General features: G+C 41.7%; 3 protein-coding genes across 5 annotated transcripts; 2 read left to right on the top strand and 1 right to left on the bottom strand.

Moving 5' to 3' along the window:
• The first annotated feature begins 19,782 nt into the window (after window positions 1-19,782).
• LOC133889427 (uncharacterized) lies at window positions 19,783-21,066 on the top strand. Its single transcript, XM_062329954.1, has 2 exons — window positions 19,783-20,389; window positions 20,477-21,066. Exons 1-2 carry the CDS (start codon window positions 19,783-19,785, stop codon window positions 21,064-21,066), a joined length of 1,197 nt encoding a protein of 398 aa, XP_062185938.1.
• A 22,385-nt stretch (window positions 21,067-43,451) lies between these two features.
• LOC133888252 (F-box/kelch-repeat protein At1g67480-like) lies at window positions 43,452-52,746 on the top strand. 3 transcript variants are annotated; one of them, XM_062328418.1, is made up of 4 exons: window positions 43,452-43,599; window positions 50,142-50,207; window positions 50,289-51,318; window positions 51,832-52,746. In XM_062328418.1, the coding sequence occupies exons 3-4, from the start codon at window positions 50,789-50,791 to the stop codon at window positions 52,457-52,459; spliced, it is 1,158 nt and encodes a 385-aa protein (XP_062184402.1). In that variant the 5' UTR covers window positions 43,452-43,599; window positions 50,142-50,207; window positions 50,289-50,788; the 3' UTR covers window positions 52,460-52,746. The 3 variants fall into 3 exon arrangements, with proteins under 3 accessions (XP_062184402.1, XP_062184401.1, XP_062184403.1); XM_062328417.1 differs by having other exon boundaries at window positions 50,142-51,318; XM_062328419.1 differs by lacking the exon at window positions 50,142-50,207 and having other exon boundaries at window positions 43,468-43,599.
• Window positions 52,747-62,590: 9,844 nt separating this feature from the next.
• LOC133887805 (uncharacterized) lies at window positions 62,591-64,534 on the bottom strand. Its single transcript, XM_062327786.1, has 3 exons — window positions 64,174-64,534; window positions 63,040-63,120; window positions 62,591-62,947 (listed from the first exon to the last, which is right to left on the bottom strand). Exons 1-3 carry the CDS (start codon window positions 64,322-64,324, stop codon window positions 62,634-62,636), a joined length of 546 nt encoding a protein of 181 aa, XP_062183770.1. The 5' UTR covers window positions 64,325-64,534; the 3' UTR covers window positions 62,591-62,633.
• Between the last annotated feature and the right edge of the window lie 7,555 nt (window positions 64,535-72,089).

The raw sequence follows: 72,089 nt of genomic DNA, 5'->3' as shown, positions 1-72,089 counted from the left end.
CATTGGAGGTGGGTTGGAGCTTTTTACTCCCCTCTCAATTTTTTAGCCCAAACGGTAACAAAATGATAAAAAATTCAAAAATAACAGGTTAATAGGTTAAACGGGTCAGATACAACCCGTTTAACCCGTTAACCCGGACGTGCCCCCGCGTACTCTCTCGTACCGCCCGTTCCTAGCCGGGCCGGCCCCACATGCAACAGCTCCCGGCCGGCCCAGGCGGGCTGTGCTATGCCAGGATAGGCCGGCCGTGCCTGACCGGGTCGAGGCGTGCCTGACCGGGTCGAGGCGTGCCTGACCATATTGAGCCATGCCCGTGCTAGCTCATCTCAGCCGGGCCGTGTCTTGCTGGCACGTCGTGCTGCACGTTCAGCTCAGACACGACTTGTGATCTCGTACCGTACCGACCCAACCTGACTCACCAAAGATCAGACCGTGCCTAGACCCTATCTACAGTGCCGGACCACGAGCCAACCCAAGAAACACAACCTATTTAATCGTCTTTACTCCTACCCTCTTGTGCCTCTTCCTCCATTTTTCAGCCGCTGCGCCTAGCTAACGTGTACTAATGTGCAGAATAGAATATCGATTTTCCCACCAAGTTTGTCAATCCATGCGTCGTATATACCAGGATACGATGCACCATTCATTCCATATAAAGCACAGTCACTGCACATTGCATAATACTTCTCCATCACAAAATATAAGGCATATTAGACTACACCCAACATATAGTATCAGACGTACGATTGAGATTTATCAACTGAAAAAAAAAACAAAAAAGGTAAAAACAGAAAAGCCACGAGGGTCGTCATAAGTCAGAAAAGCCATGAGGGTCGTCATAAGGCAAAAACAAAAAAGGCTATATTTGATGAATTGACTTCCACAGAAGCCGCGAGGGTCGTCATAAGTCAGAAAAGCTGTGGGGGTTCGTTCATCGAGTGTAAAAAAAAAATCAATCTAAAAAACATCAGATTTGAGACCGACTATCACTGCCTGTTCGTAACACAAGTAATTTTGAAAATAATTTATTTTCAGCCAAAATAGTATCAAATTTTTATTGAAATCTAACCAAAACTCAAATTTGGGAAAAAACTTGTCTAAATTTGTCATCCTTGACCAATAATAAGTGACGGATCAAGTTATAATGCATCACTAATGACCAACTCATTAAGTAAGAGTCATCCAAAAGAGTTATTAGTGATAGGTTAATTTATGATCTGTCACTAATGACCATTTTGATGAAACATAGCAAGTGAAGAAATTTTAAATTTTTTTCTATCACATCTTACTAATTTTTTTTTGCGTGGGTCATTAGATGTATTAGTCAATAAGTTTTCTATCACAACTTACTTATTTTTTGTTTATATAGTAAATATGTATATAGCATGATGCTATAATTTTTTATTTTTCTTTTATTTTTTCTCACCTTAGCAGCATTATAATAGGAATCTTTGTATATTTCTTCTGCTCAAGTTGATGTAAGGGGTGGTGGCTATGAACATAAATACAAGTTTTGAAAACGGTGCAAAAACTTTAGAGCATGAGAACTCAATCTTCTAGACTATTTTTAGCCCCAAAAAATTTGTCAAACCTGACATAATTTATGTGGATGTTCGTACAGTCAAAAAATTTGGCCTCAAAAAATTTCTATAGATGTATGTAGAGATGAAAATTTGCCAAACTCAACATCCACAGGGGGGGAATGGATATAATTTTTTCTATAGATATATGTAGAATTAAAAAATATCGAAATCAGAGTTCGTATGCAAAAATTATGATTATTTTACTGAATGTCACTCTGGGCCACCTATCAAATTACACTTCGGCAAAAAACAGTCATAAATGATAGGTTATGATAGTCATAAGTGACGGATCACAGTTATGACCCGTGACTTATGACCTTTGGCAAAAAATATTAAAACGATAAAATATCCAGTTACCTTCAGAGTGCGTGAGGATGAGGTGTTAAGGGGCAACACACGCGAGTGGAGGTCGCGAGTTTGATTCCTAGGAAATATAGAGTTTTAAAAATAGTGTGAAAAATAACATATGTCACGTGGCGAGTAGTAATGATCCCTGCATTGGGATGGCTCGGGTGACAAAATATTTGTAGCTTTTTTCGTGTCCGAAAACATGAAAAACGTTCATTAGTTGTAAGTGACGGGTCATAACTGTAACTCGTTACTTACGACTTTTTTATAAACAACAACTCATAGTTATGACCTGTCACTTATGACCTTTATTAGTGACGGGTCAAATTATGATTAATCGTGACACGTTCAGGGTAACGAGTGCGGCACCCCTCATCTATAACAGTTATCACCCATCACTTATGACCTTTCTTCACGTAGTGCTATCTTTCTTTGGCAATAGGTGGGCTGACGATTATTCTCTTATTACATATTATAGAGGATGATAAGTAGACTTATGGTGAGAAAGTTATAATTTTTTTTAACATATATCAAAATAGTTATAGGTTTTGAAATGAGCATAAGAAATTATAGTTTTCTACTCATATATAAAAATAGTTGTAGGTTTTTTTAAATTTACTCATTAAAATTTTACTAAAGATTCTCTCTTTATGTGCCCATCGTATAAGGGCATCATAATACTTAGAGATAGTACTAACTCTTAAATGAGAGAGCATACTTCTTAAAATTTATATAGGTACTATCATTTACAATTTCTCATACTAGCTTTTGATCAGGAGCCAGTATTTTTAGTGGGGACAGGCCATACCTCAACATCTCTCCTCTCTAAAGTATGAAAAAATTATAAACGACAGAATTTACATAAATTTAAAAAAAAAATACTCTCTCACTAAAAACTAACAATGTCTCTGATTATAGGAGATGAGCAAATCATCCACGTCAATGGAGGACGTCATGTCACCTCTCCATTCACAACCTCTGCCTTGTCTTTTAACATCTTTATTAGTGTCGTACTCCAATAAAGACACAGCACCATATATAGCATGTGTACGTTTCCCCATTCACAAATTGAACCTCTCCTTTATCTTTAGTATCACCCACCGTTAAAGACAACTAGTCTGATTAGCGCGCCTACATCGCGTCTATTTTTTATTTTTCTGTATAAAGCATGATAAAAGAAGACTAAAAAAATTAGATTCACAAATTTGGTATATTTTAATATTTATTTATGAAATTATTAATTTTAAACATATTTAATTAATTATAGAGAAAACAATAGTATTTTTATGCATGCACGTAGTTTTAACATGTAGGTGAAAGTAATACTAACCTAAAAAAATTTGTTTCATATTTTTTTGAGTTTTAGATATTTTTGTTTGAATTTTAGATTTTTTTTAGTTGATTTATTAATATAACTAATATTCATTTTGATATTTTCTAGAATTTTCCAAAAAAGAAAATTACATATGTATATATACGTATATATATGTATACATGCATACATATACTTATATATACATATGTATACATATTCAGGACCCACTGCTACAGTACCAGAGGCCCTGGGAGCTTGAGAATTCTTCCACCGTTAGTAGATAGTATTGATGCACGCATGTGTGTCTCCGTTCGTGACGTCTCCCTTATCTTCGTTATCTTTACCTGGTGAATGTTGGACGCTACCTCCAAACTTTTCTGGGGGTGTCACTTTGGTTCTCGGACTATTACTTTGCAGCTTTATGTCTCTGAACTTGCAAGTGGTTCACTCCAGGTCCAAAATTACTAATCATCATGTAGTCACAGCGAGGCTATGCGTTTAGTGTGAGGCTCCTTTGAATAATTTCCATGACAACGTATCACTCAGTCGGTCGAGCTTACTTGACAAAACTATAAGGATCATGCATGGCTCTATATGAACAATCTCAAATCAAACTTCATCTAAATGAGTAAAATTACTTATAAGTGCATGAATTTTCATCTTTTGCCCGAAACTCGGAAAGTCTTTTGTTTACTTGCAACGAGTGCATGAATTCCACCGACGTACTCGAAGTTCAGTAGAGACTGGAGTTTCAATTGGGCGTGCATGGATGTGTTGACGCCTTGATTGCGAGGTCGACACGGGCCACTGCAGATCGTTCTTTTGCGCGCCTTGCATCTCGAACACCAACGCTGAAAGCGAGTTATTTTTCTGTTTATTTCTATGTTCCCAGTAAGCACCGACTAAATGTGTCAGCCATGGTTAGGCAAATCCCTATATATGCTTCATACCTCACATGGTGATTACAAGTACATTGGAGGTGGGTTGGAGCTTTTTAATCCCCTCTCAATTCGTTTAGTTTTCAGTTCATTTCGGTTCAAAATTTTTTGACCTTATAACCAATATATTTTCTACCTGTTTTTTTTCAGTTTAAATATTTCTATGTATCCATACAAGATCTCAAGATTTGCCAAGAGTATATTAATAATTGGCTGACAATTTGGTACATTTGTTATATTTTTTGTCATTGATTTGTTTTCACCATCGGGAGTCCAAATTACACCAGAAATACTCATGGCCATATGAGAAAATTCTATAAAGGAGAACAATATTGTCATCCACCCGCAAATAACCCTAGAGAAACATCGAAATCTTCTAGGGGATAATCATTACATTTTTCAACTGACAATTAAATATTGGGATACGTAAAATGTAGGGAATACTACCTCGGTTCAAGAAACAAAAAGTCTCATGAACTCAACTATCTAAATGACCCCCACCAGTGGTTCAACAGGGTCATTTTGTGAGCTTCTTTAACTATTAAGGCAAGCGCCCACATCAAATGCAATCATCCATGTGGAGCACGTGTATCACCTTAACCTCTCCATTGTCTTCGTCATCTTTTTTTTAATCCTTGTCTTCATCATCTTTAAATAGTAACATACACTAATAAAGGAAATTTTTTAGATGAAAGAATAAAGCTATTCCAGCCTCTTTAAAGGAAATGCACGATAGGATCCTTATCTTCATCATATTTAATTAGTACATACACCAATAAAAATAATAATTCAAGATAGGATGTGTACGTCTCTCAAATCACAACCTCTTCAAGATAGGTGTGTTCTTTTAAGAATATCTTGTAGGTCAACATAACATATTAAGGCAATAGCCAACTTACCTTACAGATCTCTAAGAGTATTGCATCTTCACTCGAGTGGGTCAAACAACAAAGGTACCCTCCTCCTGTTAGACCAATAGCTTGTTCTTCCCAAGTCCTAATTCACATGATCTCCGATCACATAGGTTGGGTTAACATTATGGTATAACTCACATAGGTCTCATACCCATCTACTCCGATGCATTATCTATCACACTCCGTGATAGTCTCTTTGTAAAGGGATCTGCTAGGTTCTTAGCGGTTTGGATATAATCCAAGGTTATCACTTTTGAGTTTCTTAATTTCCTGACATACTTCAATCATCTCTTTACGTTCCTTGAGGACTTGTCATTATCCTTAGAACTGTTTACTTTGATAATAACCGTCTGATTATCACAGTTCATAAGGATAGCCAATACCGATTTATCAACCACAGATAAGTCCATCAACAACTCACGCAGCCATTCTACCTCAACAGTGGCTATGACTCATGCAGTGAGTTCTGCTTTCATAGTTGACCTCGTTAAGATGGTCTATTTGCAAGGCCTCCATGACACAGCAGCACTACCTAGAGTGAATACATATCCACTTGTGGCATAAATCTCATCAGCATCAGATACCCAGTTTGAATCATTATAACCCTCCAGTACCGATGGGTACCCGGAATAGTGAAGACCATAAATCATAGTACCAAGCAAATAGTGCACGACTCGCTCAAGCGCACGCCAATATTCATCACCCGAGTTAGAAGTAAAACGACTCAATTTACTTATAGCAAATGAGATTTCAGACCTTGTAGCACCAGCTAGGTACATGAGTGATCCAATAATATGAGAGTATCTCAGTTAGTTCCTGCCACTTTTCTTATTCTTTCGAAGTATCACTCTAGGATCATAAGGTGTTAGAGAAGGATTGCTATCCTGGTAGCCAAAGCGGCTCAATATCTTCTCAATATAATGAGATTGTGTAAGAGTAATTCCATTCTCAACTTTGATTAACTTGATGTTTAAGATTACCTCAGGCTCACCTAAATATTTCATATCAAAGCTTTGAGATAAGAATGACTTGACTTCATTAACCACGTCAAGGTTTGTCCGAAATATCAGTATGTTATCAACATACAAGCACAATATAACTCCCTCATCCCCACCATGGAGATAGTACACATATTTATCTGCCTCATTGACTGAAAAGCCTGCAGATGTTAAAGTTTTGTCGAACTTCTCATGCCATTGCTTAGAAGCTTGTTTAAGGCCATACAAGGACTTCAACAACTTACACACCATGCCTTCTTGATCTTTTACTACAAACCCATCAGACTGTTCCATATAAATTTCCTCGTCCAACTCTCCATTAAGGAAAGTTGTCATAATGTCCATCTGATGAACGATGAGACCATATGAGGTAGCCAAGAAAAGTAGCACTCGGATAGTAGTCAATCTCACAATAGTTAAATAAGTGTCAAATAAGTCTTCACCTTCCTTTTGGGTATAACCCTTAGCCACAAGCCGAGCATTATATTTTTTAATAGTACCATCGGACATGACATGATGTCAATAGTCCTCCCTCCACCATGCCTTAGATAATCCCGCAGTTTAATATGGCATTAACCAAGTCAGTCAATGTACGGTTCTTCCTTTCGGCAATCCCGTTTGATTGGGGTAAATAGGGAGGCGTCGTCTCATAAATAATCCCATGTTTATCAAACAATAAGTCAAAATCACTAGAGAAATACTCTACACCATGATCTGACCTAATTCTTTTGATCTTTCTCTCTAGTTGATTCTCAACTTTTGCCAAATAGATTTTAAAGTGATCTAGAGCCTCATCTTTTATTTTGCAACAAATAAACATAGCAATATTTAGTCGCATCATCAATTAAAGTCATGAAATATCTTTTTCCACCCTTCGTCAACACACCATTCATTTCATACAGATCTGAATGAATGAGTTCTAGAGGTGCCAAATTTCTCTGCTCGACTGCCTTATGGGGCTTACGAGATTGTTTTAATTGCATACAACTATGGCACTTAGAACCTTTGAACATAGAAAAAATTGGAATTAAACTCATGCCGGAAAGTCGAGTCATAGAATTAAAATTCAAATGAAATAATCGTAAATGCCAAATACTAGCATCATCATTAATATTGCTATAAATATAGTTCACAGACTTATTGTTGAAATCAAAAAGTGAAAACAGAATAGGCATTTGCACTCTAGCCTTACCAATAAATTGTCCATGCTTTGACACTACTACTTTATTGGACTCTAATACCACCTTAAACCCGTCTCTACAAAGAAGGGAGACGCTAACTAGATTCTTGTTTATTGTACGAACATGCTACACGTTTCTCAACTGCATGATCTTTCCCGAAGTAAACTTCAGATCTATCGTGCCAACACCACGAACAGAAGCATGTGACCCATTCCTCATTAGGATGGAAGAATCGTAGACGACCTGATAAGAAGAGAACATTGAGATATCAGCATACACATGAATATTAGCCCATGTATCAGTTCACCAATTAGTAGACTGAAGTACAAAAAACACTAAAGTTAAATTTCCATACCCTGCAGCTCCATTTTCAGTTTTACCAATGGTCACCACTTTAGTAGTCTTTGAGTTCTGCTTTTGTGGAGCCTTTCTTTCCTTGCAGTCTGGACAATCCTTGGCGAAATATCCAATCTCACCGCACACAAAGCAAGACAGTTTTGTTGTGTTCATCTTCTTCTTCTTGAAGGTGGTAGTTTTGTTTGGCTTATTATCTTCCCTTTATTCTTGTTGTGGAAAGGCTTTAGAACAGTAGTAAAGTTTTTCCACGAAGGAGGTAACTTGGTAATGATGCTTCCTGCCACAAACTTGTCGGGTACATTGATCTTGAAGAGTTCGAGTTCCTTCACGATGCACTGAACCTCATAAGCCTGCTTGACTATAGAGTAATTTTCAACCATCTTATAGTCATGATACTGCTCCATGATATACAGTTCACTTCCAATATCTGATGCATCAAATTTAGCATTCACTATATCCCACAACTCCTTCACGCTTTATATGTGCATGTACACATCACAAAGACGGTCACTAAGGACGCTAAGAATACATCCTACAAAGAGTGTATTGGCATCCGTAAACGTCTTTTCCTGTTCAGCTGTAAGGATTCCTTCCAGCTTGCTATTTGCCACACAATAGACATTCATAGCTGTTAGACACAGAGTGACCTTGACTTGCCATCTCTTAAAGTGCACACCAGAAAACTTATCTGCCCTTAGTGTATCGACAAAACCAGCCATTGATAAACCTAAGTGCCTACAATAAGGTTTTTGGATTGTTGAAAAAATAAGACACATTTAGGTTTAATTTAATCCATAAATAATTCATGAGCAGAAACTGATATGATCATATCATCAGAGCATAATCTAGACATGTGTACAAAAGTACAACATATGACTAGATTTACTATACTCAAAATTAGGAATTGCGGGAAATAAAGTACGAGTAACACGGTTTTTACATACTGGTCCTGCGTCATGGAGATTGCTAAAGATGCTGGTTGCATTGTGTTGACGGCACGATCGATCCTGCTGATGACGCGCCGAGTTTGTCGATGATGACAGCGGGTAGTGCCCAAGCGACTAGGAAGACGAGCTGTGGTGAAAAATTTGAGCAGTCAAGTGGAACGCTTCTAAAAACCTTATTCGCCCTCTCTCGGTGCAAAATCTCAAGAGCGAGGGTTTCGAAGACCTGCTCTCCCGTTCGCCGGTGCATGCCGTCGTCGAGATGGAATATACTACAATGGCAGCACAATTGAGAGAGAAAAGGTAAAACCCTAACTCTTATATAGACTTACATAATAAGAGTATTCCTAATTTTAAGGCTACTCTCAATTAACAGTCTATGTTGTACGTGTTGCCAATAAAATGGGAATCCTTGCATACCTATAGGGAGAAAACCCTTACTTATATCTTCATTAGCAATATGGTACAAATAGAGGGTGAGTTTTAATATAGGCCACCTCTCCACAATATAGGCCTTTGAGATTTATTAGAAATTATTACATAGGCCGGGCTCAATAATTCTAATATATTGAACACTTTGTTTTATAACTTTTGAGTAATGATTGTGTAATATTCTAATAGCACCTCCTTACCTTTTAGTTAGTACAAATTTAGATCTAATTTGAGCCGCTTATCTTAAAATTGAGTGGTTGAAAATCGGTTGCTCGAAAACCTAAAACATCGAGATGTTGCATAGGCACTCCCATTTTGTTTTTTCAGAAATTGTGATCAGATATGGTTGTCGACTCCGAACCATCTGTAATGTTGAGTAATGGCCCACAACTCTATAACTGATCGTGACAACCACATTTTCACTGAGTTCACGGTGGATGGTTCATACACTTTAAAAAAACTCCTTCACTACTGATCTATTAAGGAATTTTACTACGATTTTAGAGTCGGCAGTGGACAACAGACAGTGAAGGGGCGAGGAACCCCATGCCGAGTCACAAGTCACGATTTTTCGCGCGCGTACGGTTTGGGGCACTCGAACTCAGAACCTCTCAGCTCGTGTGATATGTTCTTACCATCCCACTACATAAGTACTAGTGATATCATTAGTATATGCAATCCTTTTGATATCTTCTGTCAGAAATTGCAAATAATTATTTGGATATCTAAATGACATTAAATGAAAAAATTTCTAACTACAAAGTTGTAGATCTCGTCGAGGGCTACAGTTTTGATATAAAGTTTATCCCCATCCAACTTCGTATGAAAAAGTTATAATTTTTTTAAAATAAACTATCATCCATTATCACTGCTGGCTTTGGCCACGAGCCGACAGTGATAGTGGATTTTCACTGTTGTTTTTTTTTCGAATGGTCTTTTAGTGTTAATCTATGATACAAACCGACAGTGATATTTTATCACTATAACCGATAGTGATGGATCGATATATAAATCTATTTTTATAGAAGTGATATTCCGTATGCGATATTCGTTAAGAGCCGTCTACCGTGACTCGTTCTACAGTAGTGTCACCACCGCTGGCCTCTATAAAAGGGCTCCTCCAAAAGACCCTGGCACACCAAGAACTTGATTCGTACATACAGCACGTCAATCTCTCTCAGGTAGCTGCTCATGGCGATGTTCTCAAGGTGTGCCCGTAAGTGCACTGCGGTTCTGGTTGCCCTGTGCGTTGCTCTGGCCGCAGTTGTAGTCCTCGCTGAGGAAGAGTTGCCGGCGGCGTGCGGCGGAGCAGACCCGACGTCGGTGCAAAAAGAATGTTTTGAGAAGCTTGAGGCAGGAAAATGGATGTTCTTCCCAAAGTTTGGCGAGCCGATGAAACCGATGAACTGCTGCAAGATTTTCAGCGCTGACTGCCTCTGCGAGATGAAGAAGCATATGGGCCATACAGAAGTCCCATGCCTCAAAGACTTGACCAGCTGCCAGTAACTCGGTCTTAGATCTGCATCATATATCCATGGTTATATTTGGTCGTACGTCTGCTTACTGAATAAACGGCTTCGTTACAGTACGTGCGTCAGGGAGCCTCCCTTGAATAATTAATTTACGTGATGTATCACTCGGCCGACTGTCGGTCGAACTTGAGTGCCATAGCCTATGTGGTGTCTTGTATTGTACTGTGTTCTATACAATAATTTACACTTGAGTGCCATAGCCTATGTGCTGTTCATGTTGATGCATGATTTGTTTTGTCGTCAGATTCGAGTCCCTCGAATGCAAACTTTATCCATGAAAGTGAATAATTTGTTCGTGGCCGCGTGCTGCTTACTTTTTCTGTGCACGGGATCATGCATGCTCTCTTTTCTTGCAATGTTATGGTAATGGTCCAGATATATTGCTTGTGCATTGCATACGTTACTATCCCTTAGCAGATACAACAGTACATACGTAATGTGCAACTTTTCTACTTTACAGTGCCAGTAACACTAGCCATGCGATCTGCCTTGAAGAGGCCCCGACCTCCTCTTCTCCCCTCTCCCCTTATGCTCCCTTCCCGACTCATATGGATAGATCAAGAAGTGCAATGGCACCAACACCAAGGTTCAATTTACCGTTTTTCAAACACCCCAGCGAAGCTACTGTACCACCTCCTCCCTCTGCCTCACCTTTATTGCAGTGCCTCGTTGTCGTTATTATTGCTTCATGCAAGCAAGATCGGATGAGTTCAAGGTTCCTATTTCTTTGAGTACAAAGCTGAGATCTCTAATCTCCAGTTCCCCTCTCTCCAAACCCCTAAAATCGTCGAGAGCAACGGGAACCACGCAATGTTTTAGTCCGAAATCAACTTTACTTGAATTAAAAGTTCCAATTAGTTTTAGTTTGAAGTTGTTTTACAAGATCAAATTTGTTATTATTGGTCCAAATCGTCTGTATTTGAGTTCAGAACTAGATTTTAAGAGTCAAAATTCATTTTGTACATGTAGCCAGTTCCATATCTGCGCTCCCGTTTTATTTCACTACGCTTGGTTGACTCTCTCTCTTTGTCGATGATTTATGAATCGCCGATCTAATGAACTTATAGAAGAATTATAGGATGTTTTGAGTAGACGACTTACAAGAGGAACACACAATAATTTTTAGACAGGTTCGAGCCTAATTGAGGATAATAACATTACATTATGTTTATCTTGTATTGATATAAGTCTATTATAAGAGGTTGTAACTAGTTTAGATGGATCTAAATCTAGTCGGTCACTTTCTCCTTAGCTTCTATCGGGTTCTAATGGCTTGTTTGGGCTTGTACTTGTGGTCCTCCTTTCTTCCGCAGGGCCTATTGGCTCCGTGTATACACACACACACACGGAGGTTGTCATACGTCCTCTGGACTTCTTCTTCTTATTCTTGAATATAGACCTTTCTGCTTACGGGATGCTTTGGGTATCTGCGGGTAGTTTTTTTCTTCTAGGGATCCCCTTCCCAGAGATAAAGATATGCCCTGAGAATTATGGGAAATACTAGGGTACCCAGATATGATAACTATCTATTATTCACCGTCAAGCCTTCCATCAGTACGTAAAATGAGGCTTTGACATTTCAAATACATAGCCTTCAAATATCAGCTTTTTATCTGATCATGTCATCAAGAAGACTCAGATTTCCGATTAGGATGAAGCACCTAACTGGGTTTCCTGGGTTCTCAGATCATCTACTCGGAATTCTGAATGCCTCAGAGTTCTCAAGAGAGTATTGGATTATTTGTCCTATTAGGGTAGGTTTTCTAATTGGCCCAAAAAAATCATCCCATCCTTGCCAAGTACAAGGGAGATAGGACTCGTTGTTTTCTAGGCTCAGAAGTCGAACTGTGGCAGCAGAAAGTTTGCATGGTGGTGAAAAACATTCTTTGTCATGAATGTGAAGGGATCATCGTTCTATCCTTTCGACTGCTCCCATGCACGGGAAAACCTAGCAGGTAAACGGCTGCACCTAAACCCACCTTTTTTATCTAGGTCGGTCAGCTGAAAAGGCGTAGCCTTGATGACCGAGGATCGCTTGGGCCCCTGAGATTCATAATGTAGTTGCACCCATAATTAATGTTTTGAAGATGGAGTGTTGTGTTTCTCGACCCGTTGGCCTATATAAACACCCAGGTGCCGGAGTCTTGGCTACATCAAATCTGATCTTGATCATGGAGCATTCTCCTTTTCCAGAATACACTCCTTCATCTCCTGACTATTCCCCATCCTCCCGTGAGAACTCTCCCCATAGCCCGCTGTCGTCTCCAACCGAATCTAGTTTAGTGGTGGAGGTTATCGACTACTCACGGCGTCCATGTTAAAGACGGCAAGCCCCCAGTGCCTCAAGTCCAAGATGAGGTGGGCTGAGACCTTTTGGAGGCGGAAATAGAGGAGAAAGAAGTGGTGGCTGGGGCAGAGAAGAGGGAGGCGTTAGGCAGCGTCTCGAATAAAGAAAGCAAGACACCTGCTGCTTCATCCTCTCCATCCTCATGTTATTCCGGCGATGGCGGCCAGAGGGAGTAGCTGGAGCAATAACACAGACAATAAGGGTGGAGACCCAATGCCTCTTCCAAACCCTATGTCGTCAGAGATGTCAATGATCGGGCAATGACACCGGCGAGTTCGGCGTCGGGTAGAAATGTTGATGACCTGGTCTCCTTCGTTGGCACCAATGGTTGGAGATAGACAAGGGAGTCACTCCTTCATTTAGTTGAGTCGGTGAAGCTTCGTTGGTCAAAGACTCTCCTACCTCTTCGTCGAGTAGATCTTTTAGAATTTGCAATCCTCTTTCTCTTAGCTTATATGTAAAAGAGCTTAAAATCCTATTAAATGAAAAGTTTATATTTCTACTGCAATGTCTTGTGTATGACTATAAACCTTTTCAAGAATACAAGGAATTTTTTAAACAAGTGCTCAGTCTTGGTTTCTTCCGAGTAGGTTAGGGAGCTTATCGGAATATTCTTTGCAATCATCTTAGGTCAGACTCAGAGTGGAAAATGTATTAGCTCTTAAGCACCTTGGGGACACGATAAGGTTTTCAGCGGTTCCAAAAGGCACTATTTCCCTTCTTGTCGGATATATGGCATGCACGATAAGTTTTGTAAAAACACTTGGTAGATTTTGTTAGTTTTTTAGTCGGGAACTTTTTTTAAAAAAAAAATACTTGATGCTAGACTCTTTTGACAGCATATTGTGATCTTTTATTAGCTTCTTTCTTCGATTAGTTCAAGACACGTTGATCACTAGTTAGAGCGCTTATTATGACCGACCTTCTCTCCACTTGAGTGGTAGAGGCGTTGTAGCCCCCAGTCACTCGTGGAAAGAGAGAAGCATCCTTTTTGCAACCCTAAGTTCATAACGTAATGGTTCTTTTCTTCTTATTAGAATATGCTTCAGATAACCCACAATATGTTGTTTTCGGTTTACAGCGCCTAGTACTTATTAAGCTCCCGACTGTTTACTTTAGTAATAGAAACTCCGAGTTTAGTGGACTTCCGCCCTAAAATCTGGACTCATTTACAACTGGAAAATTGTTCCACATTTATTTCATCAATTACAAACAGGACTGAGAAGAAGATTAAGAAGTCCATCCTTACAAACTTTTGTAGTAAGAAAACAAGGTAAGATAGTTGTCAACAGCGTCACGAGTCACACAACAGCAACATGACAGAACAGCAGCACGTGTCACACTCACTACTGCAGAACAGGTGATCAATGCTTGTTCAAAAACGTGATCAGTGTCAGTTTCTGAACCGGCACTGATTAATCGGTACTGATAGCCAGTGACTATTAGTGCTGGGTCTGAAACTGGCACTGAAAATCACTATTAGTGCCGGTTCGAGGTGAGAACCGGCACTGATAGTGCACCTATCAGTGGCAGTTGTTTGTTACCAACCGGCACTGATAGGTGTTTTCTGCCTTTTTTTTAAAAAACGTGGCGGTTGCCGCTTGTACCATGCCATTTTCAAATTTTGGACGTTGCCGGCAATAGACACGCATACATATCAAGTTTCATCACAGCATATATACACAAGCACATATAAATTTTATTTCTAAAACATCAAGTCTCGTCACAATATATATATATATATATATATATATATATATATATATATATATATATATATATATATATATATATATATATATATATATATATATATATACCGCATACTTATCAAGTTTCATTACAATAATCTTATGGAGTTTAAGATTTCTTGTGAACCGATGGGTCTAAACTCTGCCCTTTCTTATGGGTTGAAGGTAATGAGAAAGACGATCCAATTTCATAGAACTCGCCAATTGGATTGATGATTTTGTCATTGATGAACCCGATAAGTTGTTCTTGAAGTGCGTTGATTTCATGAGGCATGAGACGTTCTTTGGACAGCTCGAGGATCTACAATTTCAAGAATTGAAGAAATCAATACATATGATTTTGGCGTATCAAACCTGAAAATTAGTCATCAATATGTATACCGCCTACCCCAGGATCTTCCGGCAGGATTGAATCTTCTCTGTTGAAGCTGTGCATGAATTCCATTACATAAAAACCACATAAATTATTGCTCGGACGCTGCTTCCTACAAGGAAAGCCATGTCGGACTGTCCATTCTTTCGTGTATAGCCTGTATCTAACGCTCTTCTTGGTGTATCATGGGTACACTCTGTATGTGTGTGATTATTACCGTACGTAGACTTAGATTCAATCAAATCAAATAATGGTCGGTTTTTACCTTTGTAGCAAGTCAATGACGGGTTGATAGGTTTCTTTCGGATTATTTTGTGAGTCGAAAATAAAGATCTTGCTAATATCTGACTGGATGACAAGGAGAATCCAGTGAAAACTGCACATAGGTCACCATAGGTTAGTTGGTCCTAATTTCTAACGATGTATTGCTCAAAAAGAGTAGAAACACGTACCCCCAGTGGTAGGGTAAAAGTATGTATTTCTTCAATTGTAGCTCCAGAAGACACTTCAATACATAGTCCTCGGTTTTTTTTAGGTCGGCAGATTTCATCATTGTCGGGTTGACAAGATGTGGGTCGATGAATCCCACATGCATGATGCACTCCTTCCTGCATCTTTGTACCTCCATTCTACACAAGAAATAAATTAAGAGATTTAATACAATGGTACAGAAATGTATATTGTGAATTATACGTTTACGACACTTACAGAGTTCAACAACTCAAGATAGACATGTCGAGGGCATAATGCTGGTACAGTCGATATATTTCCTCGAAGAATATAAAAATACTGTCGTCCCCATGGAGGAGATCTTGTTCCTTGACTCTGGCCTCGAAACTTTCCCTACCCTCCTTCGACTCATTCATGTACCATGCATGAAATTTCCGAAGTTGATATGTCAGTTTGGCCCACTCGTCCAGCGCGATCAATAGTTCGCCCAGCTTAAATTGCCATCTCTTGGCTGCTTTGGGTGCCATGAACTCGTTAAAAAATTGCTCTCTTATCATATTGGCATCCTTAAGAAATCTTTCTAGTTGTTGTTTTTTCCGTACCTGGTCGATAGAAGCCTGTCTCAAGGATTTCTTTCCTTTGATACGCTCGTAGTCTGATTGACGCTTAGCCACAGCAGGTTCGGTCAGCGTCAAGAGAAAATTTTTGTTTATGCAGTGAATGGTTTTTTCTTCTCAGGCTCTCACTTTTTAAATAATTTCTTGACTGGTGCTGACTTCGGAGGGGGAGGTGTTGGCTCCCTTGGTGGCACTGTTGCTGACTTTGGAGGGGGAGGAGTTGACTCTCTCGTTGGTGACTTGCGTGGGGGAGGAGTCAGCTCTCTTCTCGGTGACGGTGGCAGTGGCGGCGACAGTGGAGGAGTTGGCTCTCTTCCTGGTGACGGTGGCACTGGCGACGACCGTGGACGAGTTGGATCTCTTCTGTGTGCTGGGTCCGACTCTGCATCATACGACTCGTCTGTCTCATCTTCAAACAATATGTAGCGCTTGTGCCATAGAACGAAGCCACTCACGTTTGATCCGAGCCTCTTGGAACCCGTCTCTCTAGGGTAGTCCATGTCAAGCTTACGGTATGGCTTTCGCACAGAGTCCATGTGGACCTTAGCGTATCCCCATGGTATCGGGAGATCTTTGAAGAGAGCCCCTTCGACGCATTGGTCGACCTGCCCCATAGCCACCGTGATGGTAATGTTCATGGTGGGCACAACAAGCTTGCACACCTTGCTTTCTGTGATGTCGTCCACGGGGAAATGGGATAATTCTTCTTCTCCAAACCCCACGGACGCGCAGCTGCTCCGATGACCACCAGGGCTCACTACATTTTCTTCGCCTTGCTGCTGCCTGATTTCTTGCTGAAATGATTCTTTGATTTCTCTGATTTTGACGTCTGTCATCTGACGCTCTTGCACAAGTTCTTGTCGCACTACAGCCAGCAACTCTTCCAGTTCTTCTCTCCTTCTCTTCCGACTCCTATAACTTTCGGCGGGTTCTGGGAATCCCTCTTTCCAGGGCACCACACCCTTGCCTCTGGTGTGACCTAGGTGCTCCTTGGTTTCCAGTGCCAAGGTTAGCTGGTCGTTCTCCCTATCCGACCTGAAAGCGTCTTGGGAAGACTGGGCGTGGGCATATGCAATTCTCTGCATCACTTCCCGTTCTCTATCGCTTTTGAAGTTCAGACTGCCATCTGCCGCCAAGGTCACCCCTCTCGCGTACAGATAGTGCTTCGCTCGTTCAATCCAGGGGGGCGTCTGAGGTGTGGCACCACTGCGGGTTACCTGTTCTTCCATCTCATCCCACTCGTCGTATTTCCTCAAGTACCCACACGAGCCAGTTCTGTGAGGGTACACGTTCTTCTGGGAGTTGGCTTTGTTGATCTCACTTAGTCATTGTGCTTCCTCTGACCGCTTGTGCTCTATGAAATCGTTCCAAAATGGTTAAACCGTCGGATAATGGTCCCATTTTGGTGTCCGGCCCACCAAGCCATAATTTCTCCACAGCTTACCCTTGAAATTCTTGAACGCGATGGCCATTGTTGATAGAGCACGACTCTTCGCTTTGGCCATGCTGCATCCTTCAGGGAACTCAAACTTTGCCAACAACTTGCCCCACATAAGATCCTTGATGTTTTCGGGAACCACCCACACGTCATCTCGTCTGCCTCTCCAACTTCTCTATGTGACTGCGACATGGTCCCTCACCAGACACCCGATTGCTGTCTTGTACAAGCCCAGAACAACTTTTGGTCTTGTGGGCTCTCCGACTGCATTGACCTCCGCAATGATGAAACGTCCCTCGGGCATCCTGCTAGGACCTCGTCCACTCATCTCTTCTCCTGTCATCTCGTCACCCTCTGGAGCATCAGCATCAGGGTCGATCTGACCCTCCGGTGCATCACCTTCGGCTGTGCCCTGCGCAGCCTCAGCGGCTGTCTCCAACTCAAACCGTTCCATGTTCAAGTACAACCTCGGGCTACCGCCCCCTGTCTGGTCTGGCTCCATATTTGCAGGCTCATCATGTACTGAGGCTGGAGCCGGACCTGAGGGACCTTGTATCAGAGGGGGGACGGGACGGGGCCGTGCACGGTGGTTGGATTTCGTACGTGTCATTCCTACATCAACATTTTAGACACAAGAAGCACTTGATTTAGAGATAATCTAAAACCGAATGCTATATTGGAACATAGAAGAAATGAGGAGAAAGCGACGTAAAATGCAAGGGCATAAGGCACACAGAAATACAAAAGTACAACATATTGATCAGGTCCATAAGTACAACATACATCAGTTTCAGTTATGCAAGTGTTCATAGCCAGAGTACAGAACACATAATAATCAGGTCCATACAAGCATTATACATTTAAACTACTCGTCGCTATCATCACTCGGCAACCACCAGTACTCATCGCCCTCAATATGGCCAACATCATCGCCCTCAATGTAGTCATAAGGAACCACGTCGTTCGGGTCCACGCTAGAATCCACATCATCGCCCGCAAGATGGCCAACATCTTGACGGTCCAGCACCTCGGCCGATTGAATGGACAACTTCTGAAGCCTGCTCACTACCTCCTCAAGTTAGAGTACAAGCCGGTTCGCATCCATGGAGCACTTGTACGAACAGGGATCGAAGCTTTCGTTAGCCATCTTTCTTAGGTCTACAACTATATCATTGAGCTTTTCGATGGTCCACGTCCAACCATCAGTCATTGTTCTACAACTATCCAAAACGGATAGAAAAACACATATGACATACCAAATTATGACAAAGCTATATATACAAAGCTATATTCAAAGCTATATATACAAAGCTATATATTCAAATGAAAGGCACATATTAGAATCAATGACAAAGCTATATATACAAAGCTATATATTCAAATGAAATGCACATATTAGAATCAATGACAAAGCTATATATTCAAATGAAATGCACATATTAGAATCAATGACTTGCTATATATACAAAGCTATATATTCAAATGAAAGGCACATATTAGAATCAATGTCAAAGCTATATATACAAAGCACAGAGATCAGAATTCTATTTGGACGTGAAAGCACAGAGATGAATATTCAGTAAAACGAACCTAGTTTCATGATTCTAGAATATGGACAAGGAGAAAAATGTTTTGATCAAGTGCCAACAAAATCAAAATTTACGTCATACTAATTTAACCTTCATTAGTTGTAGACGATGAGTAAGTGGTTGGATTGCCTGATGATTGTTATCGATACTCCCCTATAGTCTAGGATGCTTACCATGATTGAGATAATATTTACTATCACTCTCTGTTGCCTATTTCCCTCGTTGATCCGGGTTGGTAAAATCAAGAAAAGTATAATGCATTAAAATTCTTTTTAAGGAATGCATCTAAAAATAAGAAAGGAAAAGGCAAAAACATCAGGATATGCTCATTATGTGCATCTGCAAATTTTACTCATTCCAGTTATTCATCTTATCAGCTATTATGCTTAATTATATTTTGGCAAAGGCCCTCTTTATAATTATTCAGTTTCAATGCACATGCACTTTTCTCTGGCATCTGTCAATGATTTGCAATAGATATAATTGCATGCTAGTTATGTTGTTCTATTTTTACTCTAAGTATATTCTTGTGATTGAGTTCCCTTTAACAATAGCAGTTTTGCGGTAAAACTCATTTTGGTCTCAAACCATGTGCATTGCGAATGTACTGCATTTTTTTTCAGCATGTCATCTGAGAAATGATAGTAACAGTAGATCTTAACTTGCAGTCCCTACATGTGGTCACCAGAAGGGAATCCAATCTTGAGAGAATATGCAATAATGGTCCGAAAACCACATTCTGCCATGGAAAATGATTCTTTGGGTTCAAGATGCTGTTCATGCTCAACTGAGCACTCTCCTGTTAGCTCTCCCATTGCCCTACGATGCAGGTCTACAAGACTAAGCAATTTATTAAACAAGACTGAAGTGCTAGATCGATACATCGATAGAGAGCATGAAGATACCATTGCAAATGAGAAACAGAAGCATTACTCCCCTGCCACATCTATGGTTTCTAATTGGGGGAGGCCACCTCGACCCCAATCTACTGTACCATCTTTGCCAAAATCAATGAAACAGATCACTGAGACCTATTCAGGTGTGGACTTAAAGGATGCCTGCCTTGGACAACTTGCTCAAGATGGTACAGGAGACACATGCAAGATTGTAACTCTGTGCAATACGAGTAGAAACCATGTAAGCTTGTCAGAAGTTTTTGAGAGATTTCTATATTCAGAAGATTATAAATCAGAAAGTGCCACATCCGTTGAAGATATTTACGAAGATTTGCAAGATGTGAGACCTCCAAATGTTTTTTGCCACTCCACCTGTCCTATTTCAGGTATGACCTCAAGATGCTCCATTGCACACTCATGCCTTCGTGATGCTTCTCAATATTTTCATCATGATAACTTGGATTTTGCACCAGGGGAGCAAGAAACTGATGACAGGTTGCTTCAAAGAGCTAAAGAAGTTGAATCAAGGTTTATTGTTCCTTCTGGAGATGAATATGAATTCAGCGTGCTCAGAGATAAGCGATTAAGCTCAAATGACATGTTACAATTGATCCAGCGTTTGACTGAAGATAGGAAACAACTAGCCCATGAACTATCTTCGCAGATTAAGGCACGTGTTACAGAAAGATGTACCGCCAAAGAGCAATATAAAGAATCAAAGAAAGAATTGGACACCAGAACTAGGAGGCTGGAGAAGGAGAAGAGTGAATTACAAATTACTCTGGAGAGAGAGATGGACAGAAGGTCACAAGATTGGTCTGTCAGGCTATTGAGATTTCAATCTGAAGAAGAGAGACTACATGAACGGGTGAGAGAACTTGCAGAGCAGAATGTCTCATTTCAGAGAGAAGTTACTTTTCTTGAAGGGGAGGTAACTAGGGTTTCGATGAGAAGACGGGATGGTGCTTACCCGTTGGGTTTGAAGGGGATGGAGGAGAGCAGGAGAGGTGGTCCTCGGCGTTGGCGTCAGGGGCGGCGGCGGCTCCTCCTCCGTGGGGGGTGACGGTGGCGAGGGCTTCGGGGACGAATCGGCGTTGGGAGGAGGCGGTAGCGCGTCGGGGCGGCATCGGGAGGAGGCGGCGGCGCGTCGGGGTGGCATCAGGAGGAGGCGGCGGCGCGTCGGGGTGGCGGCGCGTCGGGGCTCGGGTGACTGAAGCGAACGAGGAGGTGACGCTAGGGTGAATAGAGGAACGAGGATACAGCTAAGTGTTGGAGATAAATATAGGAGACGTATTAGTACCGGTTCTAGTTAGTAACCGGTACTGATACTAGTATCAGTGTCGGTTATATGTACAATCGGTACTGATAGTTGAAGTATCAGTGCCGGTTCTCGGTTACTACATAGAACCGGTACTGATACTAGTTTTTTTAGCAAATATTCTTCTATTGTTAAATTCCCTAGAAGTATAATAAATAGTTTTAATATTATAAAATAAATGTTTTAATCTGGAAAATAGTTTTAGAAAATCCAAATTAATTCTTATAATATTTAAAAATGTTTTGTTTGACAAAATAAATGCTGTAATATGCTTTGTTGCATATAAAATTAGTTTTAATTCTAGAAAAATGCAAATAAATTTTATAAAATCTTTTTAACTTGTTTTATGTTGAAAAATAATTCTAAAAAATTTCAAAAAAAAAATATTTAGGCCTTTTAAAATCTATATGCACTCGATATAAATTAAAGCATATTATTACATCATCCATACATATTCTTGATACAAAATAAAGCTTAACCTAAATATTATACAAATTTCACCAAATACATGAAAGCTGCTTTCACTAAACGATTAATGCTTCGTTATGGTCGCGGCGTATGTAGGTAGCTTCCGCAGTGTCATCAATGAGAGGCAGTTCGACATTCTCTCCAAAAGGAGGCAGGTCTTCGAATTTATCGCAGTCTTCGTTGTCGACAACATCCTCAACACCGCCAATCTTTCTGTTTCCTCGATGAACCACGTGACGCTCCTCCTTGTTAGTTGGGTCCGGGTCCTTTACATAGAAGACTTGTGCAATATCGTTGGCAAGCACGAATGGTTGTTCTCTGTATCCGACGAGTTTGAGGTCCACGGTAGTCATACCGTACTTGTCGACCTTGACTCCCCTTGGGAATCTGACCCATTGGCACCGAAACAGAGGGACCATCAACTCGCCATATTCAAGTTCCCAAATCTCCTCTATGAATCCATAGTAGATCTCCCTGTTGCCAGCGCAGTCACAGGCATCAGTACGGACACCGCTATTTTGGTTAGTGCTCTTGTTGTCTTGTGCTCGCGTATAAAATGTATAGCCATTAATCTCGTATACTTGGAATGTGCGAATCATAGTTGACGGGCCATTTACCAGCAGTTCCAACAGAGCATCGTCGGTATCCTTACCCATCATGTGTTGATGTAACCAATTACCAAAATTATCTCTATGCTCTCTTGCGATCCAATCATCTGACTTCGTTGGATTTGTGGAGCGTAGCATGCTCACGTGTATTTTGACATACGGGATCACTACAACTACCTGTTGCAGAACTGCGAAGTGTGCTTGAGTGAATGAAGCACGATCTTTGATATGGATTTAAGTATGACCTATCGTCCCTTTCCCCTTTAGCCTCCCCTCATAGCGAGATATAGGCATACCAATCGTGTTCAGTTTCATATAGTCAATGCAAAACTCAATGACCTCCTCCGTACTCCACCCTTGGGCAATGCAACCTTCCGGCCGACCTCGGTTATGAACATATTTCTTCAGAACCCCTATGAACCTTTCAAAATGATACATTTGATGTATAAATACGGGGCCAAGGCTCTTTATCTCACCCACGATGTGAACAATTAGATGGGGCATTATATCAAAAAATGTCGAAGGAAAAATAGTCTCAAACTGACATATAGTATGGATCACGTCTTCCTGCAGCTTTGCCAGTTTGTTCGAATCAATGACCTTCTGTGAAATTGCGTTGAAGAACGAACAAAGCTTAATGATTGGGTCTCGGACCTTATCCGGCAGAATACCTCGAATTGCAACTGGAAGCATCTGCGTCATCATCACGTGACAATCATGAGACTTCATGCCAACTAACTTCGTATCTTTCATGTTTACAAAGCTCCTGATGTTGGAGGAGTAACCGGTCGGAACTTTGACATCACGCAAGCAACCACACAGGCGGATCTTCTCTTCCTTGCTCATAGTGTAGCAAGCTGTGGAAAGTTTCTTTTTGCCGTTGTCTAATTGTATGTAGTGTAGGTCCTTCCTGAGGTTCATTTCTTCTAGGTCCAATTGTGCATTTAGTGTATCTTTTGTTTTGCTGGGTATGTCTAGTAAGGTACCAATCAAGCTATCAAACACATTCTTCTCCATGTGCATGACATCGATTGCGTGTCGGACCATAAGATACTTCCAATAAGGTAGCAACTAAAATATTGACATCTTTTTCCACATGCGAGCATTTTGCCCAGCTTGCATTTTTGTACTGCCTGGCCCCTTTCCAAGTACAACTCTAAGTGTCTTAACCATCTTAAATACCTGTTCTCCACTACGAATCTTCGGAGCTTGACGAAGCTCCACTGTCCTGTCAAAATCTCTTTTATTCTTGCGGTATGGGTGATCCGGACGGAGGAACCTACGGTGACCCATGAAGATCATTTTCCAGCTATTTTTCATCCACCGCCCCTCCGTTTCCTCCAAGCACTAAACACATCCATTGTACCCTTTTATAGTCTGCCCTGATAAGTTACCAAGAGCAGGCCAATTTGAGATCGTCACAAACAGCATCGCGCGCAGGGTGAAATTCTCGCGTCTGTACTCATCCCATACCCGTACGCCATCTTTCCATAGTATAAGAAGATCTTCCACCAATAGTTTGAGGTACACATCGATATCGTTGCCCGGTTGATTCGGCCCACTAATCAGCAGAGGCATCATAAGGTACTTCCACTTCATGCACATCCAAGGTGGAAGGTTGTAGATACAGAGAGTCATGGAACAAGTGCTATGAGTATTTCTTATGTTGCCGAAAGGATTCATCTCATCCGTGCTCAACCCGAACCTTATATTCCTCACTTCATCTCTGAATTCCTTGTATTTTGAATCGAATCTCCTCCATTGCATGCCATCAGCAGGGTGTCTAAGCATTCCATCTTTCTTGAGCTATTCGGCGTGCCATCACATCAGCTCGGCATTCGCTCTGTTAGCAAACAATCGCTTCAAACGAGGGATTATAGGGAAATACCAAGCCACCTTAACGGGGGGGTCCTTTCTTCTTTCTCTTCACCCCCATGCCATCGCTCTTGATATCATCAACGTTGCTCTTGTACCGTGGTGCATTGCAAACGTGACATGCTTCCAAGTCTGCATTCTCGCCGCGGAACAACATGCAGTCGTTTTCACATGCATGTATTTTCTCTACTTCCAATCCCAACGGGCAAACAACCTGCTTGGCATGGTACGTGTTTTTGGGCAACACGTTCTCCTCTGGAAGCAATTCCCTCAATAATTCTAACAATTTATTGAAGCCCTTATCGGCCCAACCATTGTTAGCCTTCATTTGCATCAATGTCAGCACCACATGCAACTTGCTGTGCTCATCTTTACAGTTCGGGTAAACTGGTGTTTTAGAGTCCTCTATCATGCGCTGGTACTTTTGATGTTGTCTTTCACCGGTGAAGTCCCCCTCCCCATCGCGCAACATTTGTTCTATGCCTTCTTCATTGTTGCCAACAAAAGTGTCCCAATCATCATTCTCGACAAAAGTATCTTCAAATGCCGACAAATTGAAGTCTTCGTTAGCCGTCGGATCGTTGCCTCCGTCTCCTTCGACTGTTGGTTGCCCTTCACGCCCAACATCTGCAAGTTCACCGTGCTCAGTCCAACGAGTGTAGCCAGCCTTGAAACCCCTGCGAATCAAGTGTGCACGGATCTGCTCTATGTTTGAAAACTACTTCTCATTCTTGTAGTCGACACACGGATAGCATATATAGTGCTCGTCACGCTTCCTTTTTGGCTTCTTGTACGCCGCGACAGCCCTAAAAAAACCTCGATGCCAACAATGAACTCTGGCCCTCGTTCCTTGTACATCTATGACCGGTCCATCTGCAAATCATTATAATTAAACACATTGGACTTATAATCATTAAACATTTCAAAATCTAGAACATATTCATCGAATTACCTCGTATCCTGATTGGTCCCTATTTGAGGGTCCATCTCCTTCCGGTACTTGGGTCGGGTCGGGGGACCCGCCTTCCAAAGGCTGCCGAGTCAGATTGCGACCCGTGGGTGGACGTGCCATCCATATAATACAGTATTTTATCAACTGTACATGTACGTTGATTAATTAACAGAGGAAATCCATTGGATTATTACTAAAATTTATGGCTTTAAAAATATACGCAATCCACATACTAGAAAATTAGAGCTAGATTTGAGGGATATTTTGCAAATACCTCCCTGATTTTTTATTCTTTGGATGCCACTCGAATGACAGTTCTAGCGGTATTTTTGCAATTTTTGAATGGCAATAACGGTTCAACAAGTGGCAAATTTGCAATTGTCCCTAGATTTTAATGTAGGCACCCAACTCTATTTACATGAGACTTTTAATCTACTCGTTAAATCATCTACAATAATAAAATTGCGACCTTTCTCTAATTTATATGGATATTTGAGCTCTTGCTCATTCCAAATTTCAACACCAACTAACAACCACCTAAATTCAAATCTAGAGCAATCTAGCAACTAAAATCCAACTAAGAATCAAATGCAGATCATCTCTATACATCTAACAACGACAAAGTTGCAAACTTTACCTAAATTAGATCTCAACTACATCTCTAAATCCATAACCATGGAACAAGCACCATCTATCATCAACCCTAGAGCAATCTACCAAGTAATCTATCCAAAAATAAAATATAGATCATCTCACTAACCTTAAAACAGTTGATTCCTCTAAATTTTGAAGGCTCCCACGCAAAAAAAATCCTTGAATCGCCAAAAAAAAAATGGCAAGAAGGCACTGTAACACTGGGCTGCGATGGCGGCGGCTGTGTTCTGGGTCCAGACGGGAAGAAGATGGACTATATATACTATAGGATGCTATCATTGCCGGTTTAAAGAGGAACCGGCACTAAAACACCACTATCAGTGCCGGTTTGTGGTTAGAACCGGTACTGATGAATCAGTGCTGGTTCTTAACTCCAGGCCCTCGATCGCGGGTGAGAGTTTTAGAACCCGCACTGATACCACTTTCAGTACTGATTCCTTTGAACCGGTACTGAAGATAGCGACTATTATGTGAGGTTCTGTAGTATACTGTATTTTTAATTTCTTAAACATGGAAGTCGTAACTTAGGTTGGGACTAATGGTATTTTCTTTTTAGAACTAGTGGCTGTTAAAATCGTTGGTAGTAACTTAGGCTTAAAGTTAGAACAAGTTACTAGTTCTGTACTTTGTGTTAGGAAAAAGAAGACGGACGAAGGGGATGACTCAAAAATCGAGCATGACCATGGTTGTACTAATCCTGCATTACCTACTAGATAAACCACCACTTGGTGCCTTCGCCTCATCTTTGGCCTTGTGTTTCTCTTCGTTTATCAATGAAATGACAGAGTCCTGCCTTGTTTTAAGAAAATTCACCTAATAGGATGTAATATAAATTGAATTACACGATCATGAGGTCTAACCTCGACTCGATGATATGGCCATCCACGCTAAGATTATAGGACATGCCTAAGTAGAATGTTCTATAGAGCCAACTGTAAGTTTGCTCAATGGAGGCACTAGGAGATAATGATCTTTTTCCTCACTTGGGTATTCTCACCCCGTGCGTTGGTGCGGACCAACTCATGAGTCAGGATGCCATGCTCACACATCCTGCACTCTTTGGACATGTGAAGTGGGAAAAAAATTCAAAGCTACCTAACTACGATTAGCAATCCTTGAAATATATCATATCTGAAAAGAGAGAAATCCACCGGTTTAATATTCTTCGAATTCTGTAAAGATGAAAAATTGGAAGTTATATCTGCATTCGCTACTCAAAGCTGTGTTTTCCCCCACCGGAATGCATAGCAGCTCCGCAGCTCATGCTGCTGTATGTAGCTCCGGTGTGATGGATGGCTGCCAATGCCTCTTAACCAGGTCTCAGGGCATGTGTAGATGTAAGTATATATGTAACACAGGTATACGAGTCAAATCTCGTCGAGGCAATTCATTATCAAACGGAGGTTGATGTGATGTGTTAGAACCAAGGCATGCCAATCAAGGCTGTTTCTTGTGCAAACGGGAAACGGCTACCATTTCTTTCTCGATGCCTCCAGTTTCCCTAATGTCTTTTAGCACATCCTGAACTCCTTCCCTTTCTCCGGTTTTCAGATGTTGCCTATCCGATGCTATTACTTGTGTGTAGAATAGAGATGGCAGCCGAGTGCTATATATCAAAATGACAAATTTCTCATGAAGTAAATTTGTGGCTCGATTCATTTGTCTAGATTAAGTTCTCTACACATAACGTAAAACAGCCTCTTAGCATCATGTCTTCTGAAAAAAATGATGGCATATTCAATAAGATGCACGCTTAAATAAATGGTGCTGGGTACGGTGCTACCTGCAATACAGCCAAATAAAAAAGATATAGCTCCCTTTGTTTTTCCCTAAGGTAAAGATTTCTTCTTAATTTGCTAGTGAACCGTACTAGAGGATTCCAAAATGTGTTAGGCTGTCAAGGCGTCGACCGCGGTAGATCGTGATTTCACAGATCCCTCTCACCCCCTCTCAGATCGAACACTCGCATGGTGCCACCGCTGGCTAGTTATATGATCTATGTAGTCGATTGAGGGTTACAGGATGCGAGGAGGTAGTTTAATTTGTCCCAATTTAAGAGACATAAAGATACAGCAGAGGAAACGGAAGGGCGGAAGAGGAAGACTGTTCGGCTTCTTTGAGCGGGTATGGGGCGAATGGATTCAGGGAGGGCTGCTTCGCTCGGTTGAAGAGAGATATATAGGCTGTCATAGCCATGAAGGCTATAAATGTACAATGTATTCACATGAGGCGGGAACAAGAAGATTGACAAAAGGGGCTGACTTTAAAAATCGTATTAGAACATGCATGCACTAAATCTTGGATTACCTACAAGCTCACCCATCGATTCGTGTCTCTACTCCATATTGCAGGAGTTGGTTTGCTGTTTCTCCTCGTTTATCAACGAAATAAGGAGGCGTTCCATCCTTAGATTTAACATGCAATATTAAATTTAGTTGCACCAATATGAAGTTTAACCTCAGCGTGAATGGTGATAGGGTTTTCGCTATGATTATACTAAATGCCAAAGTAAATTTTTCCCTCCAGATCCAACTGTGACTGGGGTATCGGGACCAGGGTTCAAAATACGGTCGGTAACTGTCCAAAAATCGCGGTTACCGACCTTCTCGGTCCGGTCCGGTTTCAGAAACCGAACGGTAACCGAAATTTGACTTTAAAAAAATCGAAAAAATAAAAAAAATTTAAAAAAAATCAAAAAAATCTTAAAACAAACTAGACACAATTCTAAGACCTTCTGTGAAAAAAAATTTCAAAAATAATGTCGTTTGCATCATATTCTATAGGGAGAAAGATTGAAAAAAATGAAAAAAATTGAAACGTGCGGCTCAGTTATTAACTCACGTTAAGGAAAAGTGTAACATGCAAACACATATTTTTCTTGTATAAAACGTATTTTTAGAGAATCTTTAAAATTGATTTCACTTTATTTAGAGTTTTATTAAATTCTCTATGATTTTTACAAAGTTCACAAGCATAAAGTGAATATGTTAAGAAACATCATTGTAATTAACTTTTTCATGTCTACTATTATTTTTTCTATGTAAATCATAGTATAAATAAGCTAATGAAAGTGGTTTCACTAATTTTTGAGGTGTGATGGGTCAGTTATGAATTAATCTAGTCGCAACACATTTACACAATCATGAATGTTACAATAATTAATTCATGAGTTCATGTATTTTTAAAAGACATAGGATCATGTAAGAAGACTAACAAAATTAGTTTCATGATTTTTGGATTAGCAAAGAGTAAACTATGCATTTAACTTGGTTTAACAAATACAATTTCTCACAGAAAATTTTGAACTTTTTTATGAGTATAAATACTTTTATCATGTAGATCATGTTACAAAGAAGCCAACAAAATTTGTTTCACTTGATTTGAAGCTCAGATGAATTAGTTATTGATTTTACAAGGTTAAGCCCTTTTTTGGGTTTTTTGTTGAACTGCGCTAAAATTCGATAAAACCGCTCGATAAATCGAGAAAACCGAGCGGTTACCGACCCAAACCGCTCGGTAACCGACCAATTCAAAAATGCGAGAAAATCGCTCGGTAACCGACCCAAACCGCTCGGTAACCGACCCAAACCGAGCGGTTACCGAACAGCTAAAATCGCAATTTTTTTTCCAAAATTCAAATTTTGCCAAATGAATTTTCTCCGATTTTTTTTGAATTTTTGACCGGTAACCGCGATTATCGCGCATTTTCGGTTACCGCCGGAGCTCGGTAACCGAGCTCCGGTCGGTAAATGGAACCTTGATCGAGACACACTGATTTATTTTTTCCCCCTCACTATAATGTTTCCACCCTTAAAATGGGCGGGAATCCAACCCAGGAGTCAGGATGTCATGCTAGCGCATCCTGCACTCCACCGCCTCTAACTCATCCTTTCAGTACGATATCAGTTTTGTTTGCAAATGGAATTACCTATCAAGATTTCAACATAATTTTTCTATGAACTTCTCATTTCTTATAGTTATAGTTTCAAGCTCTGTTGGGCTGGAAAATACTGTTTGTTTAGCTTTCGGTAGATAAATTAGTTCCATTTGGGAATTTTACAAGGATATCCTTTTGGACACAATATTCTAGCACATCATGCACTCCGCAACCAATAACTCATCCTTCGATATGATATCAGCTTTGTGATAGAGTACCTATAATCACTACAAAATCTTTAAGATTCCATAAGTGTCTTTTGTAGGAACAAGAATAACGACCAGAGAGGTAAATAGGCAGGCACCTTATTAGATTTTTTCGAATCGGATAGCCTTCTCATTTGTTTCACTTAACGCATCTCAAAAATTTAAGTGGAAGCAAATAGAGAGAAACAAAGAAAAAAAATTAATAACATGTAACTCCATAGATGAGATATGAACACAATGTTACATTTAAGACTATTCCATGAGCCAGTCATAAAACACTCGTAACTTTGAAAGAATCTCAAGAAGATGGTCACCGAGTGAAGAAACTCACCAAGTTGATAACTTAGATTCAATACAATGTGAAACCCAAATTTGTATTATTGTACACGCATTTTATGCCCCTAGCAACAAAGAGATTAAATTCACAAAGGTGGAAAAATTGTAGCTCAAAAAGAAAAACAAAAATCACAATTGAAAAAGAAAAAACTTACAAGAGAAACAAGGGAACTAAAAGAACGAGACTAGAAGAAGATGAACACAAGCTCATGCAAGAAAATCAACTTCATTAAGCACAAAGGTCAGCTCTATTTCAGGCAGATTATAAAGTATTTTCCTCTCGTAAAAGCTCTAATCTATTATAAATGTTAAGCATATCCTCACCTCTCCTCAAAAACCTATCAATAGGCTCTCAAATGGTTGGCTCAAAGCTCCCCTATAACTCTACCCCTCTAGTTATAGGTCTAGGAAGGTACTTGAGCTCTTAAGTTTTCTTGTTCCCAAAATACCCATCGCTTACAAATGACCTCCTACCTACCATCTGTGTATTTCGGTCTATTTTCCGCTTCATCCATCGAACGGCCGTGACACCTTCATGACTTAGCTTCACCTCGACGCTTGCTTCGCGATGATGCTACGTGCACTCCATCCCTCCACGATTTTGAGGCCAAACCACAAAACTGCCTCGCACGTTTCTTAAAGTGTAACTCACTATTGTTCGCTTTGACCCCAAGTAAGCATCCCGATGTTGACACGTGTAGTCCGTCTTGCGATCTTAACTACCAGTAAGTCTCTCCCAGTCCCAATCTCTCGGGCCACCTAGTCACTTGCACTGGCATCCTATTCGCTTGACTTTATCACCACGTCGTCTTCATCCTTCCTTCCATGCTTTGCTTGACCTCTATGTACATAGCTAGGATTACCCTTAACACCATCCGGCCTCATTGATCATTCGACACCAAAATCCCCACTTGGTCCTGATCATCCCGTCATCGACCGTCAAGTTGCATCCATCACCTGTGCAACATTAGACAAGCAAACAAGTTTCTCCAAACCTCCAAAAATATCTCCAATTAGCCCAACATCAAAATCCCTGTCGAAGGACCAAATCCATGAAAAATTGTTAACATCAGATGTTCTAGTGTGTACCCATCTCTGAACACTGAATCATCTGGTGTGTGCACTGATTTCTCTGCAAAAAAACCTTCTGAAAAACCCTCCGGTGAATCCTCCGATGTGTACCAAGCTCATCACCGGATTATCCGGTGAATACATCTCTATCAGACCATATTTTGCAACCTCTCTGATAAATGGTCTTGTGTACCCTCTGGGTGTTCACTCTGCTCATCGCCGAATTATTCGGTGTGCATCTTCTCTCTAGCACCAAAAACAAACTTCTCTGGAAAACTGTCTGGTGTCTACTGAGCTTCATCCCCGGACCATCTGGTGGGTCAAACTCCACCTGGCACCAAAAACATATCTCTTTGAAAAATGCTCCGGTGTTCACATCCCCTAAACACCAGACTATCCGGTGCACAGTCCAAGTTTTGCCTCTATATAAAAAAAGCTTCAGTATGCACTGCCTCTGATCACCAGACTATCCGATGTGTACAATTTCCTACACACCGGTTCATCCAGTGAGTATAATTTCCCTAGACTCAGAGACAAAAACACAAACTCCATATCCTTTTCACCCTTGGTCAGACATGATTATATTTGCAACATATAGACATGCTCATGCAACCCAAAACTCATCAAACTAAGACTAAAATCTTATCAATCACTCATCACAAATAAATTCAAGCATATTTCCACTTGGTTTCTCAATCTCCTCCTTGATGAATGTATTGACAACCATCAAAACACAAAGATTTTTGTTTTATAAAATCCAACGAGAGAAGCTCATCCAAGTGACCAAGACTCAAGAAAGAGCAAAAAATATCACTTGGCAATAGAAGGATTGCAAAAGCCCAAAGAGAGGTAAAGACTTAGCCAAGAATCTCAAAAGCTCAAAAATGCACAAATGCTCCTCCTTGATGAATGCATATTTTTAACATATTTTTAGATTTTCTCCACCTTTCATTATGCAAGATTCTTCTTTATGGCTTAGTGCATATTTTTCTCCCCATTTGGCAATGCAAACATCATGGATAAAACACCATGCAATGCATGAACATGCAATCCTAATGAGCTTTTACATGTATACCACAAACATTTGCAAATATTAGAAGCAACAGAGGGCTACGGAGAGTAGAATCAGGAGCTCACAATCGCACAAAGATACAGTTACATAAGAACATGAAGCTGCACAGGCTAAACTCAAGAATTGTTGGCTTATTTAGGTTAAATGAGATCACCACATAAGCATTCACTTGTGATGAGGCAAGACAAGCATTAAGAACTAGCTAACTTCAATCTCAAACTAGCCAAATAAGCATTCATGATAACAGGCTTTGCAAACACTCGCATATGAAACCACTAGATCAAGGGATTAAAACTTTTAACGTTGAAGCATATTTCTTTGTTTTTCTTTCCATCCTCAAGTTGCATCTTATTCAAGCGAAGTATTACGCGACTAGGTATGACAAATACCTCGAGGCTTCAAGATAATCGTATTAGATTATATTTTAGTACAAGAAATTTGATTTATCAAAATTGTTCTAATTTGCATACATTATTAAGTTTTCACATGATCAAGTCAAGTAGTGCATTTGCGACACAAGGAACACATGTTCCCCTAAGGTTCTAAGCTGAGCTAAACATTTGACAAAGATAGAAAATATAGTGTAATATTTCTCAATCCACTATCTTAAATCAAGAAGCATAGAACAAAATATTCATCAAACTAGCCGTAATACAAGCATTAATTAAGGCAAAGCAATTACGAATATGGTGATCAAGAATGTAGCATTTTATAGTCTACATGATTTATAAAATTGTCAAATTTTATATTTAGAAAAGTTAACTTGCTTGAAATGTTTCATGTCAAAGTATCAAGATGAGCCTAAGATTAAAAGCTTGCTCTGCACAATTACTCAACTTAGTCCAAATTTGAGTCTAGCAACAGGAAATGCTAAAGATATAGAAGTCAAAACTCAACTACTATAATTATCTTACATCACGATATGCAAAGCATATGCAACAAAAAATAAGATAGAGTATATACAACTGCAACTCCTCCTCACACAATGACATAGAGATGACACACTCCAAGCTCTCCCCTCAAGTAAGTGAATCTGGTTGCATCAAGAGGATTGGTGAAAATATCAGCTAGCTGATATTGGGTATCTATGTATCTCAACTCAATGTCTCCCTTCTTATTGTGATCTCTTAAAAAGTGGAATCTCACATCTATGTGTTTGGTTATACAGTGTTGGATTGGGTTATTAGCTAAACTGATTACTCTGGTGTTGTCACATAAAAGTGGCACACTCTTGCTAACCCAAAATCCCTCAAGGAAGCAACCATCAACAAAATCTGAGAATAACAGCTATCGACAACAACATATTCAGCTTCAGCAGTTGACCGCACAACACTAGATTGTTTGCGAGAAGACCAACACACAAGAGAGATACCCAAAAAATGACAAGTATCGAAGGTACTCTTCCGGTCAATTCTATATCTTGTAAAATCTGTATCCGAAAAACCTCGAAGAGAAAGAGAAGAAGATATAGAAAACCAAATACCATACTCGAGAGTGTGCTTGAGGTAACTTAGAATACATTTCACCGCTTGCCAGTGATACGTCCTCGGTGATGCGTAGAAGCAAGCACACAAGCAAACGGCAAAGTGGATATCAGATCTTGTCGTCGTCAGATACAGGAGGGAGCCAATCATGCTCCTGTACTCTCGCTGGTCCACCTCCTTGCCATCCTCATCTAGATCGAGCACATTCGAATAGTCATCGGTGTCACTAAGGGCTTAGCATCGCTCATGTCAAACTTCTTCAGTAAATCCTTAATGTACTTTGTCTAGTGGGCGAAGGTACATTAGTTGCATTGCCTTATTTACAGTCCAAGGAAGAAGTTGAGCTCACCTATCATCGACATCTCGAACTCCCTGCTCATAGTTTCTCATTACCTTTTTATTGATGTCACTGATCATCATCTATGGAGGGTGTCACCGCTGAATGTGTTGAGGAGCTTCGCACTGCAAGATGATCTCCCCTCAAACACTGCTGGTGCAAGCTCGAAAGCAGCTGAAGTAGAGGTAGAGGCTACATGACCATCTGCTGGTGTAGAAGAGGTAGGAACCAGCTCGGGAGCAAGTGTGGTAGTAGGAAATAGTGAATCATTCTCGTCATCCCCGAGAACTGAAAGGTCGTCATCTACAAAGAAGCTTTTGCTCATCTCCTGATCACCTGCACACTCAAGAATAAGACTAGCACAAGAGGTTGATTCATTAAAGGTCATATCACAGAACTCTATGATGGTGTTAGAGTCAAGATTAAGAACCATGTAAGAATGACCATGAATCGAATACCCTAAGAAAATACCATCGGAAGAACGCGACTCGAATTTGTCAAGATTCGTCAAGCTTTAGGATGAAGCATCAACATCCAAAAACTCTCAAATGAGAAACCTTCAGCTTCCTCCCAAAACGTAACTCATAAGAAGTCAAATTCAAGATCGAGCGCAACAAAATTTGATTAGAGATGTAGCAAGTGATGCTAATAGCCTCAACCCAAAACTTTCTAGGAGTCCTATGCTCATCGAGCATCGTCCTAACTATCTCCACCAAAGTGCTATTCTTCCTCTTAACCATGTCATTCTACTAAGGAACGCGTGGGGTAGAAAATTGATGCTCAATGCCATGTTCAAGACAGAAAGTATTAAAGAGATAGTTCTTGAACTCAGTGCCATTATCACTTTGAATTGCTTTCAATGCACTAAGGAGTTTCTTGAACAATCACAATGCCAAGCTTCGAAAGTATGAGAAAACTTCATCCTTACTTAGAAGAAGGAAGACCCAAGAGTAGCGAGATAAAGTATCAACAATGATAAGTACATACCACTTTTCACCCGTCGAACGAACCTAGGAATGACCAATAGTGTCCATATTAATAAGCTCTCCCGATCGTTCAGTCATCACTAGATTAACTGGTGGGTGAGACGCGACAACCATCTGGCCATACCGACAAGGAGCACAAACAAGTTTCTTCTCAAACTTGAGCTTGGACAAACCTTGGATCAAGTCTAGAGCACTCAAAAGAGAAAGCAAATCAAAACTCATATGCCCTAGTCTCATATGTCACATCCAAAGCTCAAAAGAGGGTTGAGCAATTAAGCATCGAGAAGAATCAAAAGATTCAGAAAAATTAGTTCCAAAAACTCTTCCAACTCTAGAAATCCGACAAATTAAAGTACCCAAAGAATCAAGGACTCGAGAAGTATCACGTTTAAAATGCACTTCCAAGTCCTCACCCAACAACTAGGATACAGAAAGTAAATTGTATCTTGGATGCTCTACCAAAGCCACATCTTTGAGAGTGAAATTCTCATTCACCCTTATTATATCTTTGGCTTTTACCCTTCCATTCTGATCATCCTCGAAAGTAATGTACTCGTGCCATTGTGTCGGGGTGAGGCTAGAGAATCATGATGAATCTCCAGTCATACGGCATAAACAACCGGAGTTGATGAGCCACTTGTTCTCCAAACCTCTACCTACCACCTACTTATGAGAAGAATAGTAGGTGGATAACTCAGTACTGGGGTTAGATAGAAACCTCTTGGAATCCAGTACTGGGTCATCCACCCTGAAGCAGTGTAAGCAGGTGCATGTAAATCAACACTAGCATGCTGGGAGCGAGTACCATGAAGAGGAAAATGTTGTCCGCCAAAGCGCTATGACTCAAAGCCTCTTACACGTAGACCAAAACTATATGAGTCATGGGAAAATCCACGCCGGGTACCGCCTCTGAAGGAGAACTGAAGAGCATTTGAAACTCATGGGTGAAAGAGAGGGAAAGGCTCATGTACATCAACAAAGGGGTAGTACATGTCCCAAGTGCTCCACTTTCACTCACGATGCTCATCTCTCTTACGGTGAAAGTAAAACACAACCAAGTGACCCTCTCTCTGACAGTAGGTGCAGTGGTAGCGTCTCTCAGAAACTCGATTGTCAGTCACTCTGGGCTCTCTCACATGGATTTCCACCTTAGGTTGTGGAGCTTTCATGGGTTGTGGTGTGGTTTCTTCTTGATGGGTGTTGATGTGACATTAAGCTTGGATTTTTCAGTTTATAGGGTAGTAGGTGTGGTGAACACAATCTTACTCTTCTTATTGTAAGTCACCCTCTCAAACCCCAACCCAAGAGCCAAACCCACCTTGTCAGCATACAACTTGATTTTGGCCAAGATCAAATTTCTTTTTTCCTTGCCCTCTGAGTACTTCTTCACTAGAGAAAGGAGGTACTTATTCTCAGTGAAGAACTTCTGAACATGTCCTCTAACCCAACTGAGCTTATCCTGAAAGACTATGCAGGTGGAACAGTTCAGTTGCACGTCCTTTGAGCACACAACACTCTCCAATCTAGATTCTAGTTACTTAAGGCACTTGTCTTTCAGTTTGATATCCTTTACAAGTAAAGAGAAATTCTTGCAAGTGCCTAAGAGAGTAGACCTAGACTCCTCCTCAAGGAGCTTCTTCTCGATACTCTCAAGTTGACTAACGACTTGAGCATGCACATTCCGAAGCTCGTCAAGTTCAGTCATGGCAATCAAACAACCCTCACATTTATCAACATCAGGTCTAGACCTAAGAAATGCAAGTTCAGCAGACACAGACTCATAATCAGGCCTAAGATCCTTCAACTCACGTGCAACTTTCTTAAGTAACCTATCCTGGCTAACGAGAGCATCATTCAAGGTATCGACTTGGACGGAAAGCTGGTCATAGGAAGGTGATACCTTGAAGGAATCGAGCTCAGGGTCGCTATTGTTGTTTTTGTCGTCTGCTATGAAGCAGAGGCCGATGAAGTCCTTGTTCTTCTTCTTCTTGTCCTTCACCGATATCTCCTCCTTCGAGTTCTCCTACTCACTTGAAGAGATGTCGATGTCGCTGAGAGCTACTAAGAACGCCCTCGAAACCACCTTGGCTACCTTCTTGTTCATCTTGTCGCAGTTATTCTTGAAGAAGGGCTTCTTGTTCTTCTTTTTGTGCTTGTCGTAGTCGTAGTCACGGTCTTTCCTCTTCTTTAGCTTGGGGCAATCCACCTTGAAGTGAGTAGTATCACCACACTCAAAACAAACACGAGTCCCCTCTCCTTCAGTCTCGTCTATTGTTGTAGAAACGAGTGAACTTCTTCACAATGAGCGTAAGGTCCTTATCATCTAGTGCGTCTACCTGCTCCTCTATGATAGAAACCAAGAAAGACAAAGAAAATCCACTCAATGAACTGTTAGCACAAGAGAAGCTAGCTTCAGCCTGGTTTCCACCATTAGATCCAAAAACCAATGTCATATTCTGAGATAGGGGGTTTTCGAGACCTAGTCGAGCCGTCTTGGCTATCTCGATAGACTTAAGCTTGCTAAAAAGTTTATCATAAGTCAATGTGTCATAACTTTGTAACTCTTCAATGCTTGAGATATTCACTTCCCATAAGCTACGATCAAGAGCATAGAGAAGCTTGATCACCCTCTCATGATCAGCGTAGGCCAAAATACTAGTGGATCTAAGGTTGCTAACAACTTCATCAAATCTAGCAAACATAACATCCAAAGAGTCACCGGATCCTTACACAAATATTTAATATTCTTGGTTGTATGTGCTTTCTCGTCTATCCTTAATCTGATTAGTACCTTCATGAAAGACACTTAGAGTGGACCAGATCTCTCGGGCAGTACGGAGGTGCTGGATCCTGTCAAACTCATTCCGACTCAGGCTTGTGAACAAAATATTTATGTCCTTATTGTTGGACTCATACTGTTTGATTTGAACCTGACTCGTGCGAGCAGCAGGGATCTCATAATTGGAATCAACTATTTCCCAAATTGCACTTCCTTGGCTTAACAGATAAGCCTCCATGCGCACCTTTCAGTATGAAAAATCTTGACCATCAAATAGCGGAATCTTTCCACATCTCTCTATTGTCACCTATGGATCACGCAGCCGATTTAGGTCAAGAAGTGATCAGACCAGCTTTGATACTGATTGTAAGAGCGAGAATGGCAACTAGAGGGGGGGTGAATAGGTGTCTTACCAGATTCTTTCGAATCGGATGGCCTTCTCCTTTGTTTCACCCAACGCAGCTAAAAAATTAAAGTGGAATCAAATAGAGAGAAACAAAGAAAAGAACCGATAACATGTGACTACATGGATGAGATATGAACATAAGTTTCTATTCAAGACCATTCTATGACGCTAGTCACAAAACGCTCGCAACTTGAAAGAAACTCAAGAAAATGGTCACCGGGTGAAGAAACTCTTCAAGTTGATGACTTACACGCAAGAGAATGCGGACCCAAATTTGTACTATTATACGCGTATTTTATACCCCTAGCAATAAAGAGATCAAATTCACAAGGGTGAAAAAACTGCAGCTCAAAAAGAAAAACGAAAATCACAACCAAAAAAGAAAAACTTGCAAGAGAAGCAAGGGGGCCAAAATAAGGAGACTAGAAGGAGATGAACATAAGCTCATGCAAGAAAATCAACTTCATTAAGCACAGAGGTCAGTCCTATTTTAGATAGATAACAAAGTATTTTTCTCTCACAAAAGCTCTAACCTATTACAAATGTTAAGCCTATCCTCTACACTCCACTAAAACATATCACTAGGCTCTCAAATGGTTGGCTTAAAGCTCCCCTATAGCTCTACTTCTCTATTTATAGGCCTAGGGAAGTGACTTAGCTCTTTAAGTTTCCTTATTTCAAAATACCCCTCGTTACCTACCACCAGAGCATTTTGATCCATTTTCCACTCTGACCATCAAACGGTCATGACACCTTCATGATTTAACTTTTCCTCGACGCTTGCTTCGTGATGATTCCACGTGCACTCCATCCCTTCACAATTTTGAGGCCAAACTGTGAAACCACCTCGCACGCTTCTCAAAGCGTATCTCACTTCTGCTTGCTTTGACCAAAAGCAAGCATCCCGATGTCGACATGTGTACTCCGTCTTGCGATCTTGCCGTCGACAAGTCTCTCCCGCTTGCGATCCCTCAGGCTGCCTTGTGACCACATTGTCTTCATCCTTCCTTCCATACTTTACTTGACCTCCATATACACAGCTAGGATCACCCTTGACTCTGTCCGGCCTCCTTGATCATCCGGCACTAAACTCCCTGCTTGGCCCTGATCATCCCGCCGTCGACTGCCAAGTTGCATCCATCACTCGCACAACATTATACAAGCAAACATGTTTCTCCAAACCTCTAAAAACATCTCCAATTAGCCCAACATTAAAATCCCTGGCAAAGGACCACATCCATGAAAAATTATGAACACGAAATGTTCTAGTGTATAGCTGTCTCTGAACACCGGATCCTCCAGTATGTGCACTAATTTCTCTACTAAAAACCTTCTGGAAAACTCTCTGGTGAATCCTCCAGTCTGTACCAAGCCCATCACTAGATTATCTGGTGAGTACATCTGCATCAGACCCCATTTTGCAACATCTCTGATAAATGGTCCAATGCACCCTCCGGTGTTCACTTTGCTTATCACCAGATTATCCAGTGTGCATCTTCTCTCTGGCACCAAAACCATACCTCTCTGAAAAATGCTCCGGTGTTCACATCTCTTGAACACCAGATTATCCGGTGCACAATTCAAGTTTCGTCTTTGTATAGAAAAACTCCAATGCGCACTGCCTCTGATCACCGGACTATCCGGTGTGTATAATTGTTTACACACCGGACCATCTGGTGAGTATAATTTCCCTGGACTTAGAGAGAAAGACACAAACTCTATATTCTTTACACCTTTGATCAGATATGATTATATTTGCAACATATAGACATGCTCATGCATCCCAAAACTCATCAAAATAAGACTACAATCTTGTCAATCACTCATCACAAATAAACCAAGTCACATTTCTGCTTTGTTTCTTAATCTTTTTTCGAATGACTGACTGATATTTTCTTTCTTTAGAATTTTTCTCAAATGAACAAGGGTTTTCTAGTCAATTTAGATGTTTTCCGAGTGTTATTTACTAAATATATGATCTTTTGTTGGGAATTATTGGTTGGTGATTTTTTTTTCTAATTTGTTTTCACCCTTGGGAAACTGTGCAAATTAGACTTAAAAAAATCCTCGGCCACTTGAGAAAAATTCTATAAAAGGATAATAACTATCAGCCATTCGCACAAAACACTTGAAAAATCTTGAAGATCTTGTAGTGAACTATAAACTCCTGCTCTAAGATTCCTATGAATGCATGTCTTGTTGGGACAAGATAGGCAAGGTATACGAGAAAGAACATGCTGATCATATTTTTCTCTGAGAAAGCTCCATCTTACAGCATAGCCAGAGCTCCTTAGGATGGGCACTGGGCAGGTCGTTTTCCTATCCTGAGACTTATCTACACTTCCTGAGAGGTTAGTCGTTTCTATCTACAGGCCGGAGCATCTTGCATTTGTGTGTTGTTACTTTCAACTCGAGTAGTTGTGGAGATCTTATCCTTAAGCCATAGGCCATAGTGGAGGTGTATTTGTGTACTGTTTCTTTTTGTGATTTCGTATGTACTGCAGTGCACGCCAGCTGAACTCTTCAAGGTAAGAAATAAGGAGTTAATAAGGACGACTTAATCCTCATTTGAAGATTATTTTACTAATTCAAAGAAAGCCTGGGCATTTTTTTTCCTTTTCGGACACTTCCAGCTATTGGTAGGAAATAAACAAGTCGAAGCGATTCACAAGTGGTCGCAGCCGTACAGCAACCACGCTTTTGCCACGTCCATCCCTCCTTATGGATAAGACTATCAACAATTCAAAAGTCTTATTATCAAAAGTCAAACCTTTTTGTCAGAAGTTACTTCATATATTATGTGGCAATTAACCTGCTTACTACGTCTATCGTACGGAGTATCTAGTTTTCATGCTAAACCTTGAGTTCTTGACAAGGTGTCAAGGCAGATGAGGTTGAGTCCAGGCAGTATGGTTGTCGTCCAGCCAAGAACTTCCCAGGACATGAAAACTAGGTGCTGAAATCTTTATATACAAATTCACATACTGAAACGAGAGGGGGGAAAACAATTACTGCCTTTTTCTGGAGTAGGGTGTGCTCAAAAGTCAGAACTGATAAATCAGTTATAGAGTGGCAGTCTACATATCTGCAACTTGCATATATCCATTGAGTTGCCATAACTTATCAGCTCACTCTTCCATTTAGATAAGCTTGCTTATGGAGCAAGACTCGCCGACCATGCATTTGCCATGAAAATAAAAGCGCACAGATCATGCTGATGAGCTTATGATATTTGACTTTGCGCTTATCGCCTTTTCACCTCCCGGAAGGTCTAGGCATGGCTGTCGGAATCATAAGTTGACTTTTGCATTCTGCATTTTCGTTCTGTGTAATGTCTTTTTCAAGAAGGTGAGCATTTCTTGCTTCTTCGCACTATACCAAAACAGGTCAACAATGCCAGTTTCAAAACCTCATTAGTGCTGGTTTTAAAATCGACACTCCATAAGGAGCACTGATAGTCTCTGGCTTAACAACCGACACTTAAGAGGTTTTTCAGAAAAAAAAAAGGAAAAAGGCTAGGCAAAGAGCCGGCTCAATGCATTGAGCCGAGCTCGCTACCAGCCCCACATAACGGAGCTCATCGTCGCCACTGGGCCCTTGCTGCTGCTGATCCTGGGCCTTCACTCGTTGAGGACACTATCGTTGTGGATCCTGGGCCTCCACTCGCCAAGGACGTCGTCGCCACGAATCCAGCGGCTCGGCTCGCCGAGGACGCTCGCCGATGGACCCTTGCTCCATCCTGCATAAAGAAAACACAGAGCACGAAGGCCGCCGCCACAGAAATCATGGGGCACAAAGGCTGTTTGCGCCACAGAAACACATGGCACGAAGGTCGTCGCTACAGAAACCGTGGGGCACGAAGGCTGCCACCGCCAAAGAAACGCGAGTCACAACAAGTGCGACGCGTGGGGCTGTGGCGAGACTCCCTTCATGGGGACGCAGCGAGCGGACATTGCAGAGACCGCCACTCCGCTGCACGATGGGCGATGGCGACGACGTTGAGGTGGCCCCTGCCATCCGGTCACCACCGTTGCCGCCTCTTGCTCCCCACTGTTGTTGGTGCAAAGATCTGCGACCCTAGCGAGATCCATGGTCGGATTCACTAAGATCCCACCGTGGATCTCGCAAGGAGCGAATTTGTTGGTCGGTAGGGGAGACTTGGAGGAGGAGGCTGGTGAGGGGATGAGGGAGAGAGGGACCAATCAGGAGGATGGAAGGAGGAGGTCGGTGAGAGGAGAGAGAGAGAGACAGAGACAGACAGAGAGAGAGAGGGGTGGTGAGGGAGGAGGAGGAGGATGACGGCGGGGGAAGATATAAGGTGGAGAGAGAGAGGAGGTGAGGGAGAGAACACGCAGGGGAGATAAAGTAGAGAGAGCCGAGCCATGAGCGGATGTGAGGTTAGACGGAAATCGATTCGATAAAAAATTCGAGTCTGATCCTCTTATCAGTGTCGATTCGAATTAAAAACCGGCATTGATAATATCAATGTTGATTTTTAATATGAATTGACACTAATAATAACTTATCAATTTCGGTTATTTCTTAAAGTCGACACCGATACTGATTTCCTTACGAATCGGTAGTGATAATCATATCAGTGTTGGTTTTGTTCTAACCGTCACTAATGACTTGACGCAGATGACCAATTATGTTGTAGTGTCGTTCTCTTTTCCTCCCAATGATATACAATGAGCTTCGATGCCCAAGTATCTGGTGTCTGTATTTTTTGTAGGAATATTTTCCATTTTCTATGTACTCGTGTTAACGACAGCCAAGATTTCATTCGGAATGTATGAACCCTACATATGTCCTGTATTCAAAGTCCTTATCGAACCCTACTCCGATTCCAATAATTTACTAAGGTCAGAGACACCAAAGCAGAGAAAAGGAATTCCAATTCCAAGAAATCACGGCGATATCGATATGGAGTAAATTTTTCAAAAAAAAAAAGCCGGCTATATAAGGGAACCGCGAGCACGAGGTGCGGGCCGACCACACCGCTTCGTCTTCCTCCCCTCCTCCCGCTCCTTCTCCAAGGATTCCGCCATCGTTGGTCGCTTCTTGTGTCCAGAACTTGGAGCTCCAAGGCGAAACTCCCCTGCTCCAGGTAATAATCCCTTCCTCCTGGACATACCCCTCCTATTACCCTGCTCTTGGGTTCTTCTCCGGCTAAATTTGTGGTACAATCAGACGATTTTACGAGGATTTGAGGCCTTGTCCCTACTCTTTTTTTCTTCGTGGGAAATGTCGAGGGGTGGTAATCATGAGAGTTTCAGGTTTGTTGCTGTGAATTTCATCTGTGCCCGGCGTTGTTTGCTGCGGCATCGATGGCCATGCTCCAGCTCTTGGTCCAAAGTTGCAAAAAAATTTCCTTTCGGTAGGCTTACCTCGTCCTGTGATTGCCTTCATTTATTCCATCTGCTAAATAGTTCCTGCTTCATGAACTATTTTGTTCCAAACATGGGGATTGCTGATGGAACAGCCTTCAGCCCTATCTTGTCAGTTTGTACCTATTGTTGTGTTTCGTTTCGAATTTACCTATTGCTGTGATGTTCTCCCTTCGGGGCGTGTATTCTCTTCTTGAAATAAATGGTAGAGCACCTGCCCTTAGTTTCAAAACAAAAAAAAAAATCGGCGCATAATGAATTACTTGGTAATTTAATAATTAATTTGTTGGGATTGTATCTTGTTTAATTCCAAGATACGATTTTAAGTTGATATCTGAAAGTGGTGGTAAAATCTGTTTGCTTCCTTTTAATTTACCTGTCTTTTGCTAATATTGCTGTCATGGATAGTTTACTTCAGCAGCTTGGTTGAATTATATCCAATGGAAGAAATTTTAACATCTTTTCCTTTGAAAATGGTGTTCTCACCAGTAGGACCGAACTTAGATCACGGGCGATGCACTCCCATGCTTTGACCACCGCAATCTCATAGGTGGTCAGAAAGAGATTTTAACATGGTATTTGCTTTTCTTAAATAAAAAATATGAGAAACACTAGTCAACTATAATTGTAGAGAGGCTGTTTAACCTAGTAATCTTCCCTCCCACCTCCTCTTCCTTAGTAATGCTAGAGCTCATGGCCAATTTTCAAAAGTTTTGCATTATAAACTTAACAGTATGAAGTATTACATGAATGATCATGTTATTAATGTATTTCAATTGATCTTTACAAATTGGGTATCTGAATGTATTGTTCGTGCATCTTCTTGAATGAGACAACGACCGGTTTTGAGCTCCTGTTTAGTATTTTTCTGAAACAAATGACTGGCCAAAGTTTTGTTTGTGACGTCCGATTAAATCAGACTAATTTTTTTCATGTCTTGTTTTTCAAATCATGCTGAAAAGGAAGTTAATTGTGTCTTTCTTTTGTTTGACTAGCTATGCTTACATCACCGCTATATCATGATCTCCTGTCCATTATTCTAATGATTGGGCATGAGTTTAATTTGTACTTGTAGAACTTTCGACGTGGAACACACTCAATCACTTTCTCCGGTATTTCATTTATCTTAATGCACTTTTACACTTTAGTCCCTACACTAGTACATATTTACATGTATATACCAACACTCCCTCTCAAAATGAGCGATAGATATCTATCATCCCCATCTTACTACAAGCTGCCACACATTCTTTAACTCATAAGCCTTTTGTTAGACAGTCTGCTACTTGATTCCCTGAAGCCACATAGCTTAGTTTAAGTGTTACATCATCCAACTGTTCCTTGATGAAGAAACGATCAATCTCCACATGCTTGGTTCTATCATGCTAGATTGGATTATTTGCAATATTGATTGCTGACCTATTATCACACCAAAACTCTAAGGTGCCTTCCGATAGCTTCAATTCAGATAATAAGTTTCTTATCCATAACATCTCACTTAGGTATACAGACATGGCTCGATACTCAGCTTCTGTAGTTGACTGAGATACCACTGATTGCTTCTTGCTTCTCTATGACACCAGATTTTCTCCAACAAAAATACAATAACTAGAAGTTGACCTCTCATCGTTAAGACGGCTAGCCCAGTCTGCATCACAATAACCTTTCACACTCAAGTGGCCATTGCTCTTAAACCATAGCCCTTTACCAGGACTACCCTTCAAATATCGTAGGATCCTATAAACTGTATCCAAGTTTTCACTTCTAGGATCATGCATATAGTGACTTACCACACTTACTACATAAGTTATATCAGGCCTTGTATGACATAAGTAAATCAATCGTCCCACAAGTCTTTGATACCTTTCTTTATTTACCAGATCTCCGGATTGCGCACTTAACTTGTGGTTTTATTCTATGGGTGTAGAAGTAGGGCTACACCCAAACATACCTATCTTATTTAGTAAATTCGGGATATACTTTTGTTGTGATAGAATAATCCTTCTAGGAGATCTTGCTATCTCAATGCCCAGGAAGTAACAGAGTTGGCCTAAATTCTTGACTTCGAATTCTTTGCTTAGATTTTCCTTTAGTCGGGTCATCTCCAAAGTGTTTCACCAGTAATAATCATGTCATCCACATAAACAGCAAGAATAATAACATGCTTACCAGAGTGGTGATAAAACATAGTGTGATCTCTATTACTCTATCTATATCCCATATTACTCATTGTGCGTCTGAACCGATCAAACCACGCTCTTGCCGATTGCTAACTATACAATGATTTCTTCAATCTCAATACTTTTCCCTTAGTTTGATCAGGAACAAATCTAAGTGGAATTTCTATATAAACTTCCTCATGAAGATCTCCTTGTAAGAATGCATTTTTAACATCCAATTAGTACAATGGCCAATCGAAATTAGCTGCACAAGAGATTAGTGTTCTTACCGTGCTCATCTTTGCAACTATCGTAAATGTCTCATCATAATCAATTCCATAAGTCTAGTTATACTCTTTTGCCACTAATCTTGCCCTATACCTCTCTATCCTACCCTCAGGGTTTTGTTTCACCGTGTAAAACCATTTGCAACTAACTACCTTCTTGCCTTTAGGAAATGGGACAAGATCCCAAGTCTCATTCTTCTTAAGTGTTGACATCTCCTTAAGCATGGTTAGTGTACACTCGTAGATTATCCTCCGCATATGATCGTGTCCCCCTTTCCTTCTATACAGGCTTGCTCACGGTAACTAGACACGGGATCAAGCTAGTCATAACTCCCTTTTCTTCTGATCGCTCCTCATCCTTAGCCCCTAGCATTCCATCCTCATTCTCCACATCAACACAATACATGTCAGGGGATTCAAGATCAACAAATAAAAAACTCAAATATATTTTTCCACATAAAAAGGAACAGATTCTCTAAAAGTCACATCCATACTCACAAATATGTGATGTTTAGATGGACTCCAGCATTCCATCCTCATTCTCCACATCAACACAATGCATGTCAGGGGATTCAAGATCAACAAATAAGAAACTCAAATCTATTTTTCCCCATAAAAAAGGAACAGATTCTCTAAAAGTCACATCCATACTCACAAATATGTGATGTTTAGATGGACTCCAGCACTTGTAACCTTTTTGCCCAGATGAGTAGCCCACAAAGATGCACTTGACGGCTTGAGGATCCAACTTTCCGACTAACGGTCTATGATCCCTAATAAAGCAAGTGATCCCTAACAAAGCAAGTGCACCCAAACATCTTTGGTGGAACAATAAACTCAATTTTTCCAAATAGCATCTCATAAGGAATCTTCCCAAGCACTCTTGATGGCATGCGATTAATAAGATGGGTGGCGGTCATAACCACCTCACTCCACAAGAATTTAGGTATATTCATAGTATACATAAGTGAACGGGCTACCTCCAAGAGATGCTAATTCTTTCTTTCCGTTACTCCATTTTATGAGGGTGTATCAGAGCATAAAGTCTGATGTAAGATTCCTTCCTTAGAAAGGAAACTTCTAAACTCTTTGTTCACATACTCAATCCCATTATCCGTTCTGATAATTTAAAGATGGGCATTGAACTGATTCTTCACACATGCACAAAAGTCTTTAAAGCATTCAAGTACCTCACTTTTACATTTCATAAGGTATAGCCATGTTATATGAGAGTAGCAATTAATAAAGGTGATAAAGTACTTTGCTCCACTAATAGAGACTATAGGAGAAGTCCACACATCAGAATGGACTAATATAAATGGTGACACACTTCGCAATCCCCTACTCACGTAAGAGATTCTTGTGTGCATTCCAAACTCGCATGCATCACATATTAATTTACGTTTATCTACCTTACACATTTCATCAGGAAATATCTTACTATCAAAATATGTGTCCCAGTCGACAGTGTAAAAGCATAACCTTGATCTCCTCCTCACTTGCAATGGCTGACAGAGTTGTTTCATCTGTCTTGCTTCTATCAATATACCAGAGTACATTATATCGAACTCCTGTCCCAAGCCTTTTTCCCGTCTTTCTTTCTTGAATTAAACAATTTTCACAATCAAGGGAAACATGGCAATCCATCTGATCAACTAATGAGCTTATTGAAAGTAGATTTACTGGAAAAGAGGAAACATATAGCACGAATGACAATGTAATAGATGGTGTGTATTGTACCATGCCCACACCTCTGATAGGTCGAGATGTCCCATCAGCAGTTTGGATTGTCTCTCTATAAGTATGAATATGGTGTATAAGATGCAAATTCATTTGACATACCCGTGACATGTCTAGATGCACTAAGTCTAATATCCATTCTGAATTAGAAATCATCGTCCCTTGATCATCTGATTGTGAGTTCTTCTCATCTTTTTGCAGCTTTCTTAATTCCGCTAACTCAGCAGCCGGGACCATAACTAGGTTAGATATACCTTCCTTAGTTGTAGAAAGATTGGCTCTATGACTTCTTCCTCCACTACAGCTCACACCCCCTCTTCGTCCACCCCTATCATTGCCCCTTCCTTTTTCATGATTGGACTTGAAAGGTTGGCGACAGTCACGACTCAAATGACCCTACTCACCATAATTATAGCATGTCCTAGTGTCTTAGGATCCAATCACCATAAAAGCTGGACAGGATGGAGGTGAAGCATTACCTTTCATTACTTTTAGTCTAGTCTCCTCTTGTGCCATAGCAACTATGGCTTCCTTCAGGCTAGGAATGTTAGATTGATGAAACATGGCAGCACGTCTTGCCTCAAATTCTAGGCCCATACCTCTCAGGAACTAAACTCTTTTTTTCTCCATCCACTTCTTCACCCATGCCACACACTCAAGATGTGGCAACTCAATAGGATCATAGTGATCTAATTCAAGTCATAAACACTTCAACTCAGCAACATACTCCATCAAAGACAACCCCCCTGCTTCAGATGGTATATTCTATCATCTGTTTCAGCTAGCAACATCACATTCCCGGTACCTAAGTACATCTCTAATAGAGCCTGTCATATCCCAGAAGCAGTCACAATAGTATCCACTAATGCAGCAATAGTTGGAGACATCAAGCTCATCAGCCATGCAACCACCAACGAAGTAGTGACATCCTAGGTTTTCCATTTATTACTTGATTTATTATTGGACTTAGTCGTCTCTCTATTGAGAAAGACCTCAAGTTTCTTCACTTTCAACAGTAACATTGCTCTTCTAGATCAGACCAAATAATTCTTGATGCCTTCTAGTTTAACATCATTTGACATCAATTCTGGTTTCTGGATTGCATCTGTGTTGACCACAATTTCCTTGCTCGAGGATATGATCTCATCCTTGTACGCAGCAAGCAGCTCTACCAATCTTTCAAGGACTTGCTCAATACTTTGATTTTCCCCTATGGTGCACTCACTGAGCAAAAAGAGCCTCAGTAAGGAGCACCTTCACTTACAATCAGCACAACACAGCATCGCTGAGCTTCGTTTCCCAACAAACAGCCGCAAGGGAACGAAGCAGTACCACCAGAGAGCACAACACTTTCTTCTTCCCTCAATCAGCTCAATGGAGAGGCAGTTCAGCACCTGCACATGCAGTAGCAGCAGCACGATGCACCTCTGCGCTCCTCTCCACCCAGCACCAGCAGTTCAGAAATTGGCCTTCAAATCGATCACCACCTCCTCACAGCAGCCGTGCACGCTCGCTACCTTTCACTCCCGAGCAGATCCGGCCCTATTCTTCTCCTGCTTGCCTTTTCCCTGAAGCAAACCAACAGCACCAAAGCACACCAAACCGAGCCGAGCTTGAGCTTGCTTCTTTTGCTCAGCCACTACGCCAAAGCTCCCTCACTCCTCAATCCCTCTCTCTCAGCCACCACAAACTCGAATCACAGCAGCAGTACACACCATCGAGAACCTCCAGCTCCTCTGGGCGCCGACGTCGTTGAATCGGCTCGTCGCTCATCCGCTGTAGCCACCGGCAGACAGACGACACGATTCGCCCGATCCCAGCAGCCACACCAGCGGGATCCACTCGCGCCGCCTCCCGTCGAGCCGCACACCGCGGCGCCTCTCTTCCACGCAGCTCCGTACTGCCTCATCGCCGACCTTCGGTACAGATCGCCTTGCTACTGTGGCGAACACACTCGATCCCTTTCTCCGGTGTTGTATTTATCTCAATGTACTTTTACACTTTAGTCTCTACACTATTCCATATTTACATATATATATACCAACAGTACTCTTACAACACTTTGTTCTGTTGTAGGTAATTAGTCTTGGTGAAAATGGAAGGAACTGTTGGCTAATGGTCATCAATTTCATATGGCCATTGGTGCATAGATATTCAATGTCCTTTTAAATTAACACCTGTTCCTGGTCTACCCGAACTAATATAAACCGATATTTTCTCTAGACATTGGGGCAATGTGCAAGGGAGAGACCTGTTCCTACATCATCAATAAGAAATCCAAGGCTGTGTATTCGACCAAGAGAATCCACTCCCAGGGTTTTCGCCATCGAATGGCATTTGATACAGGAAAAATACCAAAGACAGAAAAATCTAAGTTGAAGAACCTCATTTCAGTATCATTCAAACCCGTGTCCCTTGCAATTCCCACTGGTGATGGATACCATGAACTTGTTTGTTTGGATCATCACTGCACATAGAAAATAAGCAAGCGCAACAAACACAGAAACCATTTTAGTAGTTCCGTGTTAACGAGGGAGGCCAGCATTAAAAAGGTTTTTTTTTTTAAGATAAAGGAAATAATTCCGGTTTTTTGCATCCTCCGATGCATACAGCTCTTTAAAGGTTATTACATAATCTCATACTATATGATTTAAGGTGCCAAAAAGAAAAATTTTACACCATCCGGTGCAAAACGACTTTTGTTCTTGATGCCACATTAGACAATGCTTTCACTTGTCGGTGCAAGGGAGCCTTGTGTTCAATCACGGATGTGCCTCGGGGATAGAATACAGCACAAGTTTCCAGCTGAGCGAAAACTTCCCTCCAAGATGATGATCCAGAAGGAAAGCGATCCATACAACGCGCTGGTACCTGGTTTGCCAGAAGATCTGGCGAAGGTATGCCTCGCGCTCGTCCCTCGGAGCTGTTTCCCGGTCATGGGTGCAGTGTCAAAGAAGTGGATGTCATTCATCGGGAGCAGGGAGTTTATCACTGTTAGAAAGGAGGTTAGGAAGCTTGAAGAGTGGATTTATGTCCTGACCGCTGAAGCAGGAGGAAAGGGAAGTCGCTGGGAGGTGTTGGGGAGCCTGGATCAGAAGAAGAGGATACTTCCTCCCATGCCTGGACCAACTAAAGCCGGGTTTGGTGTGGTTGTTCTTGATGGGAAGCTTTTTGTCATGGCTGGCTATGCTGCTGACCGTGGGAAAGAATTTGTCTCGGATGAGGTTCACCGTTACGATGCTTGTCTGAACAGGTACGCTTTGATCTTTATAAGCATCAGAGAAATTCATTCTTTTAGCAAAAGATAGTTCTATTCTCTTGTTAATTAAGCACCTTATTTGTAAACCAAAAGAATTAGAATACTCATGGTAGCAATTATTTGATGAATGAACTTTATGAATGAAAAATAAACAAGGCATTTAAGGTGTCTCCAACAATCTATGTCGGCTAGTTGTAAAAATGTCCACTCCATATTTTTATCTACTTGGAGAAGAATTATTATAAGGAGAGAGAATAGCTAACTACTAGCGTGTAGTTGGTCTATATTGCATTCGGAGATGCATACCACCTTTTAATACCCTCTTACATATGGATCCGCATAGAATTAGAAGGAAATGAGATATTTAGTTCGTTGGAAGGGTTGTCTATTGTGTTATTTATAGATGATATAGATAATTTTTATAGCTAGTGATTGACTATTTTGTTGGAGACGCTCTTAATAACCGGAAACATTGAAAACTAGTTCATTTCTGCTGAAATTCCATAGGTGGGCTGCACTTACCAAGATGAATATTGCGCGTCGCGACTTCGCCTGCGCAGAGGTCAACGGTGTGATATATGTCGCTGGTGGATTTGGGCCTGCTGGGGATAGCCTCACAAGCGTTGAAGCCTACAATCCACAGCTGAACAGATGGACACTGATCGAAAGCCTCCGCAGGCCAAGGTGGGGCTGCTTTGCCTGCAGTTTCGATGGGAAGCTGTACATCATGGGCGGCCGTTCAAGCTTCACCATTGGCAACTCCCGCTCCGTCGACGTGTATGACCCCGGCCGCCATGCCTGGGACGAGATCAAGAAGGGCTGTGTGATGGTTACCTCCCATGCTGTGCTTGACAAGAGGCTGTTCTGCATCGAGTGGAAGAACCAGCGGTCACTTGCAGCCTTCAACCCGGCAGACAAATCCTGGCAGAGGATCCCGGTGCCCCTTACTGGCAGTTCTAGCACTCGGTTTTGCCTCGGGGTGCTCGGCGGGAAGGTGCTTCTGTTTTCAATGGAGCAAGAACCTAGGTACCAGACCCTGATCTACGACCCGGATGCAAAAAAGGGATCTGAATGGGGCACGTCTAAGCTCAAGCCGTCAGGGTTGTGCATGTGCAGTCTGACCATTGAAGTTTGATGGTATGGCCAGGCCGAGATGGTATCATGGTGTTCTACCGCTGCTTTGAACTTCTGAAACTTCGCTCAACGATTCAGACTGGTGCTGCTAGTTGTAACAACTTTCTACTTGAGGTTGTTACTTGTGAATTCTAAATTCTACTCCTCACTTTAATGAATAGGCAAAGCTATTGTGAAAAGAAAAGGTTGTACTTTGATCCACTTGTGATTTTGTAAAGTAAAAAAGTCTATGTTGCAGATATGCCGAATTTTGATTGATTCCTTAATAACAGCAAAATTTCGTATTCATCAATCCGTGTATGAATCTATGAACTAGTAGTACTAGTGAAAAGAACTTCATGTGGCTTCCTTGTTTATTGTTAAACTGAACGGTGGTGTTTAAATTACATTCCATGGTGCGTATTTGGTGAAATGCACTCTATTAAGAATTCATAAAAATTAGGTCTAGAAGTTTTCGGCATTTCTCCAAAAGAAAAGATAGGGGATACATGTTCTATGTCCATGTGAAACTTCAAGATCAAACGAAACTTCATTTTGGAAATGTACAAAGATAAGTACTTAACGAACAGTATACATTATAATTATTTTTCTTTTTGATATATCTCAAATTAAGTTGAGTTTTCTCTTGGATTTAAGTTCTGTAAACACGGCCTACCTTATCCTTGCATGTTATATGATAATTTTTTTAAAACTGTATGCCCAATTTTCATGTATTCTCTGTTCTGAAATTCTATAATGAAATGCCCTGATGGCCATCTCAGCCTGGCCGTACCAATCCCATGTGGTTATTCTCTATACTAACATTTTGTTATATTTTCTGATTGCAAAAATGCACTTGTTTCACTATTTTCGTTTTGGCCAAATGAAAGAATATAGTAATGCTAAAAATCAAATATAAACCCTCCTTATCCTCTTGAATTTTGGTTAGTAGTCAAGCTCTTCTTTTTAGTTATTGTATTACAAAAGGGTATTACAAACGGGTAAAGTTCATGTGTAACACCGATACAGAGAGGGGGGGGGGGCATCTCCAGACGCTGCTTCAGGAAAGGAACTCATAAAAGGGACTTGACTGCAGTTATCACTTTAAATTACCAACTAAAAAATAAATTGGGAAACTTATTTCAACCAATACCAACAAGTCTCTAGATTCTTGTTATGAGAAATTATAGAGAGGGGACCAAGGAAGGTTTCTTCCACAATAAGAGTCATTTGACATGGCAACAGTAAGTATATTGATGGTCCAACGAACATAGTCAGATCGATCAAGACTTGAAATGATTAAAAAAAAATTGGAATATATACATTTTTACCCTACATTATCATTCCTTTACTTGTTTTTACAGCACAACACGCCACTGAAAACCTCCTTTCGTCCTAGTTACATCATTTCAGAAAAGAAAAGGAATAGATATGTACCCCGCACCTGTGTGGCCAATGAGATAAAAAAAAAATCTTACAAAACCATAGCTCGACATCACAAAGCTGGTTCACTTGTCCATCTGCTCTTTTCTCTTCTTCCTGGAGCTCTTGAAGCTATGCTTCCGAATTAAGAAAGGGAAGCAGCCTGACTCTGATGACTTGTTTATTTTCTTGCCTTTCCGAGAAGGCTTCAGGTGTATTTCAGCAGGGGCAACTTGTACTTTATAGTTTGTTTCACTTGTGATAATGTAAAATAATGTCTATTTCTGGATATTTCGGTTCCTGAATAATGGCTTAATTTTTTCTTTACCTATTTCCATTAGCTACAGCTAGTGAAAAGCACTTTTTTCCCGCAAATAGTGAAAAACACTTCAATGTGCGATACTCAGTTTTTTCCGTGAAATAAACTGTGGTATTTGAATTTCACTTTCCATGGTGCAGATTTGGTGGAAGTGCACTCTATTGTAAGTGCATGAAAATCAGGCGTAGAATTTTTCAACAATTATCAAAAAAATTACTAAAGACAGGGGAGACGATGTTATTTGTCCAATAAAATTTCAAAACCCATCGAAACATTATTTGTGAACCCAAAAAAGGTAAATACTGCACATTCTAATGATTTGCCATTTTCCTTATATACTAACTATATATTTTTCATAAATCTCACATTAAGTTCAGTTTGCCCTTGAAATTATGTTATGTAATCATGGCCGACCGTACTATTTGAGATATATTTTGTTTACTTGTGCCTATTTTAAGGTATTCTCAGTCCGAAATGCCATTATGAAATGCACAAATGCACTTTTTAAGATACACCTTGTCAATGCCCTGTATGTATTCGCCATACATATCTTTTCTTAATTTTTCTAATTGTAAAATTGCTCTTGTTTAAGTCTTTGCCTTTTGACCAAACGGAAGAATATCATAGTACTAAAAATCAAATATACACCCTCCATACTGGGATTACGCTGCTGAATTTTGGGTAGTATTCAACCTGTTCATGTAAGATACCAGACATATAGGGGGGGGGGGGATTCCAGATGCTCCTTCAGATTAATCTAGGATTCGACTGCAGTTATTACACTAAATTAGCAACTAAAAATGAATTGAGGATTTTAGGTGCAACTTATTACAAAATAATATCAATAAGAAATTAGATTGTTGATCGAGAAATCGGAAGAAGGGACCAAGGAAGGTTTCTTCTAAAATAAGAGTCATTTCGACATGACAACAGTAAGCATGTTGATGGTCCACCAAACACAGTCAGATCAAGACTTGACAAAAATAATTAATAACAAAAACGAAGGCAATCAAGTATATTAAAAATGTTTACCATAGATTATGTTCCTTTACTTGTTTTTACAGCACATCACGCCACTAAAAACCCTTTTTTTTCTTTTTGAAAGGGTGGCAGGAGATCTGTCATTTTATTAGACAAGGAGTAAACAGGAGAACAACTCAAAGTAAAAAAGAGAAGAGGAAGGTAGACAGACCAAAGCCTGAGATTACTGCAGGATCAAAACAAAAAAAAAACAACGAAGGGGAAACAACAGCCTGAAAGGTAAAATAAAACACAACTCACCGAAAGGAAGAAAAAACTCAGTAGAAAACCTCGATATGTTCTTTTGTTATTTGTGCAACCCGGAGCGTGACCTCTTTTTTGTTTTGGAAGGTCCTTCGATTCCTCTCTTTCCAAATATGCCACCAAAAGGTGATCACAATTCTATTGAATTATCACTAAAGATGTTTGTCAATCATCTTGGATGCCACTCTCCACCAGCTTGTTAAACTCTGAAATTGATAAAGATGGCAAGTTTTGGAAGTGCAGCCATTACAAAATGTGCATCCAGACTCCCTTCGTGTAGACGCAATCTTTGCATAGATGGACGACAGTCTCACTCTCATGCTCACACAGTCGGCATATTTGATTTCGGGGCTATTTTCTTTTTGCTAAGTTGTTCGCGGTTAGGATTTTATTTTGCATGAGAATCCAAGAGAACATCTTGCACTTAGGCTCTGTTTTGGCCCTCTAGACCTTTCGCATGTTGTATCTCTTGATGGATCCAAAGAACTAGATTTCATATGCACTTTTGGTGGTGTATTGTCCATCTGCCGTCCACCTCCATGAAATTGAGTCCTGGACCTCGTCTTGCAAATCGATGTCTCTCACAAGCTGCCATAAGACAACTAATTGTTGTAACTCTTCGTTTGTTTCAATCATCTGAACATAACATAACCATCTTAGTTGGGTAAGACCGTATTTGACTGTGAAATTTTTCCTTGAGGATTTGCCAAGAATGAGAGGGGCAATGTTACACGGGGCATTCCCGTTCAACCAACTGGAGTGCCAGAAATTGGCCTTCTTCCCATTTCCAACCGACACCAAGGTCGAAGCAATGAAAAGAGCTCTGTCTTGATCGTCGCACAGCACCGGCATACCTTTCCATGGGCATTCTTGGTCTTGCCATTCAAACCAAAGCCAACATAGCCTCAAGACCCTCGCATTTTTTTCCAGTTCTAGTGAACCCAAGCTGCCAAAAGATTTTGGTTTTGTGACTGTTTGCGAGTTAACAAGACAATGGCCCCCCTTCATGTTCTCGGGGATTTCCTCTCTCCAAAGGAAACTTCTTCGTATTCGGTCAATCCTCTTTTGAAGCCATTTATGTAAAGGCAGCACAGTTAGGTGATAAATTGGTTGAGATGAGAGGATGAATTTAAGTGTCGCGGCCAGCTAGAGAGAACATGTTTCCTTGCCATCCCAGAAGTTTGTTGTTAATCTTGTCGATGATAGGTTGGACATCAATCTTTCTTAGTATTCTTGTGTGGAGAGGCATTCCTAAATATTTGCAAGGAAAACTTCCAATTTTCCCTCGGAATCCATGAAGGATTGATTGGAGAAGCAAACCTTGGCACCGAATAGGATAAACTTCAGTTTTCGAAAGATTTGTTATCAAGCCTGAACACTCCGAACACATGAAGAATTTGTTGCAGGGCCTGCAAATCATTGCTGTTTGGATTTACAAAAATAGTTGCATCATCAGCATACAAAGAACACTTGAATTTCACCGCTCTCAACGGAATAGGCGTTAGGATATTTTGTTGTGTGGCTTGAGAGATGATTTTTTGAAGTGGGCCAATGGCAAGGATGAAAAACATTGGCGAGAGAGGATCTCCCTGCCTTAACCTTAGAGCATGTATAAAAGGTTTACCTGGGCTTCCATTCAGCAAGATCTGCGAGGAGGATGTGGCCATAAGGTAGGAAATCCAATCTCTCCATTTCTGACCAAAATCAAGATGATGGAGCATTTCAAAGTAAGTATGGCCAGTTTATGGAGTCAAAAGCTTTTAAAATGTCCAGTTTGATAAACAAAGTTGGATGCTTTCTTTTGTGTAGATCCTTGATCACATTTTGTACATAAAGGAAGTTATCATGAATAGACCTTTTCTTAGTGAAAGCACTTTGACCTCTGTGAACAAGATCTTCCAAATGTGGTGCAAGCCGGTTAGTGAGAATTTTTGGTAAAAGCTACTAATAAGGCTAATAGGCCTATAGTCATTGACAACCACAGCTTCAGAGTTTTTGGTGGAGAACAATGTTGGCAGTGTTAACCAAATGCAGCTTGTCCGATCCCATACAATAGAAAGTCTGGATTGCTTCCATAAGATCATCTTTGATTATGTCCCAGGATTTTCAATAGAAAAGGCCGATATATCCATCAGGACCATGGGCTTTTTCTGGGTGCAAGGAGGTGATTGTGACTTTTAGTTCTTATTCATCGAAAGGAGATTCAAGGCCTGATAGATCTCTTTGTTGGTAACTGAGCACGTTCCAGTTGACAGCGAGTTGGCGGGGGATGTTTGTGCCAAGCTGCTGGACATAAAAGTTGTGTAACACCGCTTCCTTTTCTTGATGCGAGGAGATTATGCCATCGTCTGTTTTCATCATTTTAATGAATTTTTGGCACCTCCTACCATTGGCTTTTATGTGGAAGAAACTCATGTTTGCATCTGCCCTTTTGATGTGAACATATCTTGAGCGCTGATGGGCTTGCATTCGCTCTAATACCGCAAGAGCCTGCAATCTAAGTCTCAAATGTTTCCTGAGGTGCAACTCCTCTTGGGACAGAGTTCTGTGTTCTTGGGCTGCATCAAACAGCAAAATCACCTCGCGAGCTATTGCCATATGAAGCTTGATGTCTCCAATGTTTTCTTTTTTTTTCCAAATTTTGATAGCTTTTGCTGTTCTATTAAGCTTGACGTGAAAACACAGAATGGCATCAGAGACAAGGACCAGCTGTGACCAAGCTGTTTTGATGATGTCCATGAAATTGGGTACGGTCGTCCAAAAAGATTCGAAATGGAAAGACAGATGACTGGTTTCATTGCTTCCCCTGTTAGAAGTAGCAGTGCATGATCGGAGTCTCCTGAAGATAAGGCTTGAAGGTAAGAAGTAAGAAAGAGCATATCCCAGTCGGTTATCTCTAGGAAGCGATCAATTCTTGCGAGGGTGGGCTCATTTTGGTCATTGCTCCAGGTGAAATGTCGACCGTGTAGTTTAAAGTCCTTTAGCTCTAGGTCATCGATAACCCTTTTGAAGCGCCGCATCATTGGGAGGTTAATTCGAGAGTTATTTTTATCCGCCACACTGGAGATGAGGTTGAAATCCCCAACAAGAAGCCACTCTTGCCTCATCGCCTGCTTGAGTTGTCTGATGTCCTGCATGAATGCGATTTTATCATTATCCCCCTGTTGTCCATATACTGAAGTCAAAGACCATGACTTATTATCTGCTAACATAGTAATCATTGCTAAAACTGTGTGTTGAGAGAGGTGTGGCTCAGATAGAGTAAAGAAATTCTTGTTGCAGGCAATGAGAATGCCACCGCTAGCTCCAATAGAGGGGAGTTCTGCATAATTATCTATGAAGTTTGATCCTAGCGCCTCCAACAACAACATGGAGGTCCAAGACTGAATTTTGGTTTCTTGCAAACAGACTATTGTGGTGCCATGGCTTTGAATAAGATTTCTGACAGTAAAATGTTTGGCCAGGGCGTTTAGGCCTCGCACATTCCAACAGAAGATGCTACAATGGCGCTGTGACATGATGAACAGATTGGTCGACGTAGCATTCCAGCATTCTGAAGGAGGGATGGACATAGATAAGAGCCATCCTAAGCACACGTTAACATACATGTAGACTTGGCAGCATAATAGCAGAAAGATTTGGTGCTGCTAGAAGATTCAACTGCGCTTTACTAGAAGGACTAGCAGGCTAACTATAACTTGAGGCAAATGAACATAGAGCGCAGTGGCGACACACAATGTCTAGAACAAACATAACATGAGTGGCCAGAGCCCTACTAAAGCTGGAGAAGTCTTGCAGTAGATGCATCATGCGAAGACAGGTGACGAACAACTGAGAAGGGCACTTCAATCACGCAGCGGTGGATTCACCCGTCTGGGGTGGAGCCGGTGCAATCTTGTTGTGGCCCCCCTTCTTCTACTGCTAACTTCCATTGTCCACCAGGGCCTTGATCACTTCAATGGCCACCATCGTGAGCGGCTACGCAAAACACTGCACATAAGAGTTAAACATCTCAGAGACACCGCTTGAAGAAGGTGATAGGCTCTCTAGTTTTTTTAGCTAAGACTTCTTGCGCCATGCGAATTGGGTCTTTGCCTGTGTATGATTTCTTTGCAAGCCTACTGCTTCTTCTAGCTGATGAAGGGGACGTTGCTTCATTTTGAGGTGGTAAAGGAGAGTTAAACGTCAGTATGCGATGCAGCAGAGGTGTCTCAATGGGGTTAGTGACTAAGTCAATGAAAACTTGTACATCAGAAACCTGCACTTGTTCGTCCTCACCTGAAAGGACCTGAGCAGGCTACCCTTCTACAACAGGGGCCTCTACCTGCAGCACTTCTTCAGATATCTGCACATCAGATACCTGCACTTCTTCAAAGACAGCATCACCTGAGCTTAACTGCATGCCTGGTAATTCCATCGGGCTTGACAGAGCTGGTTGATGAAGGTTGTTATCGGGGGTGAGCCGCAGATCTGGCAGGGATGGGGAGGACGCAGATGATGTCGGCCTCTGGAGTGTCAGAGCAGGTGGCTACTTTCGTGTCATGAAAAGCTCAGAGGAACACTCAAAACGCATGGGGTCATATACAACGACCGAAACACTTCTCACCCGATGCCTTTGCCTAGAGACACTTGTAGAGGTTTCGAAGCTACTGGAATGACATACCCAGAACTTCTTATGGAAACATTTGTCTTGGAATGCAAGAAAATGTTATCAACAAGATCAGCGAGTGAAACGGGGGGCGGGGAGGAGACCCTGCAGCCCATTGTCATCTCCCGCCACATGCCCAATTGGGAACACCTGTGAATCAAGTGGTGGGGAGACAAACGAGGAAGCGACACAGCTGGTGCATCCAAGCGGTTCCCCGGTAGCAACGGAGTCGAAAGCATCGCCAGAAGAAACGACCATCGCATAGTCGAAGATGTTGGGGGCAACCTCCCTCTCCAGAAGGTCAGGGGCCCCGTCGATAAGAGCATGGCCACGCTCTTCTTTAGGGTCCTGGATAGCAGCTTGGTTGTGCGTGTGTGCCTGAGACACGTTTGAGGTCACATTGAACCCATAGGGTGGCTCGCACTGTGCGTCTTAAAAAAGGAAGATAAAAGAAGCCTCATGCATCATAGGGTCATAGAATGCTGAAAGCGGCTGCAGCACGCTCAGCTCCTTGGTTTGGATGACTTCGAAATTGTAATCTGCATTACATTTCTTTGAATGCATCGGCCACTAGTCTTCTTGCATCTCCCCTAGGTTGAGGAATCGAACCTGGTACTCAAACAACATAGGGTCACGAGGGACTTGCAACATTCGGGCAACATCAGGCGTACGATTCTCCTTACTGAAGACTTCAACGCCCTGGTCACATATCTGTATCCGTCTTATATCCTTGTGTAGCTTTGCTTGCCTATAGTTGTCGATCTCTCTCTGCATGTCAGTATGTGCGGGCACACTCTACTGCTCTGGCACCAGGCTAGGCTTGCAGCTGTTCTTGTTGCTAAACTTGCTGTTGTACTCCTTGTTCAGAGCCTCGGGCCTCCGCCAGCTCCTTGCGCCTCTCATAACTATCGCCATCGGCGAGGCGAAGGTGACACACTTGCGCGATGGCGGACCACCACACAGGGGAGAGTCAGAACGAGTATGACAACTTCAGAGTTCCCGATGTAGCGGCCTCGCCCGCTCCATTCTTCGTGATGCAGCATACGTTGTGTCCTTGCGTCGTCGTGCCCACCTCCTGTCATCCTCACTGTCATCATCTGCTTTGCGCCAACCCCAGCATGCCTCCGACAGACTGTCAAAATGTTGGGCAAGCGGCTTAGGAGCAAGATCACCACCAACTGGCACCAACGACCTCTTGCTCTCAGCTGGAGGGTGTCTCTGGATCAGCGCCGTCACCTTCAGGCTTTCGGTTGGATCCTTACTTGGCTCTTCTACACAGAGGCTGGGCTGGTGTAGATTGTTTAGAAGAGCCTAGAGATAAGGTCGATGTATAGAAGCAGAGCTGGCAGATGGTGAGAGGGAGTGAAGCTTCTGGGAAGGTGGAGCAAGGGAGATACTTGGGGAAGCAGTGCACTTGAACGCTTTATGGCTAGAACCCCAACACCTCCAGCAACGCGTGGGATCTCTACACACCGCAACCTTATGATCTTTTGCTAGACAATTGAAATATTTACCTTGCATCTTCCTTTTGTAGCTCTCCCTTCTCTACATGGCCTTCTAATCTTTTGTTTGTTGAGCCACTGTCTTGTTCACTGAAGATGGTCTCTCTTTACGCCACCAGAACTTTGGATTTACTGTCTGCCATCCTTCATCGTCCTTGAGCACAAAGTCACCCCGAGACCTATGCTAGATCACGATAGAGGAATCCGAAGCGAGAGAGCGCGGATGACGTTGGTGAAAGCTCTCAAGGGAGATCTCCTTGCCAAGACTTGAGCAGGTTCCCCTCTTTTGAAATAGAACAGCAGCACTGCTCGAGGAAGCCGGAGCAAGGGGCTTGTAGGTGGGACCTGGCATGAAGGATTGACTATCGTGCTCGATGTGTGGCCATTGCTGCCTTGAAAGCTCGGAGGAGGCCTGCAGTGTAGAGCAACAGAACTCCAAACACTGCTGGTCAAAAAGAGCAACATGGATCAAACCTCCGTCTGCCATAGAAAGCACTTGTGGAGAGCAGAGTGGATCAGGACTGAAATGAAGGCGAGGCTAAAGAGGAGCGACACTGATCCGCCGAAACAAGATGAAATTGCACCGATCCGGGTAGAAGATCTCCAGAGGCACTCTGGACAAAAAAGTCCCAGAGCGACCTGATCTGTGGGAAAAAGCGTGGGGGAGCTCCGGAACTATCGGATCCGAGGGTGGAGGAAGCGCTCTTGAGGGGATTTGGTTCGATTCGCGGGATTTGGGGGTAGATCTTGGCGAGGTGGATTGGCTTGAAGGAGGGGCGACAGAGTCGCCAGAGCAGGGTGGGTCGTAACGGCTCCATCTCGTCCATTATTGGAAACAAACATTAAAAACGAAAATAAATGGATGCTAAAAAAAGAGAATGGAATAGATATGTACCCTTTTTTCTATGTCCTAGTTTCAGCATTTCAGAGAAGAGAAGGAATAGATATGTACCCAGGCCCCTGTGGCCTTGTAGAGACTTTATTTTTTTACAAAATCGTATTTGGACATCACAAGGCTAATTCACTTATCCTTCTGCTCTTTTCTCTTCTTCCTGCAGATCTTGAAGCTACGCTTCCAAGTTAAGCTCGGGAAGCAGCCAGACTTTGGTGACTTCTTCACTTCATCGCCTTTGCAAGAAGGCTTCAGATGTTCTTTAGTGTGGACATCGGTGACACTGTCATCCTCATCATCGTATTGCTGCTTCTCCTGGAGAAGCTCAATTAGTCTCTGCTTCTTTTCGGTAAGCGAAGGCTTCAGTCTGTCCACCACTGTCCGCCCATTGAACGATCTTAGTCTCTGATGATCTGGGGTGCTGCCTCTTGATGGAGTGAAATCTTCAGAATTAAGATAAAGCAACATGTCAAATGTCAGGAATGCAAAAATTAAGTTGAGTGGCGCTGTAGTATGTATATAGTCCAGTTTTTACCTCCTCTCACGCTGTAAAAATCATCTTCGCTGTCGGAATCTAGCCAAGGCCTTGTTTCAAAGAATGACTCATCTTTGCTCCCTGAAACAATGGATAGATCTTTGTAGTTACAATAAAAAACTCTTCATGGTTTTCTGTCAGATATGCATTCAAATAACTAATGCAATTGAAACCGACACAAAAAAATGTCTTCTTTGATTGAGAGTTATGTTTCGCAACTGTAACTTTGGTTGCATAAATGAAATACAAGAAACTGTTCCTATTAATGGTAACATTGAGACACAGTGCATATCAAATTTGAAAAGAAAAGACAAAGAATTAGCCATTTTCTCAATTGTGTCTTCCACTTCGTCAGAAAACGTGGAACGTATGATTTCTTTAATTCTAAACAACTTTTGTACAGATTACTGAATTTCTGATATCCAACAGGAAAAAATTGAACTACTAAGTATTAAAAGATGTATTTTTTGCACGGAAAGAATATCTCTGTTATTGGCTTGTGTTGAAAACTATGCTTCGACATTGAATATTTCCTTATGTCTGCATCTAGTCCATTGATTTTGTATTTTTGTACCTGATCGCAAAAAGTAGAAATAAAATCGCAGCATGACGCCATTAATTCAGACAGTGCGAACCCTTCCGATTCTTTCAGTTTCTTGATACTCCTAGTTTGATTCCGACCCATCATACCGATCCGACGTGCGTACCTACCTTGCATTTGCCCGCCACATGTTAGGTGCAGTACGCAATCATCCGGATCGATCAACCGATCATCTAACGCAGGAACTGGTGCCCCTGATCATCATCCATGCTCCCATTGACCATTCACCGTATGAACACCGATTCCTCAAAATCCTACCAGACAGAATCGGCAGCACGCTTGCAGTTCTAGATTAAAAGACTAAATTATGCCGGAAGCCCAACTAACCCCGTGGAGTCTTGCCCATGTCCAGGTGCCAAGATAACATTGTTAATTGTGTTTTTAGGACATTTGATTAGCATCGGTTCCACTAGTAAAACCTCTCTCTCTTTTTAAGAAAAGGAAAAAAAACAACTACTGCTGGCTTATCGATCAAGGGTGTGGACGAACCGAGAACAAGCAAGGTATATAGCGACATACAAATTCTGACATACCGTTCTCCGTGCAGTTGTGATCTGCGTCTGCGTAGACGGTGGCAGGCACCGCGCTCTTGGCCTCCGCGGCGGCGAGAGGAACGGTGCGGCCGCCGTCGGCGCCCGCCTTGCCGTTGGAGGAGGCTCTCTTGCCGATGACCCTGAACCTCATCGCTCCGCAGGTTCGAATCTTCTTGAGAGAGGGAACAGCACCACCACAGTTGTACCCCTCCCTCTCCTTTTATGCCGCACTTCCTCCACGGCGACGCAGGCTGGAGAGAGAGAGAGAAAGAGAAGGGAGGGGTGGTGTGGGATTGATGGGGCGCGTCGCCCTCGCGTGCGATGACTAGGAAGGAAGGAAGGAAGGAAGCGAATCGCGGGCGGGGGTTGGGAGTTCACGAATTTGTCGAGGCACGTCGTGGGGAGTGCACCGCCACCGCGTGGTATGATGCCGTACGTCCATCGGGCGGCCCATGCCGCCGTGCCGTGTCCCGCTCGATGGCGCGATGGACGTGCGAGTGCGTGGGCCCCACGCGGCCCAAGGGCAGGACGCAAACCGAGTGCATTTTGGAGCGAGGGTGATGATTTCAGTCAAATCCAATGTACTATGTAGCGTTTGTCCCGGCCGTAATTGCGCCCGCAATAGGTACAAATGCTACCAGTACTGGTAGTGATAAAACATAGCAGGTAGGAGTAATAACTTAGCAGCCGATCTGTAGCCGTTACACCTGTAGCACTTGTAAGACCGGTGTAGCGGCCGCTATTTAGGTTTTTATTGGCTTCCTTTTTTAAACTAGAAGTTTAAATATATAGGTTGCTAAAAAGTGGTTTATTAGAAAATGAACTAGAAATTGATAAACTAGTTGAGAGGAGTTTTTTCTGATTTTGGTGTGCCGAGAAGTTAAAAATTAGTTATAAAAGATAACAACTAAAATTGAAAAACAACTTTTTAGAAAAATTAAAAATAATTTTTCAACTATAAGTCAAGTCCAAACAAATAGATACTTAGTCATGGTAACATTTCATTACTAACGCATTACTGGTAAAAGTTTAAATTATTAAATTTTAAATTCTTGTTGTCTTATTTTTATTATAAGTGCAAGTTTTTTTCTCGAAGGGACGGCAAGGACATTGCCGATATTTTTTATATAACAAGATAATTGAATTGGTTTATAAGGGAAATCAAACCTCACAACTACGCGATTTTAAAGAAAACCGACATACAATCCCGAGATGACAATACGACCTCAAGTTTACATACGGCACTCACACCAATAACACAAACCCGACAACAGGCAGGACCAACCCAACTCAACTCATACGCTAGCCAACCAAACTACTGTCACCCTCACAACTCGATCGGTGGAGCCTTTCTCCCACGCCGTACCTATCTATCACACATGTCAGCAGCACATCGCTTCAAAGGAGCGCATATTGGACCAAACTCTGTCACAAAATGCCAAACTGAATGAAGAGTTGTCGTGAAGCGAGGTCACAGGGGTGAACTTATAGAAGAAGCCGGCGAAAAACGACCCCGAACAACTCAATGACGGCCACAACACATAGCGCAACCAACAAACAGTTACGCCCAACCTAACTCAACTCGTGCACCAAAGCAACAAGCTGGTGGAGCCCTGCATCAACGCCAGCAGTAGCTTGGTTACATTGGCGGAGCCCTACTCCCACACCGAACCAAACCCCCAAGAAGTCAGCAAGCGAGTCACTTTAGAAGAGTGCGTATCAAGCAACAACTAAAATTGGGAACAACACATGAACTAGAAATGTCACAATGCCAAGCGGAGGCATAGGGGCCAACCTGCAAAAGAAACTAGAGGCACCGACGACACGGTACACCCCGAAAAGAAGAACCAAGTGTCGCCAACAAGTGCAGGAGGGCTTTCGGAAACGACATCTTCAGGAAAGTAGCGACGTCAACACCACTGTTGCCCGACCGGAAAACCGACGCAAGGTTTTCACCTAGAGATGCCCCCAGGATGGTAGAGACGCCACAATATCACCTCTAGGGAGAAAATGACGCCTACGGGCGTCATCGACATTGGCACCAGCAGATTGCCGTATGAGCTTACACTCACGACCCCCACCCCAACACTTGCACTGAAGTCACACCACAACTGCCACGGTCGTTGCCAACGTGAGAGCACGCTGCCCCGAAAAGCCTCCACAAGTTGCAGCACCAAAGTTGAGCCTCGAGCCACCACCAAACCGCCGCGCTCCCCGCGGGTCAGATCTGAGGGAAATGAGACAGATCCAACAAAGGGGAGGAGCAAAAGCAGCATGATGAGGCAATGAGGTAAGCACAGGGGCTAGCTACAACACTAGGGAGATGAAGCACAACACGTCGGGCAGTAACAATAGCCACAATCGAGAATGGCATCAACCCCGGGAAGTAGTAGCCACATCCCAGATGGAGCACAACACCATGGGCAGCAGCAGAACCCGCTGACCACGTGCATCTCCACCATGGATCCAGCACGCCATGGCGCCAAGTAGAGCCAACAAGCCCACCGCGTCGTCGAGCCGACCACTAAAACAAGACGCGGTGACAAACGATGGCGGTGGCACAAGAGATGAGAGATGCGCCAGTAGCACTCGCATAGGACGGGCACATGTGGAGCACATAGCCCAGCCGACGCACACCGGAGCCACGAACGACCACCACATCGTGCGCGCGCGGCACGACCAGGCCATCCCATAAAGCAAGCAACATTGCGCCACACACGAGCACACACTTAGAGAGTGTTTGGCACAGCGAGGCGGTGGAGCCAACAACCGCGACACTGGGAGGTGCCCACATCGTCACATCTATACAATGCCGACGTGGGCCACCCCATCCAGCCCTCGACGGAGCTCACCGCGCTGACGCTGACGCCAAATCCAGCTAGATCCGCCCGCCGATGCCTCGAAACACCTGGCAAAAGGTAGATCTGCCTGCCTCCCGTCGAGCCACGCTGGAAGGAGAAGGAGGGAGGGGGAGCTCATGACAGACACCGCTTGGCACCGCTGCCACCACCTACGTCGCCGTCAAACTGTGGCAGCAACAGCCGCAGGAGGCCACGGAAGGGAGGGCTCCTGGTTGGCGGCAGCGTGTCGCTGCTCGGGAGAGCAACGCGGGGGTGAGGTTCAAGATTACCTTAGGCAAGGCTCAAATGATATTATAAGTGCAAGTTATACTTCTAATTAACTCAAGGTTTTAATTGACTAAGCTATGTTGCCTCATTTTTGTTAGCACAATTTACAACGCCCATGGACCTGGTTGCGCCTTCATCGCGCCACCGCGCCTATCGTGTGCATGTCACGCATCACCCTTGATCACGGTCGTATTTTCCTCCTCTTGATCATATTTATATAAATCAATGAGGACTAGATCCCTTGACCGGGTAGGTGTATATATATGAAACCCTTGTTACCTATTGAATACATGACAATTTATGCGTGACAATTCCTTTATCATATTATCACAAGATTTCACATATCCTGTGACATATCGCTTCCGCTAAAAACCCTAACCCTAACCTTGCGCCACCGTGCGCCGCCCTCCGCTATCAATTTTCTTTGTTTTTTAAATACCGTAATTGGAATTTAGCTTCCGCAAAATCTTCCATAATTTGCTACCGCTATGCTGATGTCAATCCTCTAAAACCCCGCTAACCACTATTTTTTACCTTGATGTTTTCAGGGATCTAGCTGTGATTTTGGAGATAAAATAAGCAGAAGTGATTTGCCGAATCTGGTCTTGCACGCGGCCGCGCGATTACATCTTGCGCCGACGGCGCCCTGTCTTCTGCATGCACTATTTGTTTCAACATTCAAGCGAACAAAAAGCATTCCCTCGTTTCTCACAAAGCATGAAAATAATACGATGTGCAAATTATCATGTATCTTTTCATCTTTTGTTTAGACTCAAAACCCCAATTAAGCTAGTGCACGGTGCCCCTAGAGGACGCGTTGTGATTGTCTCTCGTGGAACTCGAGTTGCACGTCTCTCCAGCGCGATCCTTTTAGTTGCTCTCGTGCGTTCGGTGGTGCTCCTCCATAAATATCGTAGGTATTTCTATTCATTTTTTCTTCGCATATCAGTGATCATCCGTTGATTCTCTTGATGGACTCGGCGTTATCATACAATAATTTTCCCTCCACCCACGTGCAAGGCTCGCAAATAAAAAAGGGGGGAAATTAGTGGAATACAACGAGGGGAACAACATAAAAAAAGTGGTTTTTTGGAAGACCATTCTAAAGAGAGATAATTACTCAGTTGTTACTCTAATAAAGTGACAATTGCTGATGAGAATGATATACAGATCGTTCTAAATTTATACATGTGGGATAAGGTGGTAAATGAGCAATTGCTATTTTCTTATAGTGGCGAAAAAACGAATGTTCCTCTTGAAGATCAGATTTCATGAGATAACTCAAAAAAACAATGCAGTGCCTTTGCATGCAAAATATTTTTTATGTTTTCCCCTCATTTTTCAGACATTTAACAATATGTGAAAACAGTAAGGCAAAAAAGTAGGACAAATGCACTTGCCGTTTTATGTTCTACGGTTATTTTCAAAAGGAGTATTACTGTTTCTTAAAAACATGTGGGCGCTAAGTATAGACTGCAGTACTAATTGCGCATGTGCCTCTGTAGAATTTTCTTATTTTTATTTCTTGTAAGTAGGGATGTAAGTGGGTACACAATAGATAGTTCTGAGACCATTACTTAGTTTTTCTTGTTAAGTTGATTAATTGGAGGTGAATCCTTAGTTAATTAAATGAGTTTTGAATTGATCCAATGACAAAAAATCTAAAACTCGCCTGACTTGTGATCCCTGTCCGACATAGTAAATGACACGGTCATTATTAGATATATGGGACTAGCCCTTTTATAATTTCTAAAAATCTCAAAGCCTCATCCATGCAAAGGGAGTGCGGATATCTTTAATCCCATATTCCTGTGGAGGTGATGGGTGTGAGGAACTATCTAGATAATACTCTAATTAATCATTAAGTTGATCGTTTGTGTAATTATAACTACAACAATTAATTAGAATATCACCGATAGTCCTGATGCGTGTTTTGTGTCTAAGATCGGAACACATGTCTTTTCAACATTCAACATCACAACACAGTTTAATAAAGAGCGAGTAATTAACATTATATTATAAATTTTTAAGCCAAAATAGGTTTACAACAATTTATATCAAAAGAGATAAAACTATGCAGCAGAAGATTTAAAACTTAACAACAATAAAAAAGACTGCGGAGACATATGCCCTTAGGCTCCACCCAAACCTTGCCACACGAGTAGACGGTACTACTCTTGCCTGCCGCCAGCACCGGCGAACATGAAGTAGCCAGAAGCTAACCTTTCCTCGCCTGCCGACCTGAAAGAGCAGCGTGAGTACGAAGGTACTCGCAAGACTTAAACCATATATGGTACATATAAATAGCCCAATTCTAAGGATTATGCATTGAGTTATTAGCAAGAAAAAGACCACAAGGTTAAATAAATATTCATATGTGTAAGCAACCTAATATCTATATGTGAGCACCTATACTTAACCAAAATACATATCCAATCTACCCTGTAAACACCAACCTGCATATAAATGTAAAAGGATCCATCTCATGTAACCAAGGAACATCACCAACCATACCCAGCATACCCTCCATACCAAGCATCCCCAAATTCGTAACTCTACAAATGATGCGGATGGACAAAAGCTTGCTCATAACTGAGAGCGCGGCAATTTGAATTGATTCTATACACTGCAGGGGAGTACTCCTAAACCCACACGATATGAGACCATCACCCACACAACCTGTCAGTTGTGAGTGATGATTCACGTACCAACCGTTCGCGTACTCACTCTGAACCTTTGTTCCCATGCCCGATTCATGTGGAAGCCACCTAAGACCCCAAGCATTCGATGTCTTAATGGCGGATCTCAAGTGCCTCTGTAAGCCCTTGCTCACATCCCAGGCGCATGAGTCAAATGGACGCAGTGACTTACGGTACTTAGCTTACCCGTCCCATATTCGGGTATGTGGTGAGCACGAAAAAGTGCTAAAGTCAATGGCACCGACGGACGGTGCTTAAATGATGCAAGCGATCTATGGCATCCTAACTCCTCTCCCGACCTACCCCTAGCACCGTTCATATCTCGTCTCATTCTCACATATCATCCAACTCGACATCATAATTATAAATGTGAATAATAGTAAGTAAGCCCTAAGTTCGTGAACGGCCGCACCGTCGCTCGACTTCTACAGAGGATCTAAGAATTGCTAAGCATTTTGATTAACCATTGCAGTTAGACATCGACAATATCATCCTATTTTACAAGGAATAAGGATCATCAACAGATCAAGATAGAGGTAATACAACAATATAGGTTCTACCCACATAGTCCGACATCGACTCACTAAACATGCAAACATATATAAAGCATAACATATCAATTGATACTTCATTCAATTTGAACAAAGGATGCAATATGCTTAGTTGCTTTTCTTGCTGCTTTTCTTTAAATCAAGATCAACCACCAAAACTTCCTCACGATAACCCGTTACTATCTGGTTCGATGATCACTAAAGAAAAGAATGCATTGCAATAAGCATATGATAAAATGCCATAAAATATCCTTTATAATGAATGAAAATATTTTTCCTAGTTAGAACAAGTCATAAGGAGACTAGCAAAATTGGTTTCATTAAATTTTCATCGCAAAAAGCATATGATAAAATACCATAAAATATGCTTTATAATGAATTAAAATATTTTTTCTAGTTAAAACAAGTTATAAGGAGACTAGAAAAATTGGTTTCATTAATTATGGACTTGCAAAGAATTAACGGTGAATTAATGAAGTCTTAACCTAATTAATATATTTCAAAATTTTAATTAATGATTTCATGGCTGGGGATATTTTTAGTGGGTAGAGGAGGTTATTAATAAACCAACAAAATTCATTTCATAATTTGTGGAGTTACAGAGAATTTATTATAAAATTTACAAGCTTCAGCAAAGAAAATTAAAAAAAAAGAAAACGCTTGATGAAAAGTGAAATTCGGAGTATCCAGGTTGAACTCGGACACTTTGGGTTCCAAAGTCTCTGGGTGAACCTCCAGACGGGGTTCTCGGTTATGTTTTGGCTAGGACCACCCGGACCCTCTGGGTTGTGACCCAGAACCTCCAGGTTATCTGCATAACATGTTTTTGCGACGATTTCTCGATCGATTCAACTCGTATGTCGAAATCTAACCACATAAACATGTGTAAACACTAATGCATGGATTCTAAACTTCATCTACCCACCAACGAACATGATTCATAGGTTCTATCCCCTCCGAAATCCTTCTATTGGCTCTAAAACACCAAGAACACAACATCATTTCGCCACTTCAAGAACGCAGCTGCAAAAACTCAAATTCTACCAAATCCATCCGGGCATTCTCACCATGGGAACCTAGGAAATTACATAAGGTCCTTGTCAAGGTTTGTGACTGTCGATTGAGGGAGAAATTGAAGGAACTGGCTTAGAGAAGAGAGACCTAAGTGCTGAAATTTTTAGAAAAGAGAGAGGTGACGAAAATGGTTTGCTAATCCTTCAATCCTTCATGTATGCATGAATTTCTTAGATGGGTGGGAAGCTAGAGAGGTGGGGAACACCATGAAAACACATGCATAAGTTGATTTGCCTTCTTGAGGGAGGGATTTGGGTGGAGGAGGATAGAGCTTGAGGGAGAAGGAGAGCAGCTCTACTCTTGCTGTTTTTGGTGGGAAAGAGAGTGAGAATGAGGGGGAGCACGAGTGGGAGGGGAAAAGGACTGCTGTAGCTGGGAGAGAGGGGTGAGGTGGTGGGGCCAGCTAGGTGGGTTCCACGTATTAGAGTCACATGTCTATTTCAGCTGAGACTCATTTCTTTATC

This window comes from Phragmites australis, chromosome 13 (assembly GCF_958298935.1).
Source record: "Phragmites australis chromosome 13, lpPhrAust1.1, whole genome shotgun sequence".
In the NCBI taxonomy this organism is placed as follows: Eukaryota; Viridiplantae; Streptophyta; class Magnoliopsida; order Poales; family Poaceae; genus Phragmites; species Phragmites australis.
The sequence above is the reverse complement of the archived record's forward strand: the minus strand, read 5'-3'. Positions and strand labels throughout refer to the sequence as shown.

Bases quoted from the DNA above. Each gene is read 5' to 3' on its own strand.
- LOC133889427 (XM_062329954.1), top strand. From the start codon at position 19,783: ATGTGGTCACCAGAAGGGAATCCAATCTTGAGAGAATATGCAATAATG. The intron at 20,390-20,476 runs GTATGACCTCAA...ATTTTGCACCAG, and splicing joins CTCCACCTGTCCTATTTCAG to GGGAGCAAGAAACTGATGAC.
- LOC133888252 (XM_062328418.1), top strand. From the start codon at position 50,789: ATGCTTTCACTTGTCGGTGCAAGGGAGCCTTGTGTTCAATCACGGATG. The intron at 51,319-51,831 runs GTACGCTTTGAT...GAAATTCCATAG, and splicing joins TACGATGCTTGTCTGAACAG to GTGGGCTGCACTTACCAAGA.
- LOC133887805 (XM_062327786.1), bottom strand. From the start codon at position 64,324: ATGAGGTTCAGGGTCATCGGCAAGAGAGCCTCCTCCAACGGCAAGGCG. The intron at 63,121-64,173 runs GTATGTCAGAAT...CCATTGTTTCAG, and splicing joins TCACAACTGCACGGAGAACG to GGAGCAAAGATGAGTCATTC. The intron at 62,948-63,039 runs GTAAAAACTGGA...TTAATTCTGAAG, and splicing joins TTTTTACAGCGTGAGAGGAG to ATTTCACTCCATCAAGAGGC.